The 70,853-nt window shown below is 35.0% G+C and overlaps 10 protein-coding genes across 10 annotated transcripts; 9 read left to right on the forward strand and 1 right to left on the reverse strand.

The window, feature by feature from the left end:
* The first annotated feature begins 947 nt into the window (after positions 1-947).
* On the forward strand, positions 948-3,452 carry LOC135151607 (uncharacterized). Its single transcript, XM_064090257.1, has 3 exons — positions 948-1,075; positions 1,744-1,825; positions 2,037-3,452. The coding sequence occupies exons 1-3, from the start codon at positions 992-994 to the stop codon at positions 3,224-3,226; spliced, it is 1,356 nt and encodes a 451-aa protein (XP_063946327.1). The 5' UTR covers positions 948-991; the 3' UTR covers positions 3,227-3,452.
* Positions 3,453-6,962: 3,510 nt separating this feature from the next.
* LOC108212964 (receptor-like protein 47) lies at positions 6,963-12,026 on the forward strand. The gene is made up of 5 exons (XM_017384676.1): positions 6,963-7,029; positions 8,063-8,212; positions 9,486-10,349; positions 10,523-10,771; positions 10,870-12,026. Exons 1-5 carry the CDS (start codon positions 6,963-6,965, stop codon positions 12,024-12,026), a joined length of 2,487 nt encoding a protein of 828 aa, XP_017240165.1.
* A 5,317-nt stretch (positions 12,027-17,343) lies between these two features.
* Positions 17,344-20,240, forward strand: LOC108211846 (receptor-like protein Cf-9 homolog). The gene is made up of 2 exons (XM_017383551.2): positions 17,344-18,847; positions 18,946-20,240. Exons 1-2 carry the CDS (start codon positions 17,359-17,361, stop codon positions 20,100-20,102), a joined length of 2,646 nt encoding a protein of 881 aa, XP_017239040.1. The 5' UTR covers positions 17,344-17,358; the 3' UTR covers positions 20,103-20,240.
* Positions 20,241-20,457: 217 nt separating this feature from the next.
* LOC135151601 (receptor-like protein 9DC3) lies at positions 20,458-24,454 on the forward strand. The gene is made up of 3 exons (XM_064090198.1): positions 20,458-20,601; positions 23,076-23,281; positions 23,557-24,454. Exons 1-3 carry the CDS (start codon positions 20,458-20,460, stop codon positions 24,452-24,454), a joined length of 1,248 nt encoding a protein of 415 aa, XP_063946268.1.
* A 5,317-nt stretch (positions 24,455-29,771) lies between these two features.
* On the forward strand, positions 29,772-32,668 carry LOC108214300 (receptor-like protein Cf-9 homolog). The gene is made up of 2 exons (XM_064090258.1): positions 29,772-31,275; positions 31,374-32,668. The coding sequence occupies exons 1-2, from the start codon at positions 29,787-29,789 to the stop codon at positions 32,528-32,530; spliced, it is 2,646 nt and encodes an 881-aa protein (XP_063946328.1). The 5' UTR covers positions 29,772-29,786; the 3' UTR covers positions 32,531-32,668.
* Positions 32,669-37,839: 5,171 nt separating this feature from the next.
* Positions 37,840-40,275, forward strand: LOC108212965 (LRR receptor-like serine/threonine-protein kinase FLS2). Its single transcript, XM_064090199.1, has 3 exons — positions 37,840-38,908; positions 39,031-39,753; positions 39,851-40,275. The coding sequence occupies exons 1-3, from the start codon at positions 37,840-37,842 to the stop codon at positions 40,273-40,275; spliced, it is 2,217 nt and encodes a 738-aa protein (XP_063946269.1).
* Positions 40,276-44,917: 4,642 nt separating this feature from the next.
* LOC108212966 (uncharacterized) lies at positions 44,918-48,309 on the reverse strand. The gene is made up of 3 exons (XM_017384679.2): positions 45,830-48,309; positions 45,637-45,742; positions 44,918-45,553 (listed from the first exon to the last, which is right to left on the reverse strand). Exons 1-3 carry the CDS (start codon positions 48,307-48,309, stop codon positions 44,918-44,920), a joined length of 3,222 nt encoding a protein of 1,073 aa, XP_017240168.2.
* A 1,077-nt stretch (positions 48,310-49,386) lies between these two features.
* On the forward strand, positions 49,387-50,064 carry LOC108213353 (receptor-like protein 9DC3). Its single transcript, XM_064090200.1, has one exon. It carries the CDS (start codon positions 49,387-49,389, stop codon positions 50,062-50,064), a length of 678 nt encoding a protein of 225 aa, XP_063946270.1.
* Positions 50,065-51,093: 1,029 nt separating this feature from the next.
* Positions 51,094-54,203, forward strand: LOC108212967 (receptor-like protein 33). The gene is made up of 2 exons (XM_017384680.2): positions 51,094-52,633; positions 52,864-54,203. The coding sequence occupies exons 1-2, from the start codon at positions 52,459-52,461 to the stop codon at positions 54,018-54,020; spliced, it is 1,332 nt and encodes a 443-aa protein (XP_017240169.2). The 5' UTR covers positions 51,094-52,458; the 3' UTR covers positions 54,021-54,203.
* A 6,897-nt stretch (positions 54,204-61,100) lies between these two features.
* Positions 61,101-63,906, forward strand: LOC108213687 (receptor-like protein 36). The gene is made up of 2 exons (XM_017385479.2): positions 61,101-62,523; positions 62,619-63,906. The coding sequence occupies exons 1-2, from the start codon at positions 61,101-61,103 to the stop codon at positions 63,758-63,760; spliced, it is 2,565 nt and encodes an 854-aa protein (XP_017240968.2). The 3' UTR covers positions 63,761-63,906.
* The last annotated feature ends 6,947 nt before the right edge of the window (positions 63,907-70,853 follow it).

A 70,853-nucleotide genomic window follows, 5' to 3' on the forward strand; every position in this document is an offset into this window, starting at 1 on the left:
CATAAATGGAGTATGTAGTAAATATGAATGAATGGCATGGGAATTCTTGGAATGGTATCAAGAATTAAGATTAAAGCACATTAGAAGTTTAGAACCATGAATGTTATTTTTGAAAATAGTAATCCCTCCGTTTCTTATCACGTTTCTCGTTTGATATGTCGGAACGGTTCATAATATGAGACAAATTAGTAATTTATGTCCAATTTATAAAATTAAATATAGTCATGAGTGATCTTGTTGGATTCGTATCTATGAGTACTTTAATAAGATGAAATTTTTATATTTAATGTTAATACAAAATTAAAATATATTAATTAAAAATATATATTGACAAACGTGATAAAAACAAACAGCAAAAATATTAAGAAACGAAGCGAGGGAGTAATAAATATGCTTTATGCTGAACTGAATTGAGTGCGTGGAAGCTTGGGGAGGCAGCTTACTACAGTATCTACGTGTATCTGTATATGCAATAAAGACACAAATACTCACAGGAGATTATTTTTCAAACACTTAATTTCCCCCTTTCCTTCTCGTAATATTCAACTCAATTCATCACATCATCTTCTTCAGACAAACAACTATACTCACTTCAGATCATCACATCATCTTCTTCTTGACTTCAGATCCACATTTCAAACCCTAATCATTCGCTTGGTCCCCTCCCTCTCTGTAATAATACAATTCTTTCTACACACAAACAATAACATCATCATCATCGAGTGAAGCTTCATATCCACATTCCAAGACCTAATTACTCGCCAAACCACTCTCGCTCTCATGGAGGAGGCCTTAGAAATGGCGAGATCGAATGATACCAAGAAGCGAAGGGCGGGAGTGGATCGGCTGCAACAGCTTCTTGAAGATTCAAGAAAGTGCTTGTCATCGTCGGAAGTGACGGCGCTAGTCGACACGTGTCTTGAGCTTTTGAAGGACACGTGTGTTGCTGTCGTCGGCCGCGGAGTTGTTTAAGTTGCATTCTGATAGAATTATGACGGCGGTTGTTGATAGGTTGTGGGATGGGGAGCAGCGGGTTCGAGACTCGGCGAGGAGGCTGTTGATTACCCTTATGGAGGTAATTTATTAATTTTCTTGGGGAATGCCAGTTGATTTTATGGAATGTGATATAGTATAGTTTCTATCAATCGAGTATCTTAAATTGATGACTACAACAAGTATTATCGTTTTGCACGCAAGTGGCTAAACTTTTATGCATGCCAAATTGCCAATCGGGTTTCAATTTCAGATCTCTGCCTTCACTTGCATACGAACACATTTGAGTTTAAAAAGATGAATCACCTCATAAATATCATTAATAATTAGTTGGTGTTAATAGTGCACTGAAAAATGGGAGAGAATGACAAGACTATAGACAGTAGTAGGGCTGAGCGAGATGTTAATTGAGTACTTATATGATGCTTCACTATGTTCAGGGAGTTAGTTTATTGCTTCTTTCCTACACTTTCACTTGAATTAGTACTAATTAATAATTCCTTCTCTATCTTGTAAAATTTCTCCTTCATTGCTAAGCATATCTACTCTGATTAATTTTCAAACAAACTTTACTACTGAGATAGGATTGTTTGCTGGGTAGGAGCACCATAGAATGAGTAGCTCTATTGCTATATACTGAAGGGTGCGGTGGCATCCTCGGTTATATTTTAAGTGCTACTTCGAATTTAGTTGTTGGCTTTTGCAATTTATTTTCATTCACAATGTTTTAATAATGATACCCCATATTAGGTGAGAGATATTAGTGCCAGGCTGGAGCAGATTCAGATTCAACCAGCAACTTCCGTCTCTTCCATCTCTGAAGGACTTAATAGTAATCTTCTCCACCATGCACCTGATTTAGAAGTATAATGTATTAATGTGAACTTTTTATTTATATTTATTTCCATGTGTAGTAAAACGATCACATCTTTTAAGAGCTTAGTACAATGTTATGTACAATGTGTAATTAATTAAGAGGTTTGTACATAGTTTAGTATGAAATGGAAAAAGTTTGTACAGAAGTTTATTTGTTCACATTACAGCTGAGACGAGCAAGCAAAAACCATCAGAGAATTCAAAGGATAATGATAAAGGAATTGAGCCCCTACTGGAACTGCCGGAAGATATTATCTTTCTACAAATTCTGCCTAAGTTGAACAGCCTAGATGTTCTTCCCCTGGTTTTGGTGGCTAGGAGTTGGGCCTCCTTTCTTTTGCATGAGGGACCCAGACTGATGTTATTCAACCCACCTAAAAATCCTACACCTAAACACACTTCAATTTTATTTGATGTAAGCCCGATTCCGTACTCTGTTTCAGTTTTGTTATCCCCAGAGAGCCGCCAACTGTGTCAGTCTAGGTGTATAATTGTTCCAATCTTGAATTCTGGTATAAAACATGCTGTTCCAATTTTCACTGACTACCCAGATTTTTTAAAGCAGGGGGAAGTCCCAACTGTAGTGGGATCTTCCAGTGGTATTATATGCCTCTATATCACCAGTTCTCCCTCTAGATACATCCTGCTAAACCCCTTAACAAAACATTATAAAGAGGTTGGGGCCCCTTATATTTTTGTACCAGATTGTGAGCAAGCTTCTGTAACTTCTGGATTCTTTTATGATGAATGGACTGATGACTTAAAGATCGTACAATTGTTGAGATGGGATCAAAGGCTTACGAGCTTGGATGCTCCGGGACCCAAAAAGATACATGCGCTTCGCGTTTATTCTGTAAATTCTGCAAATTGGGAAGTTGTTGACTTGGGGCCAATGAAAGTCTCCGATCGTCTTGGTGGTGTGTTATTTTTGCCGAAAGCTCTCGTCACATTTGTAGATGCGTTTGCTACAGAGCCGGAGATTAACTTTTGGTTGGATTTTCGTGATTGCCGTCTAAAGGCAGTTCCGGAATTAGAAGGGGCTGAACTCAGTATGAAATCGGTTTGGTGGAATAACCAGGTTGGTGTTATTGTTGGAACTGACAGCATTTATGTCCTTGATGAGGAGTTTGCAGCCTGGTATTACTGCACAGTGCTTCCGGACGTGGGAAATTGTGTATTCTGTTTAGATGAGAACAAAATTGTGGGGATGGGGGCTGGGGAAAGCGGAAGCGTAAATGATTACAATATTCTTAATTCCACAAGCGGCGAAATCCAACATATAATCTCGTTGCCTTCTTGCAGGGTTTTTCCGTATGTTCCTACATTCTACTATATCGAGGGAATGGCTAATTTTTAGACTTTTGCAAGTCACAATGTAATAAAAGAATGTAAACAGTACATAGCAGCAATACCTCTCTATAGCATATAGTTTCAGATACAACATGTATTGTGATGCCAGCTTGTAGAGTACAAGTATTATTCTAGGTGATTGATTGTTGAGAATAATAGAGGCAACCGGTTGCATGATGGTATCCTTGAAACTTTCATAATTACTAATATCGAACTCAGATAGCATGCAATTTTTCCGGAGATCATATTCTTTAGCTATCAACTAACTCTACATTATATATTATGTCCCAGATCAATGAGTTTGTTTGCTATAATGTCCTATTTTATATGTGATTTAGGAATATGTTCCATTAACTTGTTATCACCCTCAAATCTAAAATCTAAGACTACCATGTCCTTAGTTTATTTTGTTTAATATTTGTGAATAGACTCTAATCTGATCATATCAATTATATTTTAGTAACAGATGTTTAAATGCATATGTTTTTGTTATCTAGTTATTTCAATGATGATGGGATTAAATTTTTTTATTCTTGTAATATGTACAATGATTGGTTTAGCTTTAATATTTATTTTTATTTTTATTTACCAATTTTAATGTAGGTAAAGTTTTATCAGCAAATTTTATTTTTTGTATGCAGTAATCTGTTCTAATATCAAATTTTGATTTAGATCGAGTATTAGTATGTTGAATTTGCATTCATCTAGTTAGATGAGTGAAACTGGCTAATTAATGGAAAATCATAAGTACCTGAGTTGTTTTCAAATTTTTTTCCCAAATTTTAATTGTTTGATTGGTTTCTTCAAATTAATATTAATGGAATCATGAACGCACATAAATAATTTAATTAAAAATTATTTATTTATGTGTCATTTAGAAAAAATTGGGGACAAAATTTGGGATAGTAATGGGGACGAAATATGTGTTAGCGTTAATGGTTTAGCGGCAGTGGAGAACGCAATTTAAGAGCAAATCCAATAGTGTCCTAAACTAGTATCCTAAATTAAAAATTAAGGTATTTATATAAATGAGTGCTCCACCTAATGAGTGCTCCACCAATGTCCAGTGATACCTTAAAATACTAGGAAATCCATCAAGCGTCTCGTTTTTAAGACATCACTAGGCATGCCCTATTTCACTTCTATCAATAAAATATATCTTTCCCTCGTTTTTTACAGATCTCTTCTCTCTCATTTTTTCCATTTATGCCCAATTATAATTCAAATATAATACACCTTCAGTCCCTTTTTAGTTGTGAAATTTACAAAAATAATTTGTCCTTAAATAATATTCTCATCCTTGTTCCAATACATATTTATACATATTTTTTCATGTTTACCCCTTGATTGTTGGTTCAAATGTTTGACTGTACTACTAATATATACAGTTTTGACTTAGTATTTAATATAATAAATAAGGGCATGCGTGGAAACAACTTACAACATTTAATTTTCTTTAATATATGTATTTTTGCAAATGTGACAACTAAAAAGGAACAGAGAGAGTATTATTTTAATCATAAAACATATTGTTGGAGTTAATATAAAAAAATCATGTCTTAAATCATAAGATTACTATATTTAATTATATTTATAAGGCATCTAATAGTACAATATTGGATTTGCTCTGATCACAGATCAATCAAATGATCGGCAACTTAAGCGATCAAATGAGATGACTCGCATAGTCCACGCTAATCGATATCCTTAAGAGGATGTTTGCCTGGGCTTAAAGCCCTTGCTTTAAGCCATCTTTGGCTTTAAGCTGAAAAATGTCTGTTTGTGTAATAAGTCAGAAGCCAGCCTAAAGTCAGAAATAAGCCAGAAGCTGACTTAAAGCCAGAAGTTAATTTGAGGTACTTTTTTCAGTGGCTAAATTTTTTTGAACTTTTTTTTTGATAAAAATTACTCCTAAATCATAAGTTTCTTATAAATCACTTTTATTTTTATTATTATATTTTTAATAACTCATAAGTCATTCATAAGCCAAAATTACCCAAACAGACATTTTAAGCTATCAGCTTATCAGATAAGACACGTTAAGTCACAAGTCACATTAAGTCATAAGCCATAAGCTCAGCCAAACGGGCAAGTTTTCTAAGAGACATTCCTGCTTAGTGCATTTTTAATAGGGTTGCCTAAATCGTTGACGAAATTGGACATGTGAGACATTATATAAAATTTGTTAAACATGTAAGTGATTGTGTTTCAATAATGTTAACTACATTGATAGATTATAACTTAAAAATAGTATGTTATTAATATTTAGATTGTTATAAAAAAATATATGAGTTTAATATGATAGGAAATGATGTGTAAATTACCCCGATTATATATATATATAAATAATAATATATTTATATATATTATACTAAATATATTATTAAAAATAGATAAATTTTATAATATAATCAAAAGTAAAAAATAATCTTTATTTTTATTGATTGATTATAAATATATTGTAATATAATATATTTTATAATTTTAAATTGTTGTTTATTTATATTATAAATCAATTTTAATATGATTTGAGGTTGAAAATATAAGATAATATTATTTTATTATTATATTAGGAGTTTGTAGTTTGTTTTTTAATTAAAAAATATATTATATATTATAAAATTATTATGTTTTTATTAAAAAATAAAATTCCCCGAAACCCCGCGGGGATCCCCGTTCCCCGTTCGGGGCGGGGATCGGGGCGGAAAATAATCCCCGTTCGAGGTTCGGGGCGGGGTCGGGTAGGGCCGTAGGGGTATTGAATTCGGGGATCGGGGTCGGGGATAGCACTCCCCGCCCTCGAAGTCTCCCCGTGCCCATCCCTAGTCGAACCTCTAGAGGTCCGTAAAAAATCTCCAAGAAGATTACACTATGTAATCTTCTTGGAGATTTTTTACGGACCTCTAGAGGTTCGACAAATATAGTGGCCGGTAGGATGTTGGTTAAAATTATAGATAAGTGGTGTCTATGGTTGAGTGTGATTTTTTTGAATAGAATGGCTATATATTTTATTTTTGGGATGCCAACTCAATTTTTAAACTAAGGACTTCTCATATTTGGAGATGCTATATGATGGCAAATCCCGCAAATCTTCAATTTTGACATATATTATCCTAAATTCTCTTTCAACAATGATTGATTCAAATTTGGATCAAGATTGTTGGATCCCGCTGACGTGGCAGTGACGTCATGTTGACGTGGCGCCCTGGGGTGGACCCCGGTGCTGACGTGGCAGATGACGCGGCGGTGACATGGCGCCTGGTTGGGGTCCCATTACTAACGTGGCATTTGGGTAGAAAGTATAAATTACGGAAAATTGATGACAAACTGAGAGGTGCATATTATAAGTTTTAAAAAGTATGAGGAGATATTTGATCAGTTTAAAACTAGTTTTTAGGTTTTTAGGCTAACCGTGGTTTGTATATTCGAGCATCCCCGTGTATATTGACATATAGGTAAACTCCTTGCAATACTTTGAGCTGCAAAATCCATCAAAATTTTGATTTATCATGTAACTGTTTGACAGAGTACTTCCAACTTTCAAGCGTAAGTATCAAAATCACTACCTTCATATGTTCCATTAAGCGTGAAAGGTACAGAATAAGAAGTGAAAGAAATCCTTTATATTTACACGGCCATTGATCTTATAGGATCACCTAGCCCATCAGTGCTAGGGAATACGGAACCATCTTATCAATTAACGAAGAAATGTATGCATGCAGTGTCACCACCACAAGTCAGAAATGGTGATGATGCTAATGATAATGAACTCAATTGGGAGTGATCCTAATGGGATATGGATGTGGATTGGTATGCGGATTCTTTGGGGTTTATTGTTCTTACAATGGGAAAGCCTTGGTGGTTTATGAGATACATTGAAGTAAGTTGATAATGACATGCACGGCTTAATTAAGATTAATTAAGACAAACACCTTGACAAAATGTTGTCTTAGAATGATATGTATTCTGATTTTTCCTAATTTAAAATCAAATTTATTACAATTAAAGTTAAAATCTGCGTAGCACATACTATACTTTGATTAAATTTTTATTGAAGTTGTCCATATTAACCTAGTGGCCGAAAGTGAATAAATTAAATTAGTGGGGTCTAATATAAAAATTGCATTAATTAAAATTTGTAATGTATAGATTATGCTAAAGCTATTCATTATAAAGAACATAGGAATGTTAATCTCTTTATATGTTTGCATGCGGATAGTCTCTCGGGAGTGTGGTATATTGTCATGGCTGGAAAAACGGCTAATTTCTACGGTTTTTTTTTGACAGAAATTAATTTTGACGGAATACTGTCGAAATATCGAAAGTCGAAAATAAGCCGCAAAATTACTTTTTTCAATTTTCAATTGAAAACTGTCAAAAAAGTCTCTGGCAAAATTATATTTATTTCTACAGATAATGTCGAAAATATTTTCCTGCAAATTTCCCGCACCTTAGTTGTGAGCGGAAATAGATAGTTTGGACAGAATTCCGTCGAAATTACGCGAGTTCTTTGTAGTGTGTTTTCACACATACGCTGATAATCTTTGGGGACTGGGGTATATTGTTTTCGCAAAGCACTGGTAGTTTGTGAGCTTGTCCAATTTTTCCCCCCATGCCTATACTGGTTGGTCTCAGTCTTAGTGGTAATAAGCTGGCGTCAAATTTTCCAGAATTCATATATAATTGCTATAACATGATCCGATGCCTGAATCAGCAGCTAACAATTTACGTAATCTTGAAGAACTATATCTTGGTGCCAATTCTTTCGAGGGCTCATTTCCAACGAATATATTCAAGCTTTCCAAATTAAGGGTTCTTGACCTATCTGTGAATAATTTTTCAGGTTCCATTCCCAATGGTATAGAGATGCTTCCCGATCTTGGAATAAATCGTATTTATAATAATTCATTTGAAGGAATTATTCCTTCTTCAATTAGTCTACTTAAAGATCTTCAACACCTAGACTTCGGTGACGACAACCTTGTGGTTTCAAGTATAATGTCTTACGGGTCCAATCTAACCGATCATTACAGGCAACCCCATTGGAGATGCTCTTAATAACATTTTAACTAGAGAGTATTTTCTATCAATTGCATTTGTATTAAATTTGATTTAGATGAAGAGAAACAGAATACATATGATCCCGAGACAACATTTTGTCAATGTTTTCGTCTTGATTGAACAGTCTTCTTCATGCGTGTCCTTGTCAACTTCAGTTGCAGTAATTCAATGTATCTCAGGAACCACCTTGGCTTTCCCATTTTGATAACAAGTATCCTGAAGATAATCCGCATATCAATCCACATCCGCGCGTATCCCAGTTGATTTATTAATTTATTCATGAAGTGTTGCGAACGACATTCCTGCAAAAGTAAAAGTCAGTGGAATTTGTATGATAGCATGATGAATATTTAAAGTTTCAGTTAAAATTTCACCAAGTATTTTATTTCTGGCTTAAGTCCCGGATTGACGAATTCTGCTGATCACATTTCTAATCGACCAATTCTGGTCGAATAAATTAAATGGCACACTTCCTGAGTTGGTGGTGGGGGCGTTCTTCTTGTGTTTCTTTCTTTTCATTATTGACATTGTTATCCAGGTCCTTGCTTCTGGGCTTTTGTAAAGCACCCATTTACTCCATTGTCATGATCATAGCTAGTCTTCCATATCCAAGATACGCGCATTATAGTGGATTTATCTTTATTAGTGATTTCTGTGGAAATGCATAATCTTAATTATAAGCTCCAATATTATAAAATAAACCTAACTTATTAGAGTTAACAGGGCATTTGTGTTGATAATTTGCGCAATGTTAATGGGGATCGCTCCCAAGTCTTGGACGGACTCTTTCCAAGTCTTCTGAGGACCCATCTGCACACTAATTTGTCCGCCAACTAAAAATTTATATATATTTTTCCATAGAATATAAATAGTTGGGGGTACTAACAGAACCTCTAGTAAAATTAATTAATACCGTTATGATTTCGCAAACACAGCAGACAGCAGGCATAAGGCTTATAAATAGAAGTGTCGTATTTGGTTGATGGTCAAGTTGAGTGGAAATATGGCACACTTTGTAAAGCCTTGTTATCCTCTTCTCTTTGTTTTCTTTCTCTCATTACTTCAATCCATTCTAACAACACAAGAGGGAGAAGCTCTTGTGAAATGGAAGAATAGCCTAGCCCCTTCTTCTTTTCTCGACTCTTGGTCACTCACCAATCTCGATAATCTTTGCAACTGGACTGGCATTACTTGTAACTCTGCAGGTTCAGTCTCTGAGATTAACCTTAGTGAGAAACAACTTGATGGAATGCTGTCCGAGTTTGGTTTCACTTCATTTCCAAATCTCAACAATCTCACCCTCGCAATTAACTACTTCTCGGGTCCAATACCACCAGCCATTGAGAATTTAACACAGCTTCAATATCTTGAGTTGAGCAATAATTATCTAGATGGTCCCATTCCTTTCCAGGTTAGCAATCTTCAGAGGTTGCTCATCTTAAACCTGTCAGAGAATGAACTGCAAGCTCCAAATTGGTCCAATTTTTCCCCCATGCCTTTTTTGACCATCCTCGACCTTTATAAAAATAATCTTTTGTCAGAATTTCCCGAATTTATATCTAACTCGTGTAACCTTACGTACCTTGACCTCTCATCCAACAAGTTTAGAGGGGATCTTGCGCGAGAATCAGTATTAACCAATCTAGGTGATCTTGAAACCCTCTATCTTATTAGAAATTCTTTCAAGGGGTCATTTCCGTCAGATTTATTCAAGCTTTCTAAATTAAAACGTCTTCACCTGTCGAGCAACAAATTTTCAGGTTCAATTCCTAATGCCATAAGGTTGCTTTGTGATCTTGAATTCCTATATTTAGGCAACAATTCCTTTGAAGGACTGCTTCCACCAAATATATTTAAGCTTTCAAAATTAAAACATCTTGTTCTTCGGAGTAATAAGTTTTCAGGATCTGTTTCCAATGATATAAATTTGCTTCCTGAACTTGAATATCTCGATCTTAATTCTAATTTTTTTGACGGGCCGCTTCCTCCAGATGTATTCAAGCTCTCCAAACTAAGGTTTCTTTACCTCTCGGGTAATACCTTTTCACGTTCTGTTTCCAATGATATAGGTTTGCTTTCTGAGCTTGAAACCCTCGATCTTAACTCTAATTTTTTGAGGGTCCGCTTCCGTCAAATATATTCAAGCTCAAATTAAAAATTCTAGACCTCTCAAACAATAGAAATTTATTTCAAAGAAGTTTTCCTATTGGACTGGAACTCTTGAGTAACCTCAGCTACTTAGGTCTAAGTTCCAGTAATCTCAGTGGCAATATTCCATCTTACATTGGAAACCTGAAGCTACTAATATCTCTTGATCTCAGTTCTAATCAATTGACTGGACCGCTTTCAAAGCTCGTTTCTAATGTCACAAATCTTATATTTCTTGATTTAAGAGATAATAGTCTTAGTGGAAATATTCAGACTGACTTGTGGAAATATAACGATCATCCAACTCTGGAATACATCAATTTGAGTGGGAACTATTTTACGGGTATAGTTTTTCTCTATAGATCTTTTCTTTTGTCATATGTAACTAAGCTAGTAATCTGATTAATTGCAGTTTTACCAAAGTTTCAACAATCTTGACAGGTGAGCTTCCAACAACAATTTGCAATGTCACTTCCCTTTCGGTTCTTGATTTGTCAAATAATAACTTAAGTGGTGCACTTCCAAAATGTTACGGGAATCTTGCTGATGGATTGCTTTACATTAATCTTGCGAATAATCACTTTCGAGGAACAATACCCACTACTTTCTCCAGGAGTTGTCAGCTGATATATCTGAACATGGATGATAATGAGTTTGAAGGATTGATGCCCCCATCTTTGGCGAACTGTAAGCACTTGAAAATTTTTGATATTGGCAATAATAAAATAGGTGGTACATTTCCGTCATGGCTTTATGCACTTGGAGAGCTAGAAGTCCTTGTCTTGCGATCAAATAAACTCTATGGTACAATAAGTGGAAGGAGCATAGAAGATCCCTTCCCCAAGTTGCGGATTGTGGATCTGTCCAACAATCAATTCACAGGCCATTTGCCAATTCAATACTTTAAGAATATGAAATCAACTGATAATTTGTATCGTTATCAGAATGACACAGGAGTTTTTTCTTTCCATTATGAAGCATCTGTCTCATTAACTGTGAAGGGAACAGAGTATGAAGTGAAAAATATCCTTCATATTTACACAACCATTGATCTGTCCTGCAACAAGTTTCAAGGAGAAATTCCTGACGTTATTGGAGAGCTTAGATGGCTTGCATTGCTGAACTTATCTCATAATAGTCTAACAGGACATATCCCATCATTGCTGAGAAATATGAAAGGACTCCAATCTTTAGATTTGTCTTCAAATCAACTGAAAGGGGCTATTCCACTTCAGTTAACTGCATTGACATTTCTAGAGGTCTTGAACCTCTCGGGAAACCATCTTAGTGGAGAGATTCCTCAGAAAGGGCAGTTCAGCACATTTAACATTGATTCTTATCTAGGAAACTCCGCGTTATGTGGTTCACCTTTGATGAAGAAATGTGCAAACACAGCATCACCTCCACAAGAAGCCGGAAATGGTGATGAAGATGAAGCTGGTGATGAATTGACATGGGAAGCAATCGTGATGGGATATGGATGTGGACTGATATGTGGATTGTCATCTGCATACATTGTTCTCAAACTAGGAAAGCCTTGGTGGTTTGTGAGATATATCGAAGTACTGCAACAGAAGTTGATGAAAAGATATGCATGAAGAAAGGTACTGGTAGATCAAGATGAACTTGAAAGTTGTTGTCGTGGTAGACATTTGTGAACCAGTAGTGTACTAGCTGCATAAGTATTTGGTATTATGTAATAATCCGTTTGGTCGGGACTCAAAATGATTTCTCTTGCTTCAGGGGTATTAATATTAACCTTGCTATCTTGATCAATGTTAGGGCAAATTAAAAAGAATATAAAAGCAAAAAATTTGCATCAAACACCTGTTGTACCAACATGCATCCATTAATTTGCTTTCATCTATTAAGTAACAATTTAAGAGCGCTTCCACTCTGTTTAAGCATGGAGATAACACAAAGAAGGCAAGTCCATGGACTAATATATTAACACGTAGTCCACATCTATGGTATGAACAATTCATATTGCTCTTCTATCTGTTCAACAGTCTCCCGAAGATAGGCCAAAAATGTCATCTGTGGTTCTTATGTTTGTCAGTGAAGGAGAATCTCTGATGCCTACACAACCTGGTGTTTTTACAGAAAGGAATGTAGGTGAAACCAGGGGCGTAAAATGAATCAGGACTAAAATCTGCTAAAATGATAATTATTTACTCATCATTCAAGATTAGTCGGGCTCAAAGATTTATATGGATTTTAAGAACAAACTATGACTAAATATGAAAAAATCATTAATTTTTCCGACTCAATATTTTTTAGCCTCCCCCGGCCCTGGGTGAAACCATAAGCTTCTCTGGTGCACATCCAAATCATTCAGTTGGTTCTACTTTCAGCTCACCCACAGGAACATCATTCTGCAGGTACTCTTTTATCTGTACTTTCTTATATTGTATGCCAGTAAATTTTATATCGACAAACTGCACAATACACCTCGATCTCATATTATTGACAGGTGAGCTCCTCTCATAATGCTCACAGGCGAACCCCTGCATATATACTTTGTGATGTCATTGATGATCGATAGACTTGAAAAAAAATTATGACAAAGATTCATAAAATATCTACTTCCATCCTAATTCAGTATTCAATATTATTCATTCGTATCATCATCCAATCAATTCTAATAGTTCTTCTTTAAATCAGTACAAATATTGTTAAATACCTGGATGATGGTTGTCTTTCCGCGAACCAATCATGAAATTACCTCTGTATAAATCCATCGGAAATAAGACAGTTAATATCCCAATCGAATACACCCCGTCAGTTGTCAAACTCCTCGAAACGTATTAATCACTTTAGAAAATTTGTTCCACTGGCGCTAGTCAGTCCCAGAGTTGGTGGTGGGTGCTTCTGGGCTTTCGAAAAGCACCCATTTACTCCATTGTTTAGAGAAGTAAAACCCCACCTTCCGCTCATTTGATTGATCAGCTGAATTAGGCAGAGTTTACATGGTCATGATCATAGTCTCCCATATATCCCTGATACGCACATTATAGTGGATTTATCTTTATCAGTGATTTCTGTGGAGATGCATAATCATTATAAGCTCCAATATAAAATTTTAAAGTTAGTATGGGAATTTGTGTTGATAATTTGCGCAATGTTAACAGGATTGCTCCCAAGTCTTGGACGGACTCTTTCAAAGTCTTCTCAGGACCCATCTGCACACTAATTTGTCTGCCAACTAAAAAATCAACAATATGTTACTCCCTCCGTTTTTCTTAAACTGAGGTTAAAATTTTTGACACAAGATGGGTTGACAGTATAAAATTAAAATATTTGTGAATAAAAATTTTGGTTATATTTTTTATTTAAAAAGAAAATCTTGAAAATAATATTATTAACTACCAGTCAGATCACTTAAGTGTATGTCCAAAATTAAAGCGGCATATAAAAAAAAGGGAGGAAGCATGTACTAACTGTTTCCATAACAGTTTACAAGTATAAGCTATACCCCCTCTCTATTTTTTTCTATGACAGCTTTGATTTTGGGCACACATTCTTAAGTGTTTTGACCGGATAGTTAAAAATTTATCTTCTAAAATTTTTAAAAAAAGTAAAATCGCAAAAAAAATTAGAAAGCTGGTATTTTTGATAAATTTCCAAATATGTAATCAAGAAAAATAACTTTTACTATCCAATCAACTCATTTAAAGATGTGTGTCAAAAATCAAAATATCATACAAAAAATAGGTATACATTTTTTTAATAGATTATACTCCCTCTGTTCCAAAATAAGTGTCAGCTGGGGGTAATAACAAGACCTTAGTCAACCCAAGCACAGCAGACAGCAGGCATAAGGCATCAGGAATTTCACAGGACCATTATCTTTCTCTTATTAACTGTGAAGGGAACAGCGTATGAAGTAGCAAGAACCTTCATATTTACACAGCCATTGATCTGTCGTGCAACAAATTTCAGGGAGAAATTCCAAAGGTTACCGGAGAGCTTAGATGGCTTGCATTGCTCAATTTATCGCATAATTAATAGTCTGACAGGACCTATCCCAACATTGCTGAGAAATATGAAATAACTCCATTACTCCAATCTTAGATTTGTCCTCAAATCAACTGACAGGGGCTATTCCACCTCTGTTAACTGCATTGACATTACTTTTCTCTTTATATTCTTTCCTTTTGTATGTACCTATGCTAATTATCTGATTATTAAAATTATAACAAAGCTTCAAGATTTTTAACAGGTGAGCTTCCACTAAAAATTTGCAAAGTCACTTCCCTTTCGCGTCTCATTATGTTAGATAATGGGTCAAGTGGTGCACTTCCACAGTGTTTGGGGAACCTTTCTTTGCTTGGTTTCAATAATCTTGCTAATTATCAATTTCAAGGACCAATACCAACGACTGTCCAAGACTTGTCTGTGCATATCTAAACATCCATAACAATCACTTTGAAGGTTTGTTGCTCCAATCTTTGGCAAACTGTAAACACTTACAAATTCTTGATATTGGAAACAACGTTGGAGAGCTAGATGTCCCAGTTAGGGCGGTAATTCGACTAGAGCAAACCGAGTTTTGAGCGGAGCCAAATTCGAGCCAAGTTTAATCGAGTCGAGCCGAGTCGGCTCGTTTAGCTAATCGAGCCTAAAACTTAGCCCGAACTCGACTCATTTAATTTCACGAGTCGAGTCGAGCCAACTCGTTTAGCTAAATGAGCTGATTTTAACAAGTCGAGCGAGCGAGCTCGTATAATTTTAACTTAGTCGAGCCTGAATCTCTACCCAAACTATTGGCTCGTGTAATTTCGCGAGTCGAATCGAGCCGGCTCGTTTTATTAAACAAGCCGAAATTTTTGCCCGAATTTGCTCGTTTAACAAGCCGATCTGAGCCTAGTTAAATGAGTTCGAGTTAGTCGAGCTCGCGAGCTGCGAGCTCACCTGCCAGCTCTAGTCCTAGTCTTGCAATCAAATAGGTTTAACGGTATAGAAAGTGGAAGGAGCACAAGGCATCCATTCCCCAAGGCTATTTACCAATTCAGTACTTTGAGGATACAAAATCATTCTGCAGGTACTCTTGTATCTGTACTTTCTTGTACTGTATGCCACTTTGACAGTAGAGTAAAATTTATATCGACAAACTGCATATGTTCTGAACTACTCCTCTATCCCAAATTAGATGAGCTAGTTGACTTTGAGCACGTAACTTAAGGTACATTGACCAACTAGTTCCGATATTTATTTTTTTAATTTTTCTTTTGTAAATGAAAATTTCATATTTAAATTTTTATTTGCAAAACTAAAATTTAAAAATATGTAATGTGGCTATGCGGTCAATGTCAACGAGCTCATCTAATTTGGGATTGGGATGCAGGGAGTATTACGTACTATGTTATGCAAGCTGTTTACAACTTTCATCAAAATTTTCAAACATTTCTGAATATGTATTTTCAAAGAATTCTCGGGCACTCTTAAGGCCTATAATTATTGGAACTCTCACGTTATGGACCAGAGGACCACTATGTATTTTACAAGCACGACGAATCATGTGGTCATTATGGACTCCCCAAGCCTTAGAGGACTCATTCCAGGTTTTAGGAGGACCACTGCCTAGCTCACCCTTTCGGAGTGATGTAAATTAGTTTCCAGACACTAAAAATAAGTAATCAGATTAATCATTACAAAATTTTGATATAAAATCAGAATAAATCCTAAACTTTGATGATACAAAAAAAATTATAATTGTAAATTATACAATCAAATTAAGATCGAATTAACTTCCCTCACACTTAAAATTTATAGCGATCAAATCAAAATCGAATTAACTTTCCTATTACTAAAATTTAATTACAATATTATTAGATAAAGAGAATATATAATAATCAAGAGAAAATAGATTTTTTTTTGCCACTCAACTTATTGTGTTTTAAGAAACTTACCACCCAACTAAATTTTTTTCCTTTTGCTCACTAATGTTAGGTTTGGATTTGTTTTTAGCCACCAAATAAGGTTCGGATTTGATTACCAGCATTATGATAATTTTTTTTGTCACTAAACTTATTGCGTCTTTAGAAACTAACCACTGAACTAAATTTTTTTTATTTTACTCACTAATGTTAGATTTAGTTTTTTTTGTCACTATAGTTAGGTTCAGATTTGATTATTAGCATTACATTAATTCTGTGTAGCATTTTTAAAATATGGTAGTAGTCTGTGATATTTAGATGATTTGATATATGTCTGTATTTTTATATATAGTATATTTTATGTCCCCAAGGTCGTTTACCTTGGGTCATAAAAATTTTACACTCATTTTATGACTTTTAAAAGATGTAGTTTCATAAATAATTTTATTTTTTTCTTTCGAATTAAAATTCAGCATTTGAATTTTACACACAAAAAAATCGCAAGAATAAGATATGAAACTATGCTTTACAAGAGTCTTAAAATACGTGCTAAACGGTAGAAAAAACTGTAAACTAATGAGAGGTACATAGGGAGTAATAATAACATAAAATGATGCACAATCATCGAATTAAGTTTTCCTCTCTCTATATATTTATTTTGTAAATTTTAATAAGATAAAGTTATTAAAATTTATGATATAAATTTAAGAGATATCTTAGATTGAGTGGCAAAAATTTAGTTGGGTGGTAAGTTTCTAAAAACACAATAAATTGAGTGGGAACAAAATCTATTTTCCCAATAATGAGTGGGAATAAAATCTATTTTCCCAATAATCAAAGTGACGAAAAATCAAAGTCATCTAATAAGTCCAGAAAAAATATGACCATTAGTATATTGAAATAATATTCACGCATTTATATACGAGAATATATGGTCCACAAGTTAGTGCACAATGTCCAAGAATCTTTATCAAATAACACGGCAAGCATGCAGCATATAAATAAGAGTGGGCAGTATGGTATTGCATTCATAACCCACTTGAGCAGAAATATGGCACACTTCCTAAAGCCTTCTCACCTTCTTCTCTTTGTTTTCTTTCTCTCGTTACTTCAATCCATTCTACCAACAAGACCAGAGGGAGAAGCTCTTGTGAAATGGAAGAATAGCCTAGCCCCGTCTTCTTTTCTCGATTCTTGGTCACTAACCAATCTCGATAATCTTTGTAACTGGACTGGCATTACTTGTAACTCTGCAGGTTCAGTCTCTGGGATTAACCTTTATGAGAAACAACTTGATGGAATGCTGTCCGAGTTTGGCTTCACTTCATTTCCGAATCTCAACAATCTCACCCTCGCATACAACTTCTTCTCGGGTCCAATACCACCAGCCATTGAGAATTTAACACAGCTTCAATATCTTGATTTAAGCATCAATAGTCTCGATGGTCCCATTCCTTTCCAGGTTAGCCATCTTCAGAGGTTGCTCGTCCTAAACCTGTCACAGAATGCATTGCAAGCTCCAAATTGGTCCCATTTCTCTTCCATGCCTTTTTTGCGCATCCTCAAGCTCAGTAGGAATCATCTTGTATCGAAATTTCCAGAATTTATATCCAATTCTCATAGCTTGGCTATCCTTGACCTTGGCCAGAACAACTTTACAGGTGATCTTGTGCGTGAATTTACCAATCTACAAAATCTTGAAACCCTCTGGCTTTATCGTAATTCTTTTGAGGGGCCATTTCCGCCGGATATAGTCCAGCTTTCCAAACTAAAAGATCTTGCCCTGTCAAGTAACAAATTTTCAGGTTCAGTTCCCAATAACATAAGGTTGCTTTGTGATCTTGAATACCTATATTTAGGCAACAATTCCTTTAAGGGGCCACTTCCACCAAATATATTTAAGCTTTCAAAATTAAAACATCTTGTTCTTTGGAGTAATAAGTTTTCAGGTTCTGTTTCCAATGATATAGGTTTGCTTCATGAGCTTGTAACCCTCAATCTTAACTCTAATTTTTTTGAGGGGCCGCTTCCGCCAAATGTATTCAAGCTCTCCAAACTAAAGTTTTTTGCCCTTCATGAGAATAACTTTTCAGGTTTTATTTCTAAGGATATAGGTTTGCTTTCCGAACTTGAAATCCTCTATTTTGGCTCTAATTTTTTTGAGGGGCCGCTTCCTCCACATGTATTTAGGCTCTCCAAATTAAGAGGTCTGGACCTCTCACACAATAGAAATTTATTTGAAGGAAGTATTCCTATTGGACTGGGACTCTTGACTAACCTCAGGTACTTAGATCTACATTCCAATAATCTCGGTGGCTATATTCCATCTGACATTGGAAACCTGAAGCTACTAGTACTTCTTGATCTCGGTTCTAATCAATTGACTGGACCGCTTTCAAAGATCGTTTCTAATCTCACAAATCTTATATGTCTTGATGTAAGTCATAATAGTCTTAGTGGAAATATTCAGAGTGACTTGTGGAAATATAACGATCATCCAACTTTGGAATACATCAATTTAAGTGGGAACCATTTTACGGGTATAGTTTTTCTCTATAGATCTTTTCCTTTTCTCATATGTAACTAAGCTAGTAATCTGATTATTGCAGTTTCACCAAAGTTTCAACAATCTTGACAGGTGAGCTTCCAACAACAATTTGCAATGTCACTTCCCTTTCGGTTCTTGATTTGTCAAATAATGAATTAAGTGGTGCACTTCCAAACTCTTTGGGGAATCTTGCTGATGGAATGCTTTACCTTAATCTTGCTAATAATCAGTTTCGAGGAACAATACCAACTACTTTCTCCAGGAGTTGTCGGTTGACATATCTAAACATGGATAATAATGAGTTTGAAGGATTGTTGCCCCCATCTTTGGCGAACTGTAAGCACTTGAAAATTCTTGATATAGGCAATAATAAAATAGGTGGTACATTTCCGTCATGGCTTTATGCACTTGGAGAGCTAGAAGTTCTTGTCTTGCGATCAAATAAACTCTATGGTACGATAAGTGGAAGGAGCATAGAAGATCCCTTCCCCAAGTTGCGGATTGTGGATCTGTCCCACAATCAATTGACAGGCTATTTGCCAATTCAATACTTTAAGAATATGAAATCAACTGATAATTTGTATCGTTATCGGAATTCCACAGGACCATTATCTTTCTCTTATGAAGCAGCAGTCTCATTAACTGTGAAGGGAACAGAGTACGAGGTAGCAAAGAACCTTCATATTTACACAGCCATTGACCTGTCGTGCAACAAATTTCAGGGAGAAATTCCAAAGGTTACTGGAGAGCTTAGATGGCTTGCATTGCTGAATTTATCTCATAATAGTCTGACAGGACCTATCCCATCCTTGCTGAAAAATATGAAAGAACTCCAATCTTTAGATTTGTCCTCAAATCAACTGACAGGGGCTATTCCACCTCAGTTAACTGCATTGACATTTCTGGAGGTCTTCAACCTCTCGGGAAACCATCTTAGTGGAGAGATTCCTCAGAAAGGGCAGTTCAGCACATTTAACAATGATTCTTATCTAGGAAACTCCGCGTTATGTGGATCACCTTTGACAAAGAAATGTGCAAACACAGCATCACCTCCACAAGAAGTCGGAAATGGTGATGAAGATGATGCTGGTGATGAATGGACATGGGAAGCAATCGTGATGGGATATGGATGTGGACTGATATGTGGATTGTCATCTGCGTACATTGTTCTCAAACTAGGAAAGCCTTGGTGGTTTGTGAGATATATCGAAGTGCTGCAACTGAAGTTGATGAAAAGATATGCTTGAAAAATTGTACTGGCCGATCAAGACGAACTTGAAAGTTGTTGTCCTTGTGGACATTTCTGAACCAGTAGTGTACTAGCTGCATAAGTATTTGGTATTATGTAATAATCCGTTTGGTCAGGACTCATAATGATTTCTCTTGCTTCAGGGGTATTAATATTAACCTTGCTAGTTAATTCAAATTAAAACAAATATAAAATCAAAAAATTTGCATCAAACACCTGTTATACCAACATCCATTAATTTGCTTTCATCTCTTACGTAACAATTTAACAGCGATTCCACACTGTTTTAGGCATGGAGATTACACAAAGAAGGCAAGTCCATGAACTAATATATTAACCCGTAGTCCACATCTATGCTACGAACAATTCATATTGGTCTTCCATCTATTCAACCGTCTCCCGAAGATAGGCCAAAAATGTCATCTGTGGTTCTTATCTTTGTCAGTAAAGGAGAATCTCTGATGCCTATACAACCTGGTTTTCTTACAGAAAGGAATGTAGGTGAAACCAGGGGCATAAAATGAATCGGGACTAAAATCTGCTAAAATGATAATTATTTACTCATCATTCGAGATTAGTCGGGCTCAAATGAAGATTTATATGGATTTTAAGAACAAACTATGACTAAATATGAAAACTAGACAACCTGGTTTTCTTACAGAAAGGAATGTAGGTGAAACCAGGGGCGTAAAATGAATCGGGACTAAAATCTGCTAAAATGATAGTAATTATTTACTCATCATTCAAGATTAGTCGGGCTCAAATGAAGATTTATATGGATTTTTAAGAACAAACTATGACTAAATATGAAAAAAATCATTAATTTTTCCGACTCAATATTTTTTAGCCTCCCCCGGCCCTGGGTGAAACCATAAGCTTCTCTGGTGCACATCCAAATCATTCAGCTGGTTCTGCAGGTACTCTTCTATCTGTACTTTCTTATATTGTTTGCCAGTACATTTTATATCGACAAACTGCACAATACACCTCGATCTCATACACAGGTGAACTCCTGCATATGCTTTGTGATGTCATTGATGATCGATAGACTTGAAAAAAAATTATGACAAAGATTCATAAAATATCTACTTCCATCCTAATTCAGTATTCAATATTATTCATCCCGTATCATCATCCAATCAATTCTAATAGTTCTTCTTTAAATCAGTACAAATATTGTTAAATACCTCGATGATGGTTGTCTTCCCGTGAACCAATCATAAAATTACCTCTGTATAAATCCATCGGAAATAAGACAGTTAATATCCCAATCGAATACACCCCGTCAGTTGTCAAACTCCTCGAAACGTATTAATCACTTTAGAAAATTTGTTCCACTGGCGCTAGTCAGTCCCAGAGTTGGTGGTGGGTGCTTCTGGGCTTTCGAAAAACACCCATTTACTCCATTGTTTAGAGAAGTAAAACCCCACCTTCCGCTCATTTGATTGATCAGCTGAATTAGGCAGAGTTTACATGGTCATGATCATAGTCTCCCATTTCCCAGATACGCGAATTATAGTGGATTTATCTTTATCAGTAATTTCTGTGGAGATGCATAATCATTATAAGCTCCAATATAAAAATTTAAAGTTAGTATGGGCATTTGTGTTGATAATTTGCGCAATGTTAACAGGATTGCTCCCAAGTCTTGGACGGACTCTTTCAAAGTCTTCTCAGGACCCATCTGCACACTGATTTGTCTGCCAACTAAAAAATCAACAATATGTTACTCACTCCGTTTTTCTTAAACGAGGTTAAAATTTTTGACACAAGATGGGTTGACAGTATAATAAAATTAACATTTTTGTGAATAAAAATTTTGGTTGTATTATTTTATTTAGAAAAAGAAAATCTTGAAAATAATATTATTAACTACCCAGTCAAATCACTTAAAAGTATATGTCCAAAATTAAAGCGGCATATAAAAAAACCGAGAGAGAGTATGTACTAACCTGTTTCCATAACAGTTTACAAGTATAAGTTATACTCCCTCTCTATTTTTTTATATGACGCTTTGATTTTGGGCACATATTTTTAAGTGTTTTGACCGGATAATTAAAAATATTATTTTCTAAAATTTTTAAAAGAAAGTAAAATTGAAAAAAAAATAGAAAGCTGGTATTTTTGATAAATTTCCAAACATAATCAAGAACAATAATTTTTACTATCCAATCAACTCATTTACAGATGTGTGTCAAAAATCAAAATATCATATAAAAAACAACAATATGTTACTCCCTCCGTTTTTCTTAAACTGAGGTTAAAATTTTTGACACAAGATGGGTTGACAGTATAAAATTAAAATTTTTGTGAATAAAAATTTTGGTTATATTTTTTATTTAAAAAGAAAATCTTGAAAATAATATTATTAACTACCAGTCAGATCACTTAAGTGTATGTCCAAAATTAAAGCGGCATATAAAAAAAAGGGAGGAAGCATGTACTAACTGTTTCCATAACAGTTTACAAGTACAAGTTATACTCCCTCTCTATTTTTTCTATGACGCTTTGATTTTGGGCACACATTCTTAAGTGTTTTGACCGGATAGTTAAAAATTTATCTTCTAAAATTTTTAAAAAGAAGTAAAATCGCAAAAAAAATTAGAAAGCTGGTATTTTTGATAAATTTCCAAATATGTAATCAAGAACAATAACTTTTACTATCCAATCAACTCATTTAAAGATGTGTGTCAAAAATCAAAATATCATACAAAAAATAGGTATACATTTTTTTAATAGATTATACTCCCTCTGTTCCAAAATAATTGTCAGCTGTGACATTTTGCAAAAGTAGCTGGGGGGTAATAACAAGACCTTAGTCAACCCAAGCACAGCAGACAGCAGGCATAAGGCATCAGGAATTTCACAGCACCATTATCTTTCTCTTATTAACTGTGAAGGGAACAGAGTATGAAGTAGCAAGAACCTTCATATTTACACAGCCATTGATCTGTCGTGCAACGAATTTCAGGGAGAAATTTCAAAGGTTACTGGAGAGCTTAGATGGCTTGCATTGCTCAATTTATCTCATAATAGTCTCACAGGACCTATCCCATCATTGCTGAGAAAAATGAAAGAACTCCAATCTTTAGATTTGTCCTCAAATCAACTGACAGGGGCTATTCCACCTCAGTTAACTGCATTGACATTACTTTTCTCTTTATATCCTTTCCTTTTGTATGTACCTATGCTAATTATCTGATTATCAAAATTATAACAAAGCTTCAAGATTTTTAACAGGTGAGCTTCCACTAAAAATTTGCAAAGTCACTTCCCTTTCGCGTCTCATTATGTCAGATAATGGGTCAAGTGGTGCACATCCACAGTGTTTGGGGAACCTTTCTTTGCTTGGTTTCAATAATCTTGCTAATTATCAATTTCAAGGACCAATACCAACGACTGTCCAAGACTTGTCTGTGCATATCTAAACATCCATAACAATCACTTTGAAGGTTTGTTGCTGCAGGCAATAATAAAATAGGTGGTACATTTCCGTCATGGCTTTATGCACTTGGAGAGCTAGAAGTTCTTGTCTTGCGATCAAATAAACTCTATGGTACAATAAGTGGAAGGAGCATAGAAGATCCCTTCCCCAAGTTGCGGATTGTGGATCTGTCCAACAATCAATTCACAGGCCATTTGCCAATTCAATACTTTAAGAATATGAAATCAACTGATAATTTGTATCGTTATCAGAATGACACAGGAGTTTTTTCTTTCCATTATGAAGCATCTGTCTCATTAACTGTGAAGGGAACAGAGTATGAAGTGAAAAATATCCTTCATATTTACACAACCATTGATCTGTCCTGCAACAAGTTTCAAGGAGAAATTCCTGACGTTATTGGAGAGCTTAGATGGCTTGCATTGCTGAACTTATCTCATAATAGTCTAACAGGACATATCCCATCATTGCTGAGAAATATGAAAGGACTCCAATCTTTAGATTTGTCTTCAAATCAACTGAAAGGGGCTATTCCACTTCAGTTAACTGCATTGACATTTCTAGAGGTCTTGAACCTCTCGGGAAACCATCTTAGTGGAGAGATTCCTCAGAAAGGGCAGTTCAGCACATTTAACATTGATTCTTATCTAGGAAACTCCGCGTTATGTGGTTCACCTTTGATGAAGAAATGTGCAAACACAGCATCACCTCCACAAGAAGCCGGAAATGGTGATGAAGATGAAGCTGGTGATGAATTGACATGGGAAGCAATCGTGATGGGATATGGATGTGGACTGATATGTGGATTGTCATCTGCATACATTGTTCTCAAACTAGGAAAGCCTTGGTGGTTTGTGAGATATATCGAAGTACTGCAACAGAAGTTGATGAAAAGATATGCATGAAGAAAGGTACTGGTAGATCAAGATGAACTTGAAAGTTGTTGTCGTGGTAGACATTTGTGAACCAGTAGTGTACTAGCTGCATAAGTATTTGGTATTATGTAATAATCCGTTTGGTCGGGACTCAAAATGATTTCTCTTGCTTCAGGGGTATTAATATTAACCTTGCTATCTTGATCAATGTTAGGGCAAATTAAAAAGAATATAAAAGCAAAAAATTTGCATCAAACACCTGTTGTACCAACATGCATCCATTAATTTGCTTTCATCTATTAAGTAACAATTTAAGAGCGCTTCCACTCTGTTTAAGCATGGAGATAACACAAAGAAGGCAAGTCCATGGACTAATATATTAACACGTAGTCCACATCTATGGTATGAACAATTCATATTGCTCTTCTATCTGTTCAACAGTCTCCCGAAGATAGGCCAAAAATGTCATCTGTGGTTCTTATGTTTGTCAGTGAAGGAGAATCTCTGATGCCTACACAACCTGGTGTTTTTACAGAAAGGAATGTAGGTGAAACCAGGGGCGTAAAATGAATCAGGACTAAAATCTGCTAAAATGATAATTATTTACTCATCATTCAAGATTAGTCGGGCTCAAAGATTTATATGGATTTTAAGAACAAACTATGACTAAATATGAAAAAATCATTAATTTTTCCGACTCAATATTTTTTAGCCTCCCCCGGCCCTGGGTGAAACCATAAGCTTCTCTGGTGCACATCCAAATCATTCAGTTGGTTCTACTTTCAGCTCACCCACAGGAACATCATTCTGCAGGTACTCTTTTATCTGTACTTTCTTATATTGTATGCCAGTAAATTTTATATCGACAAACTGCACAATACACCTCGATCTCATATTATTGACAGGTGAGCTCCTCTCATAATGCTCACAGGCGAACCCCTGCATATATACTTTGTGATGTCATTGATGATCGATAGACTTGAAAAAAAATTATGACAAAGATTCATAAAATATCTACTTCCATCCTAATTCAGTATTCAATATTATTCATTCGTATCATCATCCAATCAATTCTAATAGTTCTTCTTTAAATCAGTACAAATATTGTTAAATACCTGGATGATGGTTGTCTTTCCGCGAACCAATCATGAAATTACCTCTGTATAAATCCATCGGAAATAAGACAGTTAATATCCCAATCGAATACACCCCGTCAGTTGTCAAACTCCTCGAAACGTATTAATCACTTTAGAAAATTTGTTCCACTGGCGCTAGTCAGTCCCAGAGTTGGTGGTGGGTGCTTCTGGGCTTTCGAAAAGCACCCATTTACTCCATTGTTTAGAGAAGTAAAACCCCACCTTCCGCTCATTTGATTGATCAGCTGAATTAGGCAGAGTTTACATGGTCATGATCATAGTCTCCCATATATCCCTGATACGCACATTATAGTGGATTTATCTTTATCAGTGATTTCTGTGGAGATGCATAATCATTATAAGCTCCAATATAAAATTTTAAAGTTAGTATGGGAATTTGTGTTGATAATTTGCGCAATGTTAACAGGATTGCTCCCAAGTCTTGGACGGACTCTTTCAAAGTCTTCTCAGGACCCATCTGCACACTAATTTGTCTGCCAACTAAAAAATCAACAATATGTTACTCCCTCCGTTTTTCTTAAACTGAGGTTAAAATTTTTGACACAAGATGGGTTGACAGTATAAAATTAAAATATTTGTGAATAAAAATTTTGGTTATATTTTTTATTTAAAAAGAAAATCTTGAAAATAATATTATTAACTACCAGTCAGATCACTTAAGTGTATGTCCAAAATTAAAGCGGCATATAAAAAAAAGGGAGGAAGCATGTACTAACTGTTTCCATAACAGTTTACAAGTATAAGCTATACCCCCTCTCTATTTTTTTCTATGACAGCTTTGATTTTGGGCACACATTCTTAAGTGTTTTGACCGGATAGTTAAAAATTTATCTTCTAAAATTTTTAAAAAAAGTAAAATCGCAAAAAAAATTAGAAAGCTGGTATTTTTGATAAATTTCCAAATATGTAATCAAGAAAAATAACTTTTACTATCCAATCAACTCATTTAAAGATGTGTGTCAAAAATCAAAATATCATACAAAAAATAGGTATACATTTTTTTAATAGATTATACTCCCTCTGTTCCAAAATAAGTGTCAGCTGGGGGTAATAACAAGACCTTAGTCAACCCAAGCACAGCAGACAGCAGGCATAAGGCATCAGGAATTTCACAGGACCATTATCTTTCTCTTATTAACTGTGAAGGGAACAGCGTATGAAGTAGCAAGAACCTTCATATTTACACAGCCATTGATCTGTCGTGCAACAAATTTCAGGGAGAAATTCCAAAGGTTACCGGAGAGCTTAGATGGCTTGCATTGCTCAATTTATCGCATAATTAATAGTCTGACAGGACCTATCCCAACATTGCTGAGAAATATGAAATAACTCCATTACTCCAATCTTAGATTTGTCCTCAAATCAACTGACAGGGGCTATTCCACCTCTGTTAACTGCATTGACATTACTTTTCTCTTTATATTCTTTCCTTTTGTATGTACCTATGCTAATTATCTGATTATTAAAATTATAACAAAGCTTCAAGATTTTTAACAGGTGAGCTTCCACTAAAAATTTGCAAAGTCACTTCCCTTTCGCGTCTCATTATGTTAGATAATGGGTCAAGTGGTGCACTTCCACAGTGTTTGGGGAACCTTTCTTTGCTTGGTTTCAATAATCTTGCTAATTATCAATTTCAAGGACCAATACCAACGACTGTCCAAGACTTGTCTGTGCATATCTAAACATCCATAACAATCACTTTGAAGGTTTGTTGCTCCAATCTTTGGCAAACTGTAAACACTTACAAATTCTTGATATTGGAAACAACGTTGGAGAGCTAGATGTCCCAGTTAGGGCGGTAATTCGACTAGAGCAAACCGAGTTTTGAGCGGAGCCAAATTCGAGCCAAGTTTAATCGAGTCGAGCCGAGTCGGCTCGTTTAGCTAATCGAGCCTAAAACTTAGCCCGAACTCGACTCATTTAATTTCACGAGTCGAGTCGAGCCAACTCGTTTAGCTAAATGAGCTGATTTTAACAAGTCGAGCGAGCGAGCTCGTATAATTTTAACTTAGTCGAGCCTGAATCTCTACCCAAACTATTGGCTCGTGTAATTTCGCGAGTCGAATCGAGCCGGCTCGTTTTATTAAACAAGCCGAAATTTTTGCCCGAATTTGCTCGTTTAACAAGCCGATCTGAGCCTAGTTAAATGAGTTCGAGTTAGTCGAGCTCGCGAGCTGCGAGCTCACCTGCCAGCTCTAGTCCTAGTCTTGCAATCAAATAGGTTTAACGGTATAGAAAGTGGAAGGAGCACAAGGCATCCATTCCCCAAGGCTATTTACCAATTCAGTACTTTGAGGATACAAAATCATTCTGCAGGTACTCTTGTATCTGTACTTTCTTGTACTGTATGCCACTTTGACAGTAGAGTAAAATTTATATCGACAAACTGCATATGTTCTGAACTACTCCTCTATCCCAAATTAGATGAGCTAGTTGACTTTGAGCACGTAACTTAAGGTACATTGACCAACTAGTTCCGATATTTATTTTTTTAATTTTTCTTTTGTAAATGAAAATTTCATATTTAAATTTTTATTTGCAAAACTAAAATTTAAAAATATGTAATGTGGCTATGCGGTCAATGTCAACGAGCTCATCTAATTTGGGATTGGGATGCAGGGAGTATTACGTACTATGTTATGCAAGCTGTTTACAACTTTCATCAAAATTTTCAAACATTTCTGAATATGTATTTTCAAAGAATTCTCGGGCACTCTTAAGGCCTATAATTATTGGAACTCTCACGTTATGGACCAGAGGACCACTATGTATTTTACAAGCACGACGAATCATGTGGTCATTATGGACTCCCCAAGCCTTAGAGGACTCATTCCAGGTTTTAGGAGGACCACTGCCTAGCTCACCCTTTCGGAGTGATGTAAATTAGTTTCCAGACACTAAAAATAAGTAATCAGATTAATCATTACAAAATTTTGATATAAAATCAGAATAAATCCTAAACTTTGATGATACAAAAAAAATTATAATTGTAAATTATACAATCAAATTAAGATCGAATTAACTTCCCTCACACTTAAAATTTATAGCGATCAAATCAAAATCGAATTAACTTTCCTATTACTAAAATTTAATTACAATATTATTAGATAAAGAGAATATATAATAATCAAGAGAAAATAGATTTTTTTTTGCCACTCAACTTATTGTGTTTTAAGAAACTTACCACCCAACTAAATTTTTTTCCTTTTGCTCACTAATGTTAGGTTTGGATTTGTTTTTAGCCACCAAATAAGGTTCGGATTTGATTACCAGCATTATGATAATTTTTTTTGTCACTAAACTTATTGCGTCTTTAGAAACTAACCACTGAACTAAATTTTTTTTATTTTACTCACTAATGTTAGATTTAGTTTTTTTTGTCACTATAGTTAGGTTCAGATTTGATTATTAGCATTACATTAATTCTGTGTAGCATTTTTAAAATATGGTAGTAGTCTGTGATATTTAGATGATTTGATATATGTCTGTATTTTTATATATAGTATATTTTATGTCCCCAAGGTCGTTTACCTTGGGTCATAAAAATTTTACACTCATTTTATGACTTTTAAAAGATGTAGTTTCATAAATAATTTTATTTTTTTCTTTCGAATTAAAATTCAGCATTTGAATTTTACACACAAAAAAATCGCAAGAATAAGATATGAAACTATGCTTTACAAGAGTCTTAAAATACGTGCTAAACGGTAGAAAAAACTGTAAACTAATGAGAGGTACATAGGGAGTAATAATAACATAAAATGATGCACAATCATCGAATTAAGTTTTCCTCTCTCTATATATTTATTTTGTAAATTTTAATAAGATAAAGTTATTAAAATTTATGATATAAATTTAAGAGATATCTTAGATTGAGTGGCAAAAATTTAGTTGGGTGGTAAGTTTCTAAAAACACAATAAATTGAGTGGGAACAAAATCTATTTTCCCAATAATGAGTGGGAATAAAATCTATTTTCCCAATAATCAAAGTGACGAAAAATCAAAGTCATCTAATAAGTCCAGAAAAAATATGACCATTAGTATATTGAAATAATATTCACGCATTTATATACGAGAATATATGGTCCACAAGTTAGTGCACAATGTCCAAGAATCTTTATCAAATAACACGGCAAGCATGCAGCATATAAATAAGAGTGGGCAGTATGGTATTGCATTCATAACCCACTTGAGCAGAAATATGGCACACTTCCTAAAGCCTTCTCACCTTCTTCTCTTTGTTTTCTTTCTCTCGTTACTTCAATCCATTCTACCAACAAGACCAGAGGGAGAAGCTCTTGTGAAATGGAAGAATAGCCTAGCCCCGTCTTCTTTTCTCGATTCTTGGTCACTAACCAATCTCGATAATCTTTGTAACTGGACTGGCATTACTTGTAACTCTGCAGGTTCAGTCTCTGGGATTAACCTTTATGAGAAACAACTTGATGGAATGCTGTCCGAGTTTGGCTTCACTTCATTTCCGAATCTCAACAATCTCACCCTCGCATACAACTTCTTCTCGGGTCCAATACCACCAGCCATTGAGAATTTAACACAGCTTCAATATCTTGATTTAAGCATCAATAGTCTCGATGGTCCCATTCCTTTCCAGGTTAGCCATCTTCAGAGGTTGCTCGTCCTAAACCTGTCACAGAATGCATTGCAAGCTCCAAATTGGTCCCATTTCTCTTCCATGCCTTTTTTGCGCATCCTCAAGCTCAGTAGGAATCATCTTGTATCGAAATTTCCAGAATTTATATCCAATTCTCATAGCTTGGCTATCCTTGACCTTGGCCAGAACAACTTTACAGGTGATCTTGTGCGTGAATTTACCAATCTACAAAATCTTGAAACCCTCTGGCTTTATCGTAATTCTTTTGAGGGGCCATTTCCGCCGGATATAGTCCAGCTTTCCAAACTAAAAGATCTTGCCCTGTCAAGTAACAAATTTTCAGGTTCAGTTCCCAATAACATAAGGTTGCTTTGTGATCTTGAATACCTATATTTAGGCAACAATTCCTTTAAGGGGCCACTTCCACCAAATATATTTAAGCTTTCAAAATTAAAACATCTTGTTCTTTGGAGTAATAAGTTTTCAGGTTCTGTTTCCAATGATATAGGTTTGCTTCATGAGCTTGTAACCCTCAATCTTAACTCTAATTTTTTTGAGGGGCCGCTTCCGCCAAATGTATTCAAGCTCTCCAAACTAAAGTTTTTTGCCCTTCATGAGAATAACTTTTCAGGTTTTATTTCTAAGGATATAGGTTTGCTTTCCGAACTTGAAATCCTCTATTTTGGCTCTAATTTTTTTGAGGGGCCGCTTCCTCCACATGTATTTAGGCTCTCCAAATTAAGAGGTCTGGACCTCTCACACAATAGAAATTTATTTGAAGGAAGTATTCCTATTGGACTGGGACTCTTGACTAACCTCAGGTACTTAGATCTACATTCCAATAATCTCGGTGGCTATATTCCATCTGACATTGGAAACCTGAAGCTACTAGTACTTCTTGATCTCGGTTCTAATCAATTGACTGGACCGCTTTCAAAGATCGTTTCTAATCTCACAAATCTTATATGTCTTGATGTAAGTCATAATAGTCTTAGTGGAAATATTCAGAGTGACTTGTGGAAATATAACGATCATCCAACTTTGGAATACATCAATTTAAGTGGGAACCATTTTACGGGTATAGTTTTTCTCTATAGATCTTTTCCTTTTCTCATATGTAACTAAGCTAGTAATCTGATTATTGCAGTTTCACCAAAGTTTCAACAATCTTGACAGGTGAGCTTCCAACAACAATTTGCAATGTCACTTCCCTTTCGGTTCTTGATTTGTCAAATAATGAATTAAGTGGTGCACTTCCAAACTCTTTGGGGAATCTTGCTGATGGAATGCTTTACCTTAATCTTGCTAATAATCAGTTTCGAGGAACAATACCAACTACTTTCTCCAGGAGTTGTCGGTTGACATATCTAAACATGGATAATAATGAGTTTGAAGGATTGTTGCCCCCATCTTTGGCGAACTGTAAGCACTTGAAAATTCTTGATATAGGCAATAATAAAATAGGTGGTACATTTCCGTCATGGCTTTATGCACTTGGAGAGCTAGAAGTTCTTGTCTTGCGATCAAATAAACTCTATGGTACGATAAGTGGAAGGAGCATAGAAGATCCCTTCCCCAAGTTGCGGATTGTGGATCTGTCCCACAATCAATTGACAGGCTATTTGCCAATTCAATACTTTAAGAATATGAAATCAACTGATAATTTGTATCGTTATCGGAATTCCACAGGACCATTATCTTTCTCTTATGAAGCAGCAGTCTCATTAACTGTGAAGGGAACAGAGTACGAGGTAGCAAAGAACCTTCATATTTACACAGCCATTGACCTGTCGTGCAACAAATTTCAGGGAGAAATTCCAAAGGTTACTGGAGAGCTTAGATGGCTTGCATTGCTGAATTTATCTCATAATAGTCTGACAGGACCTATCCCATCCTTGCTGAAAAATATGAAAGAACTCCAATCTTTAGATTTGTCCTCAAATCAACTGACAGGGGCTATTCCACCTCAGTTAACTGCATTGACATTTCTGGAGGTCTTCAACCTCTCGGGAAACCATCTTAGTGGAGAGATTCCTCAGAAAGGGCAGTTCAGCACATTTAACAATGATTCTTATCTAGGAAACTCCGCGTTATGTGGATCACCTTTGACAAAGAAATGTGCAAACACAGCATCACCTCCACAAGAAGTCGGAAATGGTGATGAAGATGATGCTGGTGATGAATGGACATGGGAAGCAATCGTGATGGGATATGGATGTGGACTGATATGTGGATTGTCATCTGCGTACATTGTTCTCAAACTAGGAAAGCCTTGGTGGTTTGTGAGATATATCGAAGTGCTGCAACTGAAGTTGATGAAAAGATATGCTTGAAAAATTGTACTGGCCGATCAAGACGAACTTGAAAGTTGTTGTCCTTGTGGACATTTCTGAACCAGTAGTGTACTAGCTGCATAAGTATTTGGTATTATGTAATAATCCGTTTGGTCAGGACTCATAATGATTTCTCTTGCTTCAGGGGTATTAATATTAACCTTGCTAGTTAATTCAAATTAAAACAAATATAAAATCAAAAAATTTGCATCAAACACCTGTTATACCAACATCCATTAATTTGCTTTCATCTCTTACGTAACAATTTAACAGCGATTCCACACTGTTTTAGGCATGGAGATTACACAAAGAAGGCAAGTCCATGAACTAATATATTAACCCGTAGTCCACATCTATGCTACGAACAATTCATATTGGTCTTCCATCTATTCAACCGTCTCCCGAAGATAGGCCAAAAATGTCATCTGTGGTTCTTATCTTTGTCAGTAAAGGAGAATCTCTGATGCCTATACAACCTGGTTTTCTTACAGAAAGGAATGTAGGTGAAACCAGGGGCATAAAATGAATCGGGACTAAAATCTGCTAAAATGATAATTATTTACTCATCATTCGAGATTAGTCGGGCTCAAATGAAGATTTATATGGATTTTAAGAACAAACTATGACTAAATATGAAAACTAGACAACCTGGTTTTCTTACAGAAAGGAATGTAGGTGAAACCAGGGGCGTAAAATGAATCGGGACTAAAATCTGCTAAAATGATAGTAATTATTTACTCATCATTCAAGATTAGTCGGGCTCAAATGAAGATTTATATGGATTTTTAAGAACAAACTATGACTAAATATGAAAAAAATCATTAATTTTTCCGACTCAATATTTTTTAGCCTCCCCCGGCCCTGGGTGAAACCATAAGCTTCTCTGGTGCACATCCAAATCATTCAGCTGGTTCTGCAGGTACTCTTCTATCTGTACTTTCTTATATTGTTTGCCAGTACATTTTATATCGACAAACTGCACAATACACCTCGATCTCATACACAGGTGAACTCCTGCATATGCTTTGTGATGTCATTGATGATCGATAGACTTGAAAAAAAATTATGACAAAGATTCATAAAATATCTACTTCCATCCTAATTCAGTATTCAATATTATTCATCCCGTATCATCATCAAATCAATTCTAATAGTTCTTCTTTAAATCAGTACAAATATTGTTAAATACCTCGATGATGGTTGTCTTCCCGTGAACCAATCATAAAATTACCTCTGTATAAATCCATCGGAAATAAGACAGTTAATATCCCAATCGAATACACCCCGTCAGTTGTCAAACTCCTCGAAACGTATTAATCACTTTAGAAAATTTGTTCCACTGGCGCTAGTCAGTCCCAGAGTTGGTGGTGGGTGCTTCTGGGCTTTCGAAAAACACCCATTTACTCCATTGTTTAGAGAAGTAAAACCCCACCTTCCGCTCATTTGATTGATCAGCTGAATTAGGCAGAGTTTACATGGTCATGATCATAGTCTCCCATTTCCCAGATACGCGAATTATAGTGGATTTATCTTTATCAGTAATTTCTGTGGAGATGCATAATCATTATAAGCTCCAATATAAAAATTTAAAGTTAGTATGGGCATTTGTGTTGATAATTTGCGCAATGTTAACAGGATTGCTCCCAAGTCTTGGACGGACTCTTTCAAAGTCTTCTCAGGACCCATCTGCACACTGATTTGTCTGCCAACTAAAAAATCAACAATATGTTACTCACTCCGTTTTTCTTAAACGAGGTTAAAATTTTTGACACAAGATGGGTTGACAGTATAATAAAATTAACATTTTTGTGAATAAAAATTTTGGTTGTATTATTTTATTTAGAAAAAGAAAATCTTGAAAATAATATTATTAACTACCCAGTCAAATCACTTAAAAGTATATGTCCAAAATTAAAGCGGCATATAAAAAAACCGAGAGAGAGTATGTACTAACCTGTTTCCATAACAGTTTACAAGTATAAGTTATACTCCCTCTCTATTTTTTTATATGACGCTTTGATTTTGGGCACATATTTTTAAGTGTTTTGACCGGATAATTAAAAATATTATTTTCTAAAATTTTTAAAAGAAAGTAAAATTGAAAAAAAAATAGAAAGCTGGTATTTTTGATAAATTTCCAAACATAATCAAGAACAATAATTTTTACTATCCAATCAACTCATTTACAGATGTGTGTCAAAAATCAAAATATCATATAAAAAACAACAATATGTTACTCCCTCCGTTTTTCTTAAACTGAGGTTAAAATTTTTGACACAAGATGGGTTGACAGTATAAAATTAAAATTTTTGTGAATAAAAATTTTGGTTATATTTTTTATTTAAAAAGAAAATCTTGAAAATAATATTATTAACTACCAGTCAGATCACTTAAGTGTATGTCCAAAATTAAAGCGGCATATAAAAAAAAGGGAGGAAGCATGTACTAACTGTTTCCATAACAGTTTACAAGTACAAGTTATACTCCCTCTCTATTTTTTCTATGACGCTTTGATTTTGGGCACACATTCTTAAGTGTTTTGACCGGATAGTTAAAAATTTATCTTCTAAAATTTTTAAAAAGAAGTAAAATCGCAAAAAAAATTAGAAAGCTGGTATTTTTGATAAATTTCCAAATATGTAATCAAGAACAATAACTTTTACTATCCAATCAACTCATTTAAAGATGTGTGTCAAAAATCAAAATATCATACAAAAAATAGGTATACATTTTTTTTAATAGATTATACTCCCTCTGTTCCAAAATAATTGTCAGCTGTGACATTTTGCAAAAGTAGCTGGGGGGTAATAACAAGACCTTAGTCAACCCAAGCACAGCAGACAGCAGGCATAAGGCATCAGGAATTTCACAGCACCATTATCTTTCTCTTATTAACTGTGAAGGGAACAGAGTATGAAGTAGCAAGAACCTTCATATTTACACAGCCATTGATCTGTCGTGCAACGAATTTCAGGGAGAAATTTCAAAGGTTACTGGAGAGCTTAGATGGCTTGCATTGCTCAATTTATCTCATAATAGTCTCACAGGACCTATCCCATCATTGCTGAGAAAAATGAAAGAACTCCAATCTTTAGATTTGTCCTCAAATCAACTGACAGGGGCTATTCCACCTCAGTTAACTGCATTGACATTACTTTTCTCTTTATATCCTTTCCTTTTGTATGTACCTATGCTAATTATCTGATTATCAAAATTATAACAAAGCTTCAAGATTTTTAACAGGTGAGCTTCCACTAAAAATTTGCAAAGTCACTTCCCTTTCGCGTCTCATTATGTCAGATAATGGGTCAAGTGGTGCACATCCACAGTGTTTGGGGAACCTTTCTTTGCTTGGTTTCAATAATCTTGCTAATTATCAATTTCAAGGACCAATACCAACGACTGTCCAAGACTTGTCTGTGCATATCTAAACATCCATAACAATCACTTTGAAGGTTTGTTGCTGCAATCTTTGACAAACTGTAAACACTTACAAATTCTTGATATTGGAAACAACAAAATAGGTGGTACATTTCGGTCATGGCTATTTATTTTGGAGAGCTAGATGTCCTAGTTAGGGCGGTAATTCAACTAGAGCAAACCGAGTTTTGAGCGGAGCCAAATTCGAGCCAAGTTTAATCGAGTCAAGCCGAGTCGGCTCGTTTAGCTAATCGAGCCTAAAACTCTGCCCGAACTCGACTCGTTTAATTTCACGAACGAGTCAAGCGAGTGAGCTCGTATAATTTTAACTTAATCGAGCCTAAATCTCTACCCGAACTATTGGCTCGTGTAATTTCGCGAGTAGAATCGAGCCGGCTCGTTTTATTATAGAAGCCGAAATTTTTGCCCGAATTTGGCTTGTTTAACAAGCCGATCTTTCATCAAAAATTTCAAACATTTCTGAATATGTATTTTCAGAGAATTTCTCCAGCACTCTTAAGGCCTATAATTATTGCAACTCTCACGTTATGGACCACTGTGTATTTTACAAGCACGACGAATCATGTTGTCATTATGGACTCCCCAAGCCTTAGAGGACTCATTCCAGGTCTTAGGAGGACCACTGCCTAGCTCACCCTTTCGGAGTGATGTAAATTATTTTCCAAACATTAAAAATAAATAATCAGATTAATCAATACAAAATTAAAGATATAAAATCAGAATAAATCCTAAACTTTGAATATACAAAAAAAATTATAATTGTAAATTATACAATCAAATTAAAATTGAATTAACTTCCCTCACACTTAAAATTTATAGCGATCAAATCAAAATCGAATTAACTTTCCTATTACTAAAATTTAGTTACAATATTATTAGATAAAGAGAATATATAATAATCAAGGGAAAATAGATTTTTTTTTTTTGCCACTCAACTTATTGTTTTTTAAGAAACTTACCACCCAACTAATTATTTTTTCCTTTTGCTCACTAATGTTAGGTTTGGATTTGTTTTTAGCCACCAACTAAGGTTCGGATTTGATTACTAGCATTATGATAATTTTTTTTGTCACTAAACTTATTGTGTCTTTAGAAACTAACCACTCAACTAATTTTTTTTTAATTTACTCACTAATGTTAGGTTCAGTTTTTTTTTGTCACTGAAGTTAGGTTCGGATTTGATTATTAGCATTACATTAATTCTGTGTAGCATTTTTAAAATATGGCTCATAAGAATTTTACACGCATTTTATGACTTTTAAAAGATGTAGTTTCATTAATAATTTTATTTTTTTCTTCCGAATTAAAATTTAGCGTTTGAATTTTACACACAAAAAATCGAAAGAATAAGTTATGAAAGTATGCTTTATAAGAGTCTTAAAATACGTGCTAAACGGTAGAAAAAACTGTAAACTAATGAGAGGTACATAGGGAGTAATAATAACATAAAATGATGCACAATCATCGAATTAAGTTTTCCTCTCTCTATATATTTATTTTGAAAATTTTAATAAGATAAAGTTATTAAAATTTATGATATAAATTTAAGAGATATCTTAGATTGAGTGGCAAAAATTTAGTTGGGTGATAAATTTCTAAAAACACAATAAATTGAATGGGAACAAAATCTATTTTCCCGATAATCAAAGTGACGAAAAATCAAAGTCATCTAATAAGTCCAGAAAAAATATGACCATTAGTATATCGGAATAATATTCACACATTTATATACGAGAATATATGGTCCACAAGTTAGTGCACAATGTCCAAGAATCTTTATTAAAGTAACACGGCAAGCATGCAGCATATAAATAAGAGTGGGCACTGGGCAGTATGGTATTGCATTCATAACCCACTTGAGGAGAAATATGGCACACTTCCTAAAGCCTTCTCACCTTCTTCTCTTTGTTTTCTTTCTCTCGTTACTTCAATCCATTCTACTAACAAGACCAGAGGGAGAAGCTCTTGTGAAATGGAAGAATAGCCTTGCCCCTTCTTCTTTTCTCGATTCTTGGTCACTCACCAATCTCGATGATCTTTGTAACTGGACTGGCATTACTTGTAACTCTGCAGGTTCAGTTTCTGAGATTAACCTTTATGAGAAACAACTTGATGGAATGCTGTCCGAGTTTAGTTTCACTTCATTTCCAAATCTTAACAGTCTCACTCTCGCATACAACTTCTTCTCGGGTCCAATACCACCAGCCATTGAGAATTTAACACAGCTTCAATATCTTGATTTAAGCATCAATAGTCTCGATGGTCCCATTCCGTTCCAGGTTAGCCATCTTCAGAGGTTGCTCGTCTTAAACCTGTCACAGAATGCATTGCAAGCTCCAAATTGGTCCCAATTCTCTCCCATGCCCTTTTTGTGCAGCCTCAACCTCAGTAGCAATCCTCTTGCGTCGAAATTCCCAAATTTCATATCCAATTCTCATGGCCTGACTCACCTTAGCCTTGATCAAAACGAGTTTACAGGTGATTTAGCGCGTGAATCAATATTTGCCAATCTGCATAATCTTGAAGTCCTCAGTCTTGTTGGCAATTCTTTTGAGGGGCCATTTCTGCCAAATATATTCAAGCTTTCCAAATTAAAACGTCTCACCCTGTCAAGTAACAAATTTTTAGGATCAATTCCCAATGACATAAGGTTGCTTTGTGATCTTGAATTCCTGTATTTAGGAAACAATTCTTTTGAAGGACCGCTTCCACCAAATATATTCAAGCTTTCAAAATTAAAACATCTTGTTCTTTGGAGTAATAAGTTTTCAGGTTCTGTTTCCAATGATATAGGTTTGCTTTCTGCGCTTGAACTTTTGAATCTTCACTCTAATTTTTTTGAGGGGCCGCTTCCGCCAAATGTATTCAAGCTCTCTAAACTAAGGTTTCTTAACCTCTGGGGTAACAACTTTTCAGGTTCTGTTTCCAATGATATAGGTTTGCTTCCGGAGCTAGAAATCCTCAATCTTCACTCTAATTTTTTTGAGGGCCGCTTCCGCCAAATATATTCAAGCTCTCTAAACTAAGGTTTCTTAACCTTTGGGGTAATAACTTTTCAGGTTCTGTTTCCAATGATATAGGTTTGCTTCCTGAGCTAGAATTCCTCAATCTTCACTCTAATTTTTTTGAGGGTCCGCTTCCGCCAAATGTATTCAAGCTCTCTAAACTAAAGTTTCTTCATCTTCGAGGTAATAAGTTTTCAGGTTCTGTTTCCAATGATATAGGTTTGCTTCCTGAGCTTGAAATCCTCAATCTTCGCTCTAATTTTTTTGAGGGGCCGCTTCCGCCAAATGTATTCAAGCTCTCCAAACTAAGGTTTCTTTCCCTTAAGGAAAATAAATTTTCAGGTTCTGTTTCCAATGATATAGGTTTCCTTTCTGAGCTTGAATACCTATATCTTGACTATAATTTATTTGAAGGAAGTATTCCTATTGGACTGGGACTCTTGACTAACCTCAGCTACTTAGATCTAAGTTCCAATAATCTCAGTGGCTATATTCCATCTGACATTGGAAACCTGAAGCTACTAGTATTTCTTGATCTCAGTTCTAACCAATTGACTGGACCGCTTTTAAAGATCGTTTCTAATCTCACAAATCTTATGAATCTTGATGTGAGTGATAATAGTCTTAGTGGAAATATTCAGAGTGACTTGTGGAAGAACTCTATATCCTTACGTTACATTAATTTTGCAAATAATTATTTGTCTGGGAACATTCCTAAGGAATACAACGATCATCCAACTTTGGAATACATCAATTTAAGTGGGAACCATTTTACAGGTATATTTTTCTCTATATATCTTTTCCTTTTCTCATATGTAACTAAGCTGGTAATCTGATTATTGCAGTTTTACCAAAGTTTCAACAATCTTGACAGGTGAGCTTCCAACAACAATTTGCAATGTCACTTCCCTTGCGGTTCTTGTTTTGTCAAATAATGGATTAAGTGGAGCACTTCCAAATTGTTTCGGGAAACTTTCTGATAGATTGCTTTCCATTAATCTTGCTAATAATCAGTTTCGAGGAACAATACCAACTACTTTCTCCAGGAGTTGTCAGGTGAAATATCTAAACATGGATAATAATGAGTTTGAAGGATTCTTGCCCCCATCTTTGGCGAACTGTAAGCACTTGAAAATTCTTGATATTGGCAATAACAAAATAGGTGGTCCATTTCCGTCATGGCTTTATGTACTTGGAGAGATAGAAGTCCTTGTCTTGCGATTAAATAAACTCTATGGTACAATAAGTGGAAGGAGCGTAAAAGATCCCTTCCCCAAGTTGCGGATTGTGGATCAATAGACATCGGCTAAAAAGCGATGTCTATGTAAAATCAGACCGATGTCTTCGTGGGTGATGAGAAAAGTAAGTGCATTACACATCGCTTTCTAGCCGATGTCTATAACCTATTTACACATCGTTTAATATGACAATCTGATGTATTTTTTAACAGTAGATACCTTCACTATAATTTCAGTTCCTCATTCCTATGCCCTCTATATCATTTTAAACTTGTCACATGCTTAATAAAATGATACTTTAACATCTTAAAACTTGTAAAATAGATGTATATGATAACCTTTTACATCATGCTTTTATAGGAAGTGATGTGGTACCCTTCTTTTCTTTAAGAAAGCGATGTCTTTGTTCTTGTTTTACATCAGTGATTTTTATACTCTGATATCTATTATATAGTTTAACATCAGGCTTTTTCTTGTTAACTGATATGTATTCATTCTTATGACATCGCTTACTAAGTGATGTAAATGTTAGTTTTAAATTGCCATGAATCCTCCTGTTTCTTATGAATCCCCCTGTTTCATTTAAATTTCCAACAAATTCCAAAACAACACCAAAGCTATACTAATTAAACAACCAATTACCAACGTCTAGCCTACCATAACAGAACTAAAACAAAACTAGCTAGCAAAACAATACTTCCGCAAAAGCCAAATATATTACCATCAATCATTACCAATCAAATTACATCCCACAATCAAAGAAACTGCACAAATCCTAAATATTAACCAAGCAACCATAATTTACAAGCAGTTCACCATGTACTCCAGCAACCATAATTTACCAACTACATTTCCCTCCATTTATCAACAAAATCTACTTAGCTAGCTAGTGTCACTGTCTTACATAAACTGAACTAATTAAAGGAAACCAAAGTTCTCCAATAAACCAAAGGCCTGTTTATAAGAAGGACTCGATATGGCTAAGTGTCTCAAACCGAACCTCGTCAAGCTCAGCCTTGGAACAAATCACTTTTCGATTCTTGGATGCCCACTGAAAAATGTAAAACAATAACATTGAATTATACCTAAATTTATATGTACACCATTTAATTATATCAACAATGGATTAGGCAAAGAAAAATACCCTTTTAAAAAATGTCATTTCATTGTCCATGACAATCTCTTTCATATACCGCATAATAACATAGCCGCATTCAGTTCCACCAGGCTGTTTAGGACATCCCTATTTAACCAAAAAAAACTCAAAATAGTAAGTAAAGTAATGCCCCTGGTTCTAAGCATCAGTAGCACAAATTGTTAAAAATAAATACGAAAGCTTACTGCAATATATTTGAAGCTTGGGGCTTTATTTCCCCTTCCGGCCTGAACATTGAAAGTAATCACAGCCCTGTCATCTTGGCAGTGTTAATAATGCACATGCATTTATATCTCCATAAGAAAGATAATCAATAAAAAAATAAATGAAAATACCTTGATATTGCTTTTTCCAAGTTGAGGAAACTAGTTGAACGAGGCAGAGGATTAAGTATGAAAACCTCGCCACCCCAAAACAGAACCAATACCCAATGGAAACTATTTTTAACAAATATTTATGAAGAACACAATTACTATCAAAATCATATAAATTTTATTTTCAGTCATGTAAAAAACTAAATAAAAGAGATTTATAATAAATAAGAAAACACTTAAGCTACTTACTTGCTATTATGCGGCATCAAAAAGAGACGATCAGGATTACCCTCTTTAAATCGATTAACCAAGTTATCTTCAAAAGAATTGTTCATCAAGTTCAGCGAGGCTCCAGGATCACAAAAAGCAAATTGATCATTAGTGCCATTTTCACGAACCACGCAATGCAAGTATCTACATTGTAAATGAAATGAAATTATATAAAATTACACGAATATGAATTATAACTAAACAACAGTCATGATCTAGAAGACAGTAATTAAAAAAAGTTTACTCACGCCATGTATGCAGCAATTGCTGCTTGGCCAATCATATTAAACTCCATCAAGGCGACTATGTTTTCATACAATATGAAGATTCTTTTCTCGATACCAAACACCTCAGCATCACACGGGATTTGAATTGAGTCTCCGGAGGATTGCATAAATGTTGTTGCATGTTTATACAACAACCGAAAGCGTTTTGGAACATTTTTATTGATCTCCATGTTATGAAACAAGGACTGGACTTTATCTAACTCGGTTTTAGGTTCCTTTACTTTCCGTTTACCTTTCTGAAAAATGAACAAAATTAATTTAAAACAAAATATAGGGGTAACATATAATAGTACAATCCAGTACAACAATTATGTTAAAGTACACACCATAGTAGGAATAGTAGGAGGGGCATTTGGGAATATGATCAAGTCGCGGGGCCATGAGACGTACGAGCCAACAGCTTGCTCTACTGTTTCAATCTCACCTGGTACCGGTTTAGGAATCTTGGCTTGTCCTTGAATTGGGCCATCCACTGAGACGCGAACACATCCAGGCTCTATCGGCACTCCATGTATAGATTTGTTCATGTTATCATCATCAAACAACAAACCAAATGCCACTTTATTTTCTATTGTGCCTACAGCCAACTCACATTTTCGTGGACCGGCCTACACACATATATTTAAACAATTATGACGAATGCTTGAAATATGTTGAGCTAAATTGAATAAATGTGCTAGTTATTTTACCTTATTCTCTGGTGGATTAGGTTCCAAGTCAACTTCAATCATCTCTGGTTCCAGTTTTTTCACCACCTCTGTCTTAGCTTCTTTGACAGTGTTTGCCTCACAACTTGCTTTATCAGAAGCAATAGGAGATGAAATATTTGCTTTGCTGAGCAAGGCCTTCATTTCAGCCATCTCCTGCCTTGTCTTCTCCATTTCCATGGCCATCTCTTTCTTGGCTTTCTCCAGCTCCGCGTCCCTCTCTCGATCCCTCTCCAACAACTCAGCTTTGGTGATTCTATTTCTTCTTCCTGGTGGTATATTAAAAAAAATTGACGGGCTCACAAAGCCTCCAACTCCTCGAACCCTCCCCGAATGTTCAGGAGTTTGTAGGGCCGTAGTCAACACATCTCGACTCCCAGAAGGAGTGAATTCCCCCTTACTTTGCTGCTCTAGTAAAATATTCTGACATGAAAAATATGAACATACAAATCATCATCTAGTGAACCTCATCATCAATATTAACTTTAATTTTACGAGCCTTTTAATTTTAAATACTCACAATTCTTTTTCCTATTTCAGCTAGGTCTGAATCCTCATCATCAGCATCATCAGCCTCATCATCATCAGTATCATTATCATCATCAATTTTAATTTTACGAGCCTTTTGCCACATGAGAGCCCGATCAGGTTCTTCATCGGCAGCCAAAGTTCCTTTCTTGATCTGATTAAAATCAAAAAAAAATTAAAAAGGCCAAGATATGTAAAATACAATTATTTAGGTTCAATGCTTAAAATACAACTATTTTTATACCTCTTCTTCCAATAATCCAATGTAACCCTTTCTTGATGTCCGGTGAGGATATTTTCGATTACTCACCCTCAGCTTTTGTTTTTCACTAAAAGACTTCAAATATTTTAAATAATATTAGAATACTATTTTTCAGAATATAAAAAGACATTTATATCACAATAAAGCAGAACATAAAATATATTTCATACCAGAAATTTCGAGGTAGTCCTCTCAGCAACAAAATTTTTCCAAGCCTCCTTTCCAACAAAAGCATACTTCTTTGGAGGCTTTCGTAATTTCTTCTTCTGCCCAAGATACGGCCTCACATAATCTCTTGTTAAATTTGCTTTAAAATTCCTCCACTTTGCTCCTGCAGACCTGATCAACCCCTTCTCAAGTTGCTTAGGAACTTTAAATGTCTCCTGCAACCAATGTTAATTGACAAAATTTACAAAATTATACTCTAAATGAGTAGAAGCAAATGCAAAATTTACAAAATGCATAGGAGATTACTTATTTTTATACCTTCACATCAATCCATATTTTCTCCTTTAGTTCATCAGGTACCTTTGACCAGTTAGGATAATCAATCGGAATCATTGTCCTAGCCAACATTCCAGTGTAGGATTGTAGACTGTGCCTTGCATCCCCTGTAGGAACTCCATGTGCATTACATGAAACCTTTGTTTTCTTGCCCTGCGCCTTCCTCACCACCACTTTATACATAGCAGAAACCCCTCGGGAACCCCCACGCTTTTTCTTTGCTGTTTCAGATGTTGTAACTGTTGCATCCGTTTCCTCCACAGAATTCACATTTTCTCCCTGAGGTTCTGTTGTCAGCTCCAACCTTTTATCTGATGCCTCATCCGACTTTTTGGAGTCTTCATGGAATTGTACTTTGGTTTTTTGCTTTTTATTTGCCATTTATCTTCTTCAATCTGAAAATGAAACATATATAATCCATTAGTCACAGGCATATATACGAGCAATTACAGGATAAGCAGTTATAAAGTTACATAAGCCTACATAAGCCGTTACAAAATTGTAAAAATGCATAACTAAACATTTACACAGAGTGAAAATTACAGGAGTCTAATTACACAGAGTAAATTACAAAGTTGCATCACATATATTACATGACTTGAAATAATGTTATCACAGAGTAAATTACAAAGTCTCATCACAAAATTAACTATTACATGACTTGAAATAATGTTATCACTTCTTAACCCAAGTGCCCTTAATATTTTCTCTAATACTTTTCTCAACATCATCACCGACATCACATGTAGGAATTTGGCAGCAGAATGGAGGATTTTCCATGGTTGTGTCTCCTAAATCATCATCGTTATACACCTCTTGGTAGTCTCGAGTTGTAGAGGTTAATACGACGGACCACTTGGCATCCACCGGATCTTCAATATAATAAACTTGCTTTACTTGATCTATAGACACGTATTTATCTCTCTTGTGGCCTTGTCGACTTAGATCGACAAGTGTGAACCCAAGATCATCCACCTTAATTCCCTTGTCATTGTCCGCCCAATTACATAAAAACAGTGGGGCTTTGAATGCATGATAATCCAGCTCCCATATATCTAGGATAACACCATAAAATGTCAAGTCACTTTCTACGGGGTTTAAATCTTTAGCGCTAGACACTTGGACAGTTTTAGCAACTAAAGACACTCCGCTGTTTTGAACTACCCTCACATTGTCTCGCTGTTTTGTAAAGTATCGGACCCCGTCTACTAGATAAGCTTCGTAAGTCATAACTGAAAATGATGGTTTTCCAGCTATCCATCTTACTGTCTCTGAAACTCCTCCAGGATTCTCCACCATTTCACTACTGACCTACACATTTCATAAACAGAAATTATCCTAAATTACTATAGAGAAAATAAATTAGGCACAAATGAAACTATAAAAATACTAACTTTTTCTAGAAACCAATCAGCAAAACTGTTATTGTGCTCTCTCAAGAGCCAATGAACGCTTTTCTTTTTCCCACGATGGATTTCCTCTAGATACTCCTTATGCATTCTGCCAAAAATTATATATTCATTAAAGAAGTAGTTTATACAGAATGTATATATTAATTGAACAGCCACAAAATTAAAAAAATCTTACAAGATATATGGCTGTACTTCAAGGTTGTTTAGAAGAACGTGTAAATGAGCTTCATCCCTCTCTTTTTCTTCGATTGATTTCATTACCGCAGCAGATAATGGACCACTTAACTTGCCTTCATCTTTGCGAAGACCAGCAGTGGTGCAAGTTTGCTTGACAAACTCTTGGCAGAATTCAATCGATTCTTCTCCAAGATAACATTCTGCTATACAACCTTCGGGGTAGTAACGATTGCGTACGTAACTCTTCAACACCTTATTAAACCTCTCAAATGCATACATCCATCTATAGAAGACTGGCCCACATAACCGTAATTCCCGAACCAAGTGCACTATGAGATGTATCATTACATCAAAAAATGATGCAGGAAAATTTTTTTCTAGCTCGCACAAAGTTACTATTACATCTGATTGCAATTTATCTAGTTTAGATACGTCGACAACTTTGCTGCATAAAGCATTAAAGAAGAAACACAATCTAATTATTGTGACCCTGACTTTTTTTGGAAGTACCGCGCGAATTGCAATAGGAAGTAATTGTTGAAGTAAGATGTGGCAATCGTGGGACTTCAACCCAAACATTTTTAATTCTTCCATGGAAACACAGTTTTTAATGTTTGACGCGTGTCCATAAGGAAGTTTCATGTGCATTAACGATGACAACATTTTCTTCTTTTCTGCCTTGGACAAATTAAAAATCGAAGGAGGTAAATAGGTCTTTCTTTCTCCTTTTTGTGGAGCTAGATCAGCCCTAACCCCCATGTCAATCATGTCAAGACGAGAAGCTTCACTATCTTTAGACTTATGTTTCATATTCAGTAGTGTGCCAATCAAGCTATCACACACGTTTTTCTCCACGTGCATAACATCTAGACAATGACGGACATGGTGAAATTTCCAATACTCTAACTCGAAGAAAATTGACTTTTTCTTCCATGGACAGTCAACCTTCTTTGACTTCCTTACTTCTTTCCCAAACTGAAATTCAATTTTTTCTTGCTGCAATAAAACCTCTTCTCCCGAAAGAGGTTGACGTGCCTGCCCTAATTCTTGTTGTCCATTAAAAGCAGCTTTTTGCTTCCTATATGGATGATTTCTAGCCAAGTAACGTCGATGACCTTGGTAACACATCTTCCTACTATGGCTTAAATACTTTGCAACAGTATCATCACCACATATTGGACAAGACATATAACCTTTATTAACACATCCGGACAGATTTCCATATGCGGGAAAGTCGTTTATTGTCCATAATAAAATTGCTTTTAAAGTGAAATACGACTTAGTGTGTGCATCATAGACATTTGGTTCACCTTCCTCCCACAACTTCTTTAAATCATCGATTAGAGGCTGTAAATATACATCAAGGTCATTACCAGGCTCATGAGGACCGGGAACTAAAACTGTTAGCATCATAAACTTCCTCTTCATGCATAACCACGGAGGAAGATTATAAGTCACTAGTACTACTGGCCAACAAGTGTATCTATTGGTTAGACCGTTATTATGCGGGTTTATACCATCTGCAGACAACGCCAAGCGAATATTTCTTGCCTCACTACCGAAGGCAGGCCACCTATAGTCGATATTTCTCCAAGAAGGAGAGTCGGCTGGATGCCGCATCTTTCCATCTTCTATTCGCTGCTTTGCGTGCCAGGTAATCAGTTCAGATGTAGAAGGAGATTTAAACATTCGCTTCAATCTCGGAATAATTGGAAAATACCACATTATTTTAGCAGGAACATTAATCCTTACTTTACCATCCTTTCCTAACTTCCAGCGAGATAGACTACACTTAGGACACTTAGAAGCATCAACATATACCCCCCGATATAGTATGCAATCGTTTGGACATGAGTGGTACTTTATGTATTCTAGGCCTAAGTTGGATAATGTTTTCTTGGCTTCATATGCATTAGGTGGCATCACATTTTCCTTAGGAAGGAGAGAGCCAACAGTAGACAATAAATCTGTAAAGGCGCTATCACTAATTCCAAACCTTGCTTTCCAATTATGCAGTTTTAGCATCGACTCCAATTTGGTACATTCACTACCCTCATACAAAGGCTGTTGAGCATCAGCCACAAATCTCCTAAACTGATACGACTCATTATTGTACTCACTTGAATTATACGCAGCATCACAAACATTGACTGTTTGTGATGCATGACCAGGGGAATGCATCGATGCAGGGTCAAGCGTAGGTGCAGGGCTAGGGGCATTGTCATGAACTGTTGATCCAGTGATTCCACACCCTTGTGTGTGCCAAATCCAATCAAGGTATCCCAAACTAAAACCGTATTCATATAAATGTCCCCTAATAATCTTAACTGCAAATTTTTTAAAGTTAACACATCTTTTGCAGGGGCATGGGATTTTTTTAGTATCACTAGCATTTTCCTCGGCAAATATTAAAAACTCTTCAACCCCGATTTCATAGTCAAGTGTATCCCTATCTTTGAAAATCCAAGACTTGTCCATGTTATTCTCAAACTACCTGATTGTCAAATATGATATCAAATTACATGGTAACAAAGATCCAAACACAATATACAATTACATTTACAAACTAAACAAACACAAATATATTTACACAGCTGTGCATAAAACATAAAAAACAAATCCCAAGCTCTAAACATATATAAAACAGTACATAAAAAAGAAACCCCAAGCTCCAAACATATATAAAACATATATACAACTACACGTTTAATTTTCACATGCATACATATAACTACAAAAAGTTATACTTGCAACCGAAACATTTATATAAATATAAAGAAGAATATAGAAGAATATATATACCTAAAACCCAGCAGCTTTGAAACCCAGCACCTCCAAAATCCAGCAGCTATCCAGCAGCTTCGAAAACCCAGCAACTACCCTAATCTCCAAGCTTCAAATCTCCAAGCTTCAAAGAACCCTAATCTCCAAGCTCCACTCGACCCTAAGCTTGAAGATCGAACCTTAAGCTTGAACACAGCAGCTTCAAATCGCGCACAAATCGCACCTAGGGTTTAGAAGAGAGGGAATCAGTTAATAGAACATTTGAAAGGGGGTTTAGAAGAGAGGGAATCAGTTAATAAACCAAGAACGAGGATTGAAGGACTGAAGGATTGAAGAAAATCGCATACCTAGGTTTAGCTGTCGAGAGAAAGGGGGAAGAGCTGCTGTCTGAAAGAAATATGTATATATGTCCCGATTGTTTTCTTTTGAATGCTTTTGTTTTAATTTTGATTTATTTTTAATGTTTTTTTATTGTTTTATACTGAGGCGGGAGTGAATGATATGTTAAAGGGGGGGAAAACAGTAGGGGGAACTAATTAAAAAATTGACTAAGGGCGGGGGAGCGGAGGGCGCGGGCTTTAATATTTTTAAAATTGAGATTAGACATCGCTTAATAAACAATGTGATGTGAAAAAATTTTAAAGTGAGAGCTTAGACATCACTTATGTTAAGGACTGATGTAAAGATACCAGAAAGACATCACATATAAAACGAGCGATGTAAAAAAGGCATTTTACATCGGTGACACTTCCGACTGATGTCTAATGTGCGATGTCTATTGACGAATTTCTAGTAGTCTCCAAAGGATATTTATCTTTCCATCATGATGCAGCAGTCTCCTTAACTGTGAAGGGAACGGAGTATGAGGTAGCAAAGAACCTTCATATTTACACAGCCATTGATCTGTCGTGCAACAAATTTCAGGGACAAATTCCAAACGTCACTGGAGAGCTTAGATGGCTTGCATTGCTCAATTTATCGCATAATAGTTTAACAGGACCTATCCCATCATTGCTGAGAAATATGAAAGAACTCCAATCTTTAGATTTGTCCTCAAATCGACTGACAGGGGCTATTCCACCTCAGCTAACTGCATTGACATTTCTAGAGGTCTTGAACCTCTCGAAAAACCATCTTAGTGGAGAGATTCCTCAGAAAGGACAGTTCAGCACATTCAACAATGATTCTTATCTAGGAAACTCCGCGTTATGTGGATCACCTTTGACGAAGAGATGTGCAAACACAGCATCACCTCCACAAGAAGTCGGAAATGGTGATGAAGATGATGCTGGAGATGAATTGACATGGGAAGCAATCGTGATGGGATATGGATGTGGACTGATATGTGGATTGTCATCTGCGTACATTGTTCTCAAACTAGGAAAGCCTTGGTGGTTTGTGAGATATATCGAAGTACTGCAACTGAAGTTGATGAAAAGATATGCATGAAGAATGGTACTGCACTACAACAAAAACAGCATCACACAACGGTTTTTGCCCGTTGTCTGATACCCAAGAAAACCGTGGTCTATTGCGATGCCGTCTGATACGCGCCTCAGACAACGTTTTATTAGTTAAAGGCTTGTCTATAAGGCCATGCTACGATGGTAACAAAAACACTTGTATGTTAGCTTCCTGGTCACACAACACTGTATGGAACCCTTGTTTAAACGGCTCGTAAACAACACAACAAATAAAACACTTGTCTAATTACAACAACGGTTTCTTGAAATATTGTCTGAAGTTTCTTCACACATCGGCTCTAAAAACAGTTGTCTAACGTGCATCATTACACAATATCACAGTTAAGATACCGTTGTCTGATTGAATTTACTAGACAACACTTTTTAAACCGTTGTAGGTTGTAGGTGTTGGACAATAGTTTTTCGAGGACGAAAATAAAGTGTTGTGTCTTTGTTTCGGCCAACACTTTTTCCAGCGTCCGTTGTCTGACTAGTGTCGTGTGATGCCAGTTTTGTTGTAGTGCTGGTTGATCCAGACGAACTAGAAAGTTGTTGTCCTGGTAGACATTTCTGAACCATTTGTGTCCTGGCTGAATAAGTATTTGGTATTATGTAATAATCCGTTTGGTTGGGACTCAAAATGATTTCTCTTGCTTCAGGGGTATTAATATTAACCTTCCTATCTTGATCAATGTTAAAGCAAATTAAATGAATGAAAAAACAAAAAGTATGCATCAAATCCGCTCCTGCTGTACCTAACAATTTAACAGCACCCTTCCACACTGTTCATACCTAATTTGCGTGTAATATGAAAACTAAGAGGCATGGCTTTTGTCTTTGAGAGAACTTATTCCAAGTCTTCTTCGGAGGCCTACTGCCTCAACAACCTTTCAAAGACTATGCAATAATCCACGTGACAGAAAAACCAAAGTCCAATTAGTATTATAAGTTCATAAAAAATACTATAGGATCATTAGCATTAGCATTACATTAGCATACAGCATATATATAAATAGAAGAATGCAGTGTGGTATTGGATTCATAATCCAATTGAGCAGAAACATGGCACACTTTGTAAAGCCTTATGACCTTCTTCTCTGTGTTTTCTTTCTCTCATCACTTGAATCCATTCTTGCAACAAGACGAGAAGGAGAAGCTCTTGTGAAATGGAAGAACAGCCTAGCCCCGTCTTCTTCTCTTGATTCTTGGTCACTCACTCATCTCGATAATCTTTGTAACTGGACTGGCATTACTTGTAACTCTGCAGGTTCAGTCTCTGACATTAACCTTTTCAACAAACAACTCACTGGAAAGCTTTTCGAGTTTGGTTTCACTTCATTTCCGAATCTCAACAATCTCACCCTCGCAGATAACTTCTTCTCTGGTCCAATACCATCAGCCATTGGGAATTTAACACAGCTTCAATATCTTGATTTGAGCAATAATTATCTCAATGGTTCCATTCCGTACCAGGTTAGCCATCTTTCAAAATTACACGTCTTAAACCTGTCAGAGAATGAACTGCAAGCTCCAAATTGGTCCAATTTCTCCCCCATGCCTTATTTGACCATCCTCGACCTTTATCAGAATAATCTTATGTTGGAATTTCCAGAATTTATATCTAACTCGCGTAACCTGACATACCTTGACCTTTCATATAACAAGTTCACAGGCGATCTTGTGCGCGAATCAGTATTAGCCAATCCAGGTGATCTCGAAACCCTCTATCTTAATGAAAATTCTTTTGGGGGGCCATTTCCACCAGACATATTCAAACTTTCCAAGTTGAGAGTTCTTGCCCTGTTCAATAATCTTTTTGAGGGGCCGCTTCCGTCAAATATATTCAAGCTCTCTAAACTAAGATTCCTTTTACTTTGGAGTAATAATTTTTCAGGTACTCTTTCGAATGAAATAGGTTTGCTTTCTGAGCTTGAAGACCTAGATCTTCACTCCAATTTTTTTGTGGGGCCGCTTCCGCCAAATATATTCAAGCTCTCTAAACTAAGAACCCTTTTCCTCTTGGGTAATAACTTCTCAGGTTCTATTTCCAACGACATAGGTTTGCTTTCTGAGCTTGAACACCTATATCTCGACTCCAATTCTTTTGAGGGACCTTTTCCAACAAATATTTTCAAGCTTTCCAAATTAATACAACTTGGTCTCGCAAACAATACAAATTTATTTGAAGGAAGTATTCCTCCAGGACTGGGGCTCTTGACTAACCTAGAGGACTTGTCTCTTGCTTACAATAATCTTGGTGGCTATATTCCGTCTTCCTTTGGAAACCTAACACTACTAGTATATCTTAATCTCGCTCGTAATCAATTGGTTGGAACACTATCAAAGACCATTTCTAATCTCACAAATCTATGGTTTCTTGATGTACATCATAATAGTCTCTCTGGGAATATTCAGAGTGACTTCTGGAAAAACTCTACATCACTGCGCGCGTTACATTAATTTGGCAGACAATAATTTGTCTGGGAACATTCCTAAGGAATATAATGTTCTTCCGATCCTGGATCACATCAATTTTAGGGGGAACAATTTTACAGGTATTTTTCTTTCCATATTTTTTCCTTCTGTTGTATTCAATTATGCTAGAAACTACAGCCTCTGTTTTTTCAAATACATATCGTTTAACTTTTTGGCACAAAACTTTATAATAATTCTAACTAAAAGGTCAATGAACTCAAAAATGTGTGTCAAAAAGTCAAACGTCATTTATCTGAAATCAGAGGGAGTATATATTACTGTTTTACCAAAGTTTCAACAATCATGACAGGTGAGCTTCCACCAACAATTTGCGATGCCACTTCCCTTTCGATTCTTGATCTGTCAAATAATGGATTTAGTGGTGCAGTTCCACATTGTTTGGGGAATCTTGCGGATAAATTGATTTCGATTAATCTTGCTAATAATCAGTTTCAAGGACCAATACCAACAAATTTCTCCGAGAGTTGTCGTCTGACGTATCTTAACATCTATAACAATCACTTCAAAGGTTTGGTTCCCCAATCTTTGGCAAACTGTAAGCACTTGCAAATTCTTGATTTTGGAAAAAATGAAATAGGTGGAACACTTCCGTCATGGTTTTTTACTCTTGGAGAGCTAGAAGTCCTGATCCTGCGATCAAACAGATTTTTCGGGAGAATAACTAGAAGGAGCATACCACGCCCCTTTCCCAAGTTGCGGATTTTGGATCTATCCAACAATCAGTTCACCGGCTATCTGCCAATTTTATACTTCAAGAATATGAAACCAAATGATAATAATTATGATTATTTCAACAACACAAACGAAGCCTATTACGTTTATCAAGTTTCTATCACATTAAATGTGAAAGGAAGCGAGCATGAAGTGACAAATATTCTTCATATTTACACGGCCATTGATCTGTCGTGCAACAAATTTGAAGGAAAAGTTCCAGACATTACCGGAGAGCTTAGATGGCTTGCATTGCTAAATTTATCTCATAATAGTCTTTCGGGGCCTATTCCATCACAACTGGGAAAAATGAAAGAGCTCCAGTCTCTAGATTTGTCGTCAAATCAATTGACAGGTGTTATTCCGGATCAACTTACTAGTATGACATTTCTTGCAAGTTTGAACCTCTCAGAAAACCATCTTTCTGGGAAAATCCCTCGGAAAGGACAGTTCAGCACTTTTGGCGAAGAATCTTACTTAGGTAAATCGGCCTTGTGTGGAGTTCCTTTGACAAAGAACTGTATAGACGATGTGCCACCTTCACAAGTTGGAAATGGCAATGATGAAAATGTTGATGAAGATGATACCGTTGATGAATTCAATTGGAAAGTGATCCTGATGGGATATGCATGTGGATTAATAGGCGGATTGTCTGCAGGATACATTGTCTTCACAGTCGGAAAGCCTTGGTGGTTTTTGAGATACATTGAGACACTGCAGCAGAAGTTGATCTGATGCGCAACTAGAAACAACGTTATAATCTTAGAATGACTTGTGTCTTTAAACAGAGTTAGGAACTTAGGATGACTTGTGGTGCTATATTTTTTTTTTGAAAAAAAAAAACATATTTTTGTAATTTTTTAGATACAGATGTTAAGAAGGTGTTGTATATTCATTTTTTACCCAAAAAAAAAAAGAGGGCTTATTTCATGAAAATTAGAGTTTTATGTATTTTCTCCAGAAATTAGTCCTTATTTCTGAAAATAAGGTTAGTCAAAACGGTCACTACACGATTGGTAGCCTTTCAGTTCTTCCTAGTGTCCACTACAGTTTCATTCCTTACCAGTTATTTTATGCTCTGCACTGCATTATGCAGCTTTCATATTACTGACAGCTAATCTCCTTCCAACACTTTGCGATGCGAAGCAGGGACGCATAAGTATTTTTATATGTGTATTAGTTTTGAAGATTAAAGTTGCATGGACAATTGTGTTGATAATTTGAGCAATGTTAACCGGGATAGGTCTTCTTCTCTCTCCCAAGTCTTCTGAGGACTCATCGGCTCAGATTAGTCTATCCAAAAATTATGATCTGACGGCTATTGGCACACTAACGATTTACATATCACTTGAATATTACTGGATACCCGCATCTTGTTTTAAATGGCGTATATCGGCTAATAGTTCAACGATGGTGACAAATCCCGGTGATCCAAATAATTGATTGTCGCAAAATTTTCCGCTTACATCCAACTAACACGTATTAGGAAAAAAAATTATATAATTAAACACGCTCATGTATCTATATCTTTTACAAGATTGTAAGTCCCCAATTCTATGTGATATTAGCTATATGTGACTAGAAGGTTTAGAAATACTAGATTATCAAGATTTCTTTTTATTCTAGCTAGTGTTGAGTTATATTTATTTTCTTCAAACAATCAATACTTATTTTTTATTAATATGTGAAACTCCAATATATATTATTATACGATATATTATGAAAACACTATATTTTGTAATGTTCATCTTATCCTACCAGCAAAATTACATCGCTAACAAAATTATATCAATTTTATTTTATAAACTCAAATAATTTAATTTATGAAACAACTCTATGAGATTCTTATCATGAGTTAGAATTCAAATAAATAAAGAGTTCATATTGATAAGTGGAATTGATGTGCAAGTAAGGGGTATAAAAAAATCTCAAAATAACTCCAAAAAGCACATGACATGTTTGATTTAATAGAACTGGTACATAAACAGGGGGACCATTATATTTATAAGCAAGTGACCAACAATAGTTTACTACTGATATTTTGTGATATTTTTTGTGATATTTTTTGAGACCTTTAACATTATTCTGTGAAGTGGTATACTACTGTTACTAGTTCTGAAACTTCAAACAAAGTAGGCGCAACATTGTAAGAGTGATTAATAAAGTTGAGAAACAGTGTGTACATTGAGCAGTATGACAATCAGGTTCAGCATATAATACAATCAGATTCACAATCAGGTTCACGAGAAACATGCTGCATTCCAAAAAGCCTTATTATCTTCTTCACTAAATAACAAGGCAAATACAGCATATAAATACAAGTTATAAGTACAAGTGTGGTATTAGATTCATAACCCAGTTGAGGAGAAACATGGCACACTTTGTAAGGCCTTCTCACCTTCTTCTCTTTGTTTTCTTTCTCTCATCACTAGAATCCATTCTTGCAACAAGACGAGAGGGGGAAGCTCTTGTGAAGTGGAAGAATAGCCTAGCCCCTTCTTCTTTTCTCCACTCTTGGTCACTCACCAATCTCGAAAATCTTTGCAACTGGACTGGCATTACTTGTAACTCTGCAGGTTCAGTCTCTGAGATTGACCTTTGTGAGAAACAACTTGATGGAATGCTGTCCGAGTTTGGTCTCACTTCATTTCCAAATCTCAACAATCTCACCCTCGCAGACAACTTCTTCTCAGGTCCAATACCACCAGCCATTGAGAATTTAACACAGCTTCAATATCTTGATTTAAGCATGAATAGTCTTAATGGTCCCATTCCGTTCCAGGTTAGCCATCGTCAGAGCTTGCTCATCTTAGACCTGTCACAGAATGCATTGCAAGCTTCAAATTGGTCCAATTTCTCTCCCATGCCTCAGTTGCGCTTCCTCAAGCTCAGTAGCAATCATCTTGTGTCGAAATTCCCAAATTTTATATCCAGTTCTCATAGCCTGACTTACCTCAACCTCTCATATAACATTGGAAACCTCAAAAAATATATATTTATATATTTATAATTAAAAAATTGAATTACTTAATATATTAAAAAATTGAATAAAATTTTATATATTTTATTAAAAAATTGAATAAAAATTGAATAAAATTGAATAAAATTGAAGTACACGAAAAGGTACACGACACGAAATACACGACTGAGAAGTCGTGTCGGTTTTGTGTTTACCCTTCGGGTACACGACACGAGGTACACGAAATAAATAAATAAATATATATATATATATTTACCCTTCGGATTAAGAGTTGGTCGCGGACAAATTCAAAGTTTCCCAATTATCCTTTATTTTATGTAACTTTGCTTATGTTTAAGCCTAAATTTGGACAATATTTGTAAAATATTAATATTTCGTGTACTAATTCGTTACCAGTTTCGTGTATTTTTTCGTGTATATTTCGTGTTTTCGTGTTTTCATGTACTATTTCGTATCGTGTCGTTTTCGTGTACATGAAAAAATTCGTGTACTACAGTTCGTGTCGTTTTTACCTGTTTCTAAATCGTGTCGTGTTCGTGTTTACAATCGTGTACACGAATTGAATTCGTGTCGTGTTCGTGTATACCCACCAGATACACGAAACACGAAAGTACACGACACGTTTATACATGACACGAACGATTTGCCAGGTCTATTCAAACCTAGCAAGTAACCAAGAGGGGGCAAACTCCACCAGAGACAAATCAAAGACCATACCTGAGTATTGCCAACATAACATTACAAACTGGCAGGTGAAAAATATGTGAATAAGGTCTTCGTCACCAGAGTTACACATGGGACAGTCAAGAGAAAGATTTACTCCCTTAGACTGTAATCGACTTTTCACAGGCACATTATTCCTGCAAAAACGCCATAAAAACACTTTGATCTTAAGAGGAACCTCCAACTGCCAGAGTTTCTTCCACCCACTAGATTGTGTAACAGTGCCAGTGCCAATATTTTGGGCATGCCAAAACTGGTAACCTGTTTTCACAGAATTTTGGCCGTTAGTAGTCTTTGACCAAGCTAGATGATCCACGGTCGACCTATAGGGAACAGAAGTTTTTAAAAATTATGTAATTCATTCAATTCCGTATCAGACAATACATCTTATCATCGGTGATAATGGAAATAGTGTAGATGTTTGACCTAGTCCATGTTTGACAACCAATATAATAAGAAATAAATTCTTATTTTTCTAAAAAATATATTTTTGTATATAAATGTTAAAGAGATATTTCTTATTTGTTGTTTGAAAAAAGTAAAGACTTATTTCAGAATAAATAAAAATTATTGTACATTCTCTTTATTTTTAAAAATAAGTTTGGTCAAATCGCCCATAATTCTCGTAATTCAAAAGCCCATTATTTTTTTTTTTCTTGCTAATTGATCAGCACACGCACACGTTTCCAACTTCCCGCAAAGGGTACCGGAGTACCACCACACCGACGCTTTGTTGGGCCCAATAATTGGCTGAAGTTGAACGGGGCTTTCTGCCTCCGCTGGACCCCAGTTGGGAGGACTCTTTCCAAGTCTTTCGGAGACTCTTTCCCATTGACTCCAACTTTCCAGGGTGTATACAAATTTTTTGAAAGAGGGTGTATACAAATTATTCACGGCCATCAAATTAACCAGCGTAGCTGGTGAACAAATATTATTGTTTATTATAATTTTATTTAATTTAAATGTGATTATAAAGAACATAAGAGGACGTTTGAAAGTGTGGGTCTTATTTCAAACAGTAGATTTCAAAAAATATGATTTCAATTGTTATTTAAAATTCTTAAATTTATATTATATTAAAATGTTCTTATCTATACTATACTATTAAAACCGAAACATTAAAAGTTTGGTCGGTCGGTACTTGGGCCGATATATGGGCCTATCTATATAACTAATTATTTTTTTTTAATTTTGGGCCGAAATACAGGCCTGTCTATATAATCAATTATTCTTTTTAACTAAGATATGTTATTTTTTTTACTATTAAAGTCGAAACATTGAAAATTTGATCGGTCGAACTTGGCTTCTGAGCCGAAATACAGGCCTATTATATAATCAATTATTCTTTTTAACTAAAATATGTTATCTTTTTTACTATTAAAGCCAAAACATTAAAAATTTGATCGGTCGGTACTTGGGCCGAAATATGAGCGTATCTATATAACTAATTATTTTTATTTTTTTTTATTTTTGGCCGAAATACAGGCCTATCTATAAAATCAATTATTCTTTTTAACTAAAATATGTTAATTTTTTTTACTATTAAAGCCGAAATATTGAAAGTTTGGTCGGTCGGTACTTGGGCTTCTAGGCCGAAATATAGGCCTATCTATATCATCAATTATTCTTTTAAACTAAAATATGTTATCTTTTTTACTATTAAAATCGAAACATTGAAAGTTTGATCGGTCGGTACTTGAGTCGAAATACGGGCCTATCTATATAACTACTTATTATTTTTAACTTGGGCCGAAATACAGGCCAATCTATGTAATCAATTACGCGGTATTCTTTTTAACTAAAATATGTTATTTTTTTAACTATTAAAGTTGAAATATTGAAAGTTTAGTCGCTCGATACTTGAGCCGAAATACGGATCTATCTAAATAACTAATTAATTTTTTTTAACTTTGGATGGAAATACAGCCCTATCTATATAAACAAATATCTTTTTAACTAAAATATGTTATCTTCTTTATACTTTCTAACTAAAAACTCAATCTTCTAAATGAACATGGAAGAATATAGTAATTATCTTTTTAACTAAAACAAATTATCGTCTATTAAATCAAATTATAACAAACTATCCATAAACATCCTTAATTTATAACAAATTATTAAATATTTTTTATCATCTACTAAATCAAAACATTAAAAATTAGATTACCATTATGGATCAGTATTTGAATTACGCTTCTCTTTAACTTATAATATGTTTTATACTATATTATTAACTATTAATAACTAAATATTAAAACGCTGATTGGGTTGTTTCTATCTGGGTTTACGGGTCTCCTCAAATTATAATCCCTCCGTTCTTAAATATCTGCCTTTTGACTTTTTGGCACGCATGTTAAAGTGTTTTGAATTTATAGTAAAAATATTATTTTTAAATTTCTTTTTCTGAATAAAAATTTTATATCAATACTTTTATTCATAAAAAGAAATATTTGAAAATAACATTTCTAGCTATGTGGTCAAAATATCTTAAAATGTGTGCGAAAAAGTCAAAAGGCATATATTCAAGAACGGAGGGAGTAACATGTAAAAAAAATTATTTTAACATTATCATTAAAAAATTATATATTTGACCTAATTATAAATTAACTATTTGAAGGAATAAACTATTAAGAATTTATTTAGCTGCTAAATAAAAGTTTTTTTAATAACATTATTCTATCACAATTTTACTTTCAATAAAATTCGTTAAATCTAAAATATATGCGATGAAATAACAAATATTAAAACCGCCCGTGCATTGCACGGGTTTTAAGCTAGTTCTAATTAATGAGTCACTATTCGTATTCTCAAGCATGTTAGTTTGTTAAAATTTAAAATTTCAAATGAAATTAGGCTAAAAGACCATAATATCAAATCAAAATCTCATTATCCAATATATTGGTGGGCAAAAATATTAAACCTGGCTATTCATTAATATTGGTTCTTTATTCAAATTATGTCAAATTTATATAAAATTTCGAAAATTATTTATGAATAAGAGTCGGCATTCATATATTTATTAAGGATACAAGTGAGAAAATGTTATTAAATTAATATTTTTTAATATACGTAAGTTTTTTAAAATAAATTTGTAGCGTGGGACGGGAGTATTAGACTGATTCTGGCTTGGAGTGAATCAGCCCATAAAGTTTACAGGGTAGATGACCATTCTTAAATCTTAAAGAATCTTACGGTGACAGCTAACTGAACGACTCGGTTTCAGAAGTGCTGAAAAGTTTCGACGTAAACTACAATTTGCCTAGGATGTAATTTCCATGCATTTTCTCGTTACGAGTAGGTTTGTCCGGAAGTACAATTCAAAATAGAGTGCTGTTAAAAAAAATTGAGTTACTTATTCAATAACTTTTTTGATATTTATATATTTTTAATTATAATAAAGATACTAGTGATTATGGTTAGCTTTTGGAGTACTTTTGGAGTACTTGGAAATTTTCTTTTCGAGAAAAACGAGAGTACCTATTTCAATTTTTTACCAAAAATTATAATTGAAAACAACTGACTTTTATACTTATCATAACAATTTTTAACATCTTGTTTAGAAATAACCTGTTGTTGTATTATGCAAAAGTAATATCACTAGTTTCTATATCCGTATTCTAATGATAATAAAAACATCTCTAATTCATTAAAACTCTTACATAGAAATTGATAAAAAAAGAAGATATAAAATAATTTATTAAAAATATATCAAAGTTTTTGCACTCGGTTATAATTATTGTGTAATTTTTTTTTTCAATTCCAAGATATTGTTATAAGAAAATTTTACATCATATATATATTACAAAAAAAATTAATGTATTATATATATATAGGGTCCTACTCTGGTACAAACCTTTTTAGCGTACAAACTACAAACCAAAATTAAAAAGTCTCTAAATCAAATCAGAATATAGCACATATGGTATGGAAATTGATCGTTGCGAGATGAACAAAAATAATGATTATAAAGTTTGTATTTGAGCCATTATATATATACTTACAATAAAAGTAATAATATATTATATTCTAAATATAGTTAACCACTGCAGTTGGTCGCTTATAAATAGAAGTGTGCATTATAGGATGAAACGTACATCAAGCTGAGGAGAAACATGGTACACTCTGCAAAGCTATATCATCTTCTTTTACTTGTTTTCTTTTCCTCCTTACTTCCATCCATTCTATTGGCAACAAGACGAGAAGGAGAAGCTCTTGTGAAATGGAAGAATAGCCTAGCCCCGTCTTCTTTTCTTGATTCTTGGTCACTCTCCGATCTCGATAATCTTTGCAACTGGACTGGCATTACTTGTAACTCTGCAAGTTCAGTGTCTCAGATAAATCTTTCCCAAAAACAGCTCGATGGAACGCTGTCCGAATTTGGTTTCACTTCATTTCCGAATCTCGAAAATTTGACTATAAGAGACAACAGCTTCTCCGGGCTAATACCACCAGGCATTGCGAATTTAACACAGCTTCAATACCTTGATTTAAGCTACAATTATTTCAGTGGTTCCATTCCGTACGAGGTTAGCCATCTTCAGAGATTACGTGTTTTAGACTTGTCGTATAATGAAATGCAGGCTCCAAAGTGGTCTGACTTCTCTCCCATGCCTTTTATGAGCATCCTCAACCTACGGGCCAATCATCTTGTGTCGAAATTCCCAGAATTTATATCCAATTCTTTTAGCCTGACTTTCCTTGACCTTGGAGACAACAAGTTCACCGCTGATCATCTTGTGCTCGAATCAGAATTTACCAATTTGCAAAATCTTGAAACGCTGTTTCTTGATGGTAATTCTTTTGAGGGGACGTTTCCACCGAATATATTCAGGCTTTCTAAATTAAAATACCTTTCCCTATCTGCTAATAAGTTTTCAGGTTCTGTGCCGGATGACATAGGGATGCTTCGTGATCTTGAATCCCTTTATCTTGGTAACAATTCTTTCAAAGGGATGCTTCCACAAAATATTTTCAGACTTCCCAAATTACGGGATCTTTCCCTCTGGGGTAACAATTTTTCAGGTCTTATTTCAGATGATATAAGGATGCTTTCTAACCTGGAATCTCTTGATCTTAATGGTAATTCTTTTCAGGGTCCGCTTCCACCAAATTTCTTCAAGCTTTCCAAATTAAGACATCTCGCCCTCTCAAATAATAAAAGAGTATTTAAAGGAAGTATTCCTCTTGGGTTGGGGCTTTTGACTAACCTTGACTACTTATGTCTTAATTCCAATTATCTCACTGGCTACATTCCATCTGACATTGGAAATCTAAAGCTACTAGAACATCTTGATCTCAGTTTTAATCAATTGACCGGACCGCTCCCAAAGATCATTTCTAACCTCACTAATCTAACGCGTCTTGGTCTGAATGATAATTGGTTTTCCGGCAGTATTCCAAGTGACTTCTTGGAAAACTCTACATTATTATTTTACATTGATCTTTCAAACAATGATCTGTCTGGAAGCATTCCTAAGGAATTCAACGTTCATCCGACATTGGATTATATCAATTTAAGTGGAAACCGTTTAAGAGGTCTACTTCTCTCTTTAAATTTTTATGTTCGTTTTGTATATGCTAGTAACCTGATTATTACACTTTTACTGAAGCTTCAACAATTCTAACTGCAGGCAAGCTTCCAGCAACGATTTGCAATGCTACATCCCTTTCGACTCTTGTTCTGTCAAATAATGAATTCAGCAATGCACTTCCACATTGTTTGGGGAATCTTGCTGATCAACTTCTTTCCATTAATCTTGCTAATAATTTGTTTCGAGGACCAATACCAACAACTTTCTCTAAGAGTTGTCGGCTGACATATCTAAACATGTACAACAATCACTTTGAAGGGTTGTTGCCGCAATCTCTGGCAAACTGTAAGCACCTACAAATTCTTGATATTGGAAACAATGAAATAGGTGGTAAATTCCCGTCATGGCTGTTTACTCTTGGAGAGCTGGAAGTCCTAGTCTTGCGATCAAATAGATTCCACGGTCCAGTCAATGGAACAAGCTCAGCAAATTTATTCCCCAAGTTGCGGATTGTTGATCTCTCCAACAATCAATTTACAGGCGATTTACCAATTCAGTATTTTAAGAATATGAAACCAACAGATAACCACTATAGTTATTTTTATACAGAAAGTGGTTTTTACTATCATCAAGCATCGATCTCATTAACTGTGAAAGGAAGAGAGTATGAAGTGAAAAAGATCCTTCATATTTATACAGCCATAGATGTGTCATGCAACAAATTTCAGGGAGAAATTCCCGAGGTTATTGGAGAACTTAAATGGCTTGCATTGCTCAATCTATCACATAATAGTCTTATTGGACCTATCCCATCACAGCTCGGAAATATGGAATCACTTTTATCTCTAGATTTGTCTTCAAATCATTTGACAGGGGGTATTCCCGATCAGTTGATTAGGTTGACATTTCTAGAGGTCTTGAACCTCTCGGAAAATCATCTGACAGGGCCTATCCCCCAAAAAGGACAGTTCAGCACATTCAACAAGGATTCTTACCTAGGTAACTTTGCCTTGTGTGGATTACCTTTAACTAATAACTGTACACACACTGTGTCACCACCACAAGAAGGCGGAACTGGTGACAATGATGCCTATGATGAACCCGATTGGGAAGTGATCCTCATGGGATATGGATGTGGACTAATATGCGGATTGTCCACAGGGTACGTTGTCTTCACATTCAGAAAGCCTCAGTGGTTTATGAGATACACTGAAAGCGTGCAACAGAAGTTGATGAGATGATGCATGTTGAGTACCGTTCAATCATGAAGCACAACTGGAAACAATGTTATCTTAGGAAAACATGTGTTCTGAACCAGTAGTGTTTGCACAAAATTTGTGGTGCTATGTAATACTTATATAATTGTACGTATGATTATTGATTAGTCGTTGAGAAAATGCATTTTATTTCAGTGTCAATGATAATCTACATGTTTTGGATACTTCCAGGTTCTCATACTAATATAGGAACCACTTGAAAAATTTTGGACAGGCTCTGAGGATGCTAATGCTGCTGTTTAGTTTCTACCGCGGAATTGACTTTAGCATATACTCGTATGACATATTACTAGATATATGGTTGTTAAATAAAATTATCTTTTTGTGGAATAAATAGGAAAGCAAAATCATAGAATAATGTATGTTATATAGGAAGGTATTGTCCTCTTAGATAGGTATCATTTATGCCTCATTGGCATGTCTCAGAAAACTTTTGGGTTAACACAATGTTTACTTAGAGCATTGCCATTCCTTAAATATAATATAAAATATTGGATCTTAGTGACTTAAGATGATAATAGCTATTCGCACCTCCAACAATATTCCTTATATTCATTCCTTATATACTATTTTATTATTAAAAGTTACCATTATTGCAATAGGTGAAAAGAGAGAACATGTTTGTATTCAAAATTTATTGTAAAATAATATTTAGGAGAGGAGAGAGGTTACCTAAAGATAAGGCATGGCTAGTTATTTAGAGAATCACTAGGATACTGTTGGAGTGGATTATTTTCCCATATTACTCATATTTTGGTTTAAGATTCCTAATAGGGAAGCTGCTGGAGTTGCTCTTAGAGCATCTCCAAGAGATTCTTCATTTAAGCTCCTAACTTGAGATTTGAGTAGGGAGAGGAAAAATGTTGCTCCAAGAGACTCTTAAGTGGCTCTTAAATCACTAAGAGCCTCTTGTTTCTCTCTCCTCTCTCCTCAAAGTTAAGAGCCACCACATTGCTCCTAACTTATTTTTTCACAATAAAAAAATCTTTTCCTCCAATTCAGCTCCATCTTTCCATCTCTTTTGTTATAGTGGAGCCCAATATATGAATAAAATATGAAATAGAGAAGAGATGTAGAGAGTATTGTTGGAGTTTACACTCTTAACTTTGTCTTAAATTGCTAAGAGCTATTTTTTTATATTATATTTAGGAGCCAATAAGGAGGCTCTTGGAGATGCTTTTAGTACTAATTGTTAGAATATGAAAATGCAGTTATGAACTATTATGCTAGAGAGAGAAAAATTCAACAAACTTCATTTCTGTAAACTACAACTATTAGTCTGTTACATTGCTGAAAGCTACATTTATACATTTACAGTTTACAACAAACTATGAAACTGATTTTCCCGCGTCCTCCTCACTTGTCCACGTGGCCTGACTGGCTTGGTGTCCTTGACACTCTTTATTATTGCTAATATATACTTAACACTAATACCTCAAAGCAGGGTATAAATTCAATAGCACAGCTTCTGGATAATGGAAATTTAGTTATCCAGAGGTCTTGGTTTTACATATCACTTGTATATTATGTCTCGGTCTCATTGAAGCATACCAAACGAGATTTTGGGTTTGTTAATATTTTTTTAGTCCAAATTTGAATAATACTGTTATGCTTATTCACACGGTAGACGTGTTTTTATTAAAATACTGCAACTGAAATTGATGAAAACATGCACAAAGCATAGCAGACGAAAGACTTGAGGAGATATTGTCTTAGGCGATGCAATACGTTCTAATATAATGCTATATTATGCAATCTCGTTTAATACTTTCATCATTATTCTCCAAGATGTCTGAACATGTATTTTCAAAGAATTCTCAGTTCACCTTTAGTCTTATAGCGACATTTTGAAGGCACTCTCAACTTACACCCTATATATACACGTACGGTTCACTTCAGTACAAAGATTTTATGATACAACTCTCATATTATGAACTAGTTCTGTCGAATACATGAATATTGATCAATCATTTGAACTCGAGTTTCCCAGCTGGCCAGATACCCAGATTATTAGCCATGCAAAACATGCAGAACCACTAGTAATGCAGAAAAACAATATATTAGTTTTCTCCGGTGTTACAGAAATCAGGAATCGGACCTAATCGGTTTAGCTACCGATTTAGGGATTAATAGGAAATAGGGGATTAATCGGAGTGAAAATCGGATTTATTTTAATATTAAAATATTATTTAATATTTAGTTATTATTATATTAGCTATTTAGTAACTAATATATTTACTATATTCATAAACTCTATAATTATTCGTATTGAAAGTAATATAGTATTTTAATTTTAATAATTTACTATATATACTTCGATTAAGAAATATATATATAAGGATTAATCGGATTTCAAAAATCGAATCGGTGGCCAACCTTGCAGAGGATTAATCGGGGATTAATTGGTTGAATCGGGGATGTTTAGAACACTGGTTTTCTCCAAATATCACTACAACAAAACTGCCATTTTACGACGGAAATCTAATATTCTAAAGGGTTACGACCAAACTATGTCGGTGGACTTTATTTTAATTTACCGTTTAACAGTAGTTAATTTTGGATATCTACACTTGCGATGGAAAACATACGACAGTCTACTTCGTGAGAGAAAATCATTTTATTTTATTTTTTAGCGCCAGAATTTTAATACTGAAATATTATATATATGAAGGAAACTGATCTCTAATGTTTTCAGTTTGCTCATCCATCGTAAGTAATCCGTCGAAAAAGTTAGTTTGTTGTGGTGGTGTCTTATCATGAGAGAAAATGATAATATCGCAAAATATTTGCAACTGAAAGATAAATTATAATTCTAGAAACCATTTTGGTAACGATGCACGAAGTTATTTTCACTCACTTAGAATTAATGCTAAATATTTGCAACTGAAAGATAAATTATAATTCTAGAAACCATTTAGGTAACGATGAGCGGAGTTATTTTCACTCACTTAGAATTAATGATAAATATTTGCAACTGAAAGATACATCATAGTTCTAGAAAAGGATCCACGAAGTTATTTTCACTCACTTAGAATTAATTGTAAGTTATTGTGAGTTTTTGAATATGAATTATCTCAAATTTTATTAAAACACATGTTGATTCTTATATACAAATTTGCCTATCTAATATTATAATATTTATGGAGAAGGTGTATGAACAATTGTGTAGATAATTATACTTTACAAAGCATACTTCTGCTAGCTGAATTTTGATTAAAAAAATCGAAAGGGATAGGTCTGGGTCTCTCCAAGTCTTTGAGGACTCATTCCAAGTCTTCTGATGAGGACAAAATATATTGCTGGAAGTCTTTCAGTCCTTCCTAGAGTATTTTGTGCTCTGCACTGCATTATGCAGCTCTCATATAACTGACCGCTAACCTCCTTCCAACACTTTGCGATGCAAAACAGTGGCATGTTATAAGTATTTCCGTATGTGTATTTATTTGGATATTAAAGTTGCGTAACATTTGTGTTGATAATTTGCGCAATGTTGATGAGGATTGCTCCCAAGTCTTGGCGGACTCTTTCCAAATCTTCTGAGGACCTATGGGTTCAAATTAGTCCATTAAAATGAATACCATTGTTTTGTGATTAAGTTGTATGGTTAAGAGCTTATCCTCTGTCGTCCCAGGTCCTGGGTTCGACCCTGGCTCACCCCGAGAGTTTCGTAGAACAGATACTCATTATAAGGCTATAAGCCATATTTGTCAAAAAAAAAGTTGTATAGGCAATATGCATTGCAAAATCAGCAACAGAATATATACTAATTAATTACCTGATATCGGTTTGAACAAATACTTTCTATGTAGTTGTAATATTAGTCTTCTTTAAAAGTTATCATGAGGGAAGATATATATTGTGATGCGGGGGAAATATTGTAACCGAAAATAATTATAATTCTAAAAATTTCCATTATACACTTTTTTTAGTGTTCGTACGTGGTAAGTACTTCAGACGACATTTCTCGCGTATGCCTCCAATTAAGAATTTGATGTTCAGCCTAGTCCTAAACTAAAATTATTATAAATGTGTAATTCAAAATTATATTGCTGGTAGGCTCTGAGATTAACCTTAAACAAAAACAACTCAGTGGAACGCTTTCCGAGTTTGGTTTCACTTCATTTCCAAATCTCAACAATCTCAACATAGCACGAAACAACTTTTACGGTCCAATACCACCAGCCATTAAGAATTCTATTTTAATATGTAACATTCTATTTTCTAAAATAATAAATATTTTTTTTAATAGTTGGTCAAAAATTAGTCAATTTGACTTCTCAAAAAGCAGAAAGGACATGTAAATTGAGACGGGGGAGTATTTAACGGAATTCAACGAAAGGTGTGCGTATCGTTCTTGAAATGTAAAAATAGGTGGTGCAATTCGAGTTTCCAAACCTATGGGTACAATATCGTTTTTAAACGTAAGCTAGGGGGTCCAAATTACAATTACATGTATATATAGTGACTTAACGGAGTGCATATAGTTAACGGAAGTTAACGGCAGGGAGTGCATCTCGGGCTTGAATAGTAAAGATAAAAGGTGCGAGTTGAGTTTCTCAAAGTATGAGTACAATATCGTTTTTGAATGATAGTTAAGGGGTGCGATATGCAATTACCTCAAAAAAATATGATCATTAGTATATTATATTAGTATCCACACACTTATATCTCAAAATCTATCCTCCAAAATTATCATCTATATAGGCTAGCCACATAAAATAAAAATTTAAAGATATTAGATATTTAGTTATTTCAATTATATAATTTTTCCACGCAAAATAACAAAATATCTTTATCAACTTATTATTTATGAGTTAAATATTCAACTTATATAATTCGGGCATGCTGGGTATAAATAGAAGTGTAACGCCTAATTTCCGGGGTCTGGGAGTAGTTAGCGGGGTATGAGAGAGCAGGCTATTTAGAAGTCTTGGTCATGAAAACTTCCAAGCTAACTTCGACAACGGAATCTTCTGAGGCTACTATTCTAAAGCACGCATAATCATTGTATTCATTTTCCTCTAACACTGGCAAAAAGTCTATTTAAGCAAATGAAATACAAACAACTGAGTGGAATGCTGACCGAAAGTCTTTTTGGCTGAGCTTATGATTTATTAGTACATGATTAATATGATAAGCTAAGCTGAGAGCATAAGATATCGTGTGTATAATTTTGTGTTTATTAATGACTTATAAATTATTAAAAATATAATAAGAAAAATAAAAATGATTTATAACTAATTTATGTTTTATGAGTAATTTTTATTAGAAAAAAGTTTTAAAAAATTATTTCACTGAAAAAAAATCCTCCAACTAACTTTTGGCTCTAAGTCAGTTTTTGATTTATTTATGATTTTAAGTCGGATTCTGATTTTTACACAAACAGAAAATTTCCAGCTTAAAGTTAAAAACAACTTTAAGCTCCGGTTTTAAACCTCTGAGTTTGGTTTCACTTCATTTACAAATCTCAACAATTTCACCATCAAACACAATGACTTCTCCAATCTCCGGTCCAGTTCACCAGCCATTGAGAATTTGGCACAACTTCAATTCCATACCAGGTTAGTCGGCTTCGGAGATTACACGTCTTAGACCTGTCAAATACAAATTTCAATCTCCAAACTGGTCCGATTTATCTTCTATGCATTTTGTTGAGTCCGGCTCATCTAAAACCTGAAGGTGTTAGAAGAAACCCGAATGAATCTTATATATGAATCTTATATATGCTATATTTAAACAATTCTGAGCACACTCAACCTTGGTATTAATAATATCGTGTCGATAATTCCAGAATTTATATCTAATTCTCATAGCCTAACTTTCCTTGACCTTTCCATATAACAAATTTACAGTTAATCCTGTGCTTGAATCAGTATTTGCAACCAAAATTATGCAATTATAGTGCAGGTAGTCTTCCAGTTCTTCCTACTCTATGCTATAATTTCATTTGATACCAATAATTTTACGCTCTACACTCCAGGATGAGCTCGCATATTATTGACAGCAATAATCCTTCCAACACTTTGTGATGCAAAGCAGGGGGGCGCCTGTATTTTCATATGTCTATATTATTGGAGATTAAAGTTGTGTGGACAATTGTGTTGATAATTTGCCCAATGTTAACAGGGATAGGTTGGCTTAAAAATATATAAGGTCACTTGTGCATCGCTGTTCACACACTTAGACCCTGTTTGTGTAAGCTTTAAGTCCGGGCTCAAGCAATTTCGACTTAATCACTTCCGAGGACCAATACCAACAGCCTTCTCAAAGAGTTGCCAGCTAAGATATCTAAACATGTATGACAATCAGTTAGAAGGACTATTGCCCCGATCTTTGTCAAACTGTAAGCACTTAAAAATTCTTGACATCGGGAACAATAAAATGGGTGGTACATTCCCTTCATGGCTATTTAATCTCGGAGAGCTAGAAATCCTAGTCTTGCGATCAAATAGACTGTACGGTCCTGTAAGTGGAAGGAGCACATCACATCCATTCCCCAAGTTGCGGATTCTAGATCTCTCCAACAAACAATTCGCGGGCTATTTGCCAATTCTAAACTTTAAGAATATGAAACCAGCTGCTGATGATAACGCGTATAGTTATAAAAATAAGTCACAAGGACTAATTAATTACATCTATGAAGCATCTATCTCCTTAAATGTGAAAGGAACAGAGTATGAAGTGAAGAACATTCTTCATATTTACACAGCCATTGATCTATCGTGCAACAAATTTCACGGAGAAGTTCCAAAGAGAGCTTAAATGGCTTGCATTGCTCAATCTATCTCATAATAGTCTTGCCGGACATATGTTCTGAATTATTATTATGCTTTCATCAATATTTTCAAACATTTCTCAATATGTATTTCAAAGAATTCTCAAGCCCTGGAACATTTGGACCGGTCCTTTCGAAGCCAAGATGCCCAGGTTATCATGGCCATGCACAAAAATGAATAAATTATTCCAAGTCTTCCATGACTCATTCCAAGTCTTCGGAGGAGACCCTGAGCACAAAGATGCTCAGGGTCTCCCCAAGCCTTCCAGGACTCATTCCAAG

This window comes from Daucus carota, chromosome 3 (genome assembly GCF_001625215.2).
Source record: "Daucus carota subsp. sativus chromosome 3, DH1 v3.0, whole genome shotgun sequence".
NCBI classification, from domain to species: Eukaryota; Viridiplantae; Streptophyta; class Magnoliopsida; order Apiales; family Apiaceae; genus Daucus; species Daucus carota.

Bases quoted from the DNA above. Each gene is read 5' to 3' on its own strand.
- LOC135151607 (XM_064090257.1), top strand. From the start codon at position 992: ATGACGGCGGTTGTTGATAGGTTGTGGGATGGGGAGCAGCGGGTTCGA. The intron at 1,076-1,743 runs GTAATTTATTAA...ACCCCATATTAG, and splicing joins TGTTGATTACCCTTATGGAG to GTGAGAGATATTAGTGCCAG. The intron at 1,826-2,036 runs GTAATCTTCTCC...TTCACATTACAG, and splicing joins CATCTCTGAAGGACTTAATA to CTGAGACGAGCAAGCAAAAA.
- LOC108212964 (XM_017384676.1), top strand. From the start codon at position 6,963: ATGGTGATGATGCTAATGATAATGAACTCAATTGGGAGTGATCCTAAT. The intron at 7,030-8,062 runs GTATGCGGATTC...ATAATTTTTCAG, and splicing joins TGGGATATGGATGTGGATTG to GTTCCATTCCCAATGGTATA. The intron at 8,213-9,485 runs GTATAATGTCTT...GTAACTCTGCAG, and splicing joins CGACAACCTTGTGGTTTCAA to GTTCAGTCTCTGAGATTAAC.
- LOC108211846 (XM_017383551.2), top strand. From the start codon at position 17,359: ATGGCACACTTCCTAAAGCCTTCTCACCTTCTTCTCTTTGTTTTCTTT. The intron at 18,848-18,945 runs GTATAGTTTTTC...CAATCTTGACAG, and splicing joins AAGTGGGAACCATTTTACGG to GTGAGCTTCCAACAACAATT.
- LOC135151601 (XM_064090198.1), top strand. From the start codon at position 20,458: ATGCTACGAACAATTCATATTGGTCTTCCATCTATTCAACCGTCTCCC. The intron at 20,602-23,075 runs GTAGGTGAAACC...AACGAATTTCAG, and splicing joins GTTTTCTTACAGAAAGGAAT to GGAGAAATTTCAAAGGTTAC. The intron at 23,282-23,556 runs GTATGTACCTAT...ATCACTTTGAAG, and splicing joins TCTTTATATCCTTTCCTTTT to GTTTGTTGCTGCAGGCAATA.
- LOC108214300 (XM_064090258.1), top strand. From the start codon at position 29,787: ATGGCACACTTCCTAAAGCCTTCTCACCTTCTTCTCTTTGTTTTCTTT. The intron at 31,276-31,373 runs GTATAGTTTTTC...CAATCTTGACAG, and splicing joins AAGTGGGAACCATTTTACGG to GTGAGCTTCCAACAACAATT.
- LOC108212965 (XM_064090199.1), top strand. From the start codon at position 37,840: ATGGCACACTTCCTAAAGCCTTCTCACCTTCTTCTCTTTGTTTTCTTT. The intron at 38,909-39,030 runs GTTTGCTTCCGG...ATAACTTTTCAG, and splicing joins TTCTGTTTCCAATGATATAG to GTTCTGTTTCCAATGATATA. The intron at 39,754-39,850 runs GTATATTTTTCT...CAATCTTGACAG, and splicing joins AAGTGGGAACCATTTTACAG to GTGAGCTTCCAACAACAATT.
- LOC108212966 (XM_017384679.2), bottom strand. From the start codon at position 48,309: ATGGACAAGTCTTGGATTTTCAAAGATAGGGATACACTTGACTATGAA. The intron at 45,743-45,829 runs GTAAGATTTTTT...AATTTTTGGCAG, and splicing joins GAAGTACAGCCATATATCTT to AATGCATAAGGAGTATCTAG. The intron at 45,554-45,636 runs GTTAGTATTTTT...TGAAATGTGTAG, and splicing joins CTGATTGGTTTCTAGAAAAA to GTCAGTAGTGAAATGGTGGA.
- LOC108213353 (XM_064090200.1), top strand. From the start codon at position 49,387: ATGTCTATTGACGAATTTCTAGTAGTCTCCAAAGGATATTTATCTTTC.
- LOC108212967 (XM_017384680.2), top strand. From the start codon at position 52,459: ATGTACATCATAATAGTCTCTCTGGGAATATTCAGAGTGACTTCTGGA. The intron at 52,634-52,863 runs GTATTTTTCTTT...CAATCATGACAG, and splicing joins TAGGGGGAACAATTTTACAG to GTGAGCTTCCACCAACAATT.
- LOC108213687 (XM_017385479.2), top strand. From the start codon at position 61,101: ATGGTACACTCTGCAAAGCTATATCATCTTCTTTTACTTGTTTTCTTT. The intron at 62,524-62,618 runs GTCTACTTCTCT...TTCTAACTGCAG, and splicing joins AAGTGGAAACCGTTTAAGAG to GCAAGCTTCCAGCAACGATT.